The sequence below is a fragment of the Hevea brasiliensis genome, chromosome 5, assembly GCF_030052815.1.
Source record: "Hevea brasiliensis isolate MT/VB/25A 57/8 chromosome 5, ASM3005281v1, whole genome shotgun sequence".
Classification (NCBI taxonomy): domain Eukaryota; kingdom Viridiplantae; phylum Streptophyta; class Magnoliopsida; order Malpighiales; family Euphorbiaceae; genus Hevea; species Hevea brasiliensis.
Window position 1 is genome coordinate 105,252,632 of NC_079497.1, and position 72,089 is coordinate 105,324,720.

General features: G+C 31.7%; 5 protein-coding genes across 7 annotated transcripts; all 5 read left to right on the plus strand.

The window, feature by feature from the left end:
* The first annotated feature begins 18,615 nt into the window (after nt 1–18,615).
* LOC110636293 (OVARIAN TUMOR DOMAIN-containing deubiquitinating enzyme 4) lies at nt 18,616–22,516 on the plus strand. 2 transcript variants are annotated; one of them, XM_021785943.2, is made up of 6 exons: nt 18,616–18,776; nt 20,310–20,914; nt 21,037–21,158; nt 21,512–21,552; nt 21,843–21,941; nt 22,106–22,516. In XM_021785943.2, the coding sequence occupies exons 2-6, from the start codon at nt 20,392–20,394 to the stop codon at nt 22,275–22,277; spliced, it is 957 nt and encodes a 318-aa protein (XP_021641635.2). In that variant the 5' UTR covers nt 18,616–18,776; nt 20,310–20,391; the 3' UTR covers nt 22,278–22,516. The 2 variants fall into 2 exon arrangements, with proteins under 2 accessions (XP_021641635.2, XP_021641637.2); XM_021785945.2 differs by lacking the exon at nt 18,616–18,776 and adding an exon at nt 18,807–18,962.
* Nucleotides 22,517–27,299: 4,783 nt separating this feature from the next.
* LOC110636292 (receptor protein kinase-like protein ZAR1) lies at nt 27,300–31,835 on the plus strand. Its single transcript, XM_021785942.2, has 2 exons — nt 27,300–28,873; nt 30,975–31,835. Exons 1-2 carry the CDS (start codon nt 27,556–27,558, stop codon nt 31,613–31,615), a joined length of 1,959 nt encoding a protein of 652 aa, XP_021641634.2. The 5' UTR covers nt 27,300–27,555; the 3' UTR covers nt 31,616–31,835.
* A 5,455-nt stretch (nt 31,836–37,290) lies between these two features.
* On the plus strand, nt 37,291–40,220 carry LOC110636282 (transcription factor bHLH130). Of its 2 annotated transcripts, XM_021785929.2 has the most exons (6): nt 37,295–38,249; nt 38,832–39,160; nt 39,239–39,409; nt 39,634–39,699; nt 39,783–39,851; nt 39,933–40,220. In XM_021785929.2, the coding sequence occupies exons 1-6, from the start codon at nt 37,847–37,849 to the stop codon at nt 40,002–40,004; spliced, it is 1,110 nt and encodes a 369-aa protein (XP_021641621.2). In that variant the 5' UTR covers nt 37,295–37,846; the 3' UTR covers nt 40,005–40,220. The 2 variants fall into 2 exon arrangements, with proteins under 2 accessions (XP_021641622.2, XP_021641621.2); XM_021785930.2 differs by lacking the exon at nt 39,239–39,409 and having other exon boundaries at nt 37,291–38,249.
* A 14,511-nt stretch (nt 40,221–54,731) lies between these two features.
* LOC110636288 (uncharacterized) lies at nt 54,732–56,807 on the plus strand. The gene is made up of 3 exons (XM_058147759.1): nt 54,732–55,241; nt 55,323–55,706; nt 56,592–56,807. The coding sequence occupies exons 1-3, from the start codon at nt 54,732–54,734 to the stop codon at nt 56,805–56,807; spliced, it is 1,110 nt and encodes a 369-aa protein (XP_058003742.1).
* Nucleotides 56,808–58,808: 2,001 nt separating this feature from the next.
* Nucleotides 58,809–61,339, plus strand: LOC110636291 (ras-related protein RABA4d). The gene is made up of 2 exons (XM_021785940.2): nt 58,809–59,307; nt 60,861–61,339. Exons 1-2 carry the CDS (start codon nt 59,084–59,086, stop codon nt 61,309–61,311), a joined length of 675 nt encoding a protein of 224 aa, XP_021641632.1. The 5' UTR covers nt 58,809–59,083; the 3' UTR covers nt 61,312–61,339.
* The last annotated feature ends 10,750 nt before the right edge of the window (nt 61,340–72,089 follow it).

Sequence of the window (72,089 nt, forward strand, 5' to 3'; positions counted from 1 at the left end):
GAATATTGCTATGTTCCTGACCTTTTTGGCATTTTTATACCAAATCTTTAACATCTTATACTGCAGTAGGCCAAAAGAATCCTTTTCTAAATGCTTTCTTGGTGATCATTCTTGCTCTCTCGTGGCTGTCGGATAGTCCTTCATGGATCTTGAGCAAAACTAATAGACCATATTCTCTGCTGATACATTTAAGCTATGGTTGGATGTAGGATCTCCTATATAACCATCCATCAAGTATGTTGTACCTTGCTAATCTCTACACTATCTTCTTGGCTTCAAGTTGATCTTTCAAAAGTGTATCTTGATCAAGGTAGTAGAAAATATGTGTTATCCATGTTTCTCCAATGTCAAATGGTAGTGCTTCTTGTTCGTCCATAGTTGGTGTTGCTATTTCTTCTAGAGGGATGAGTTGGGAGAAGTGTTATTCGCCTGCCACTGCTGCTTTTGCTAAAATATCTGCTTATTGATTCTCCTTCCTTGGTGTTTGGAGAATGTTCACATCTCCACTGTTTGTTTGGATTTGTTCTAACCTGCTTTGGATTTATAGCTCATATTTGCTCAAGTTCTAATCTTTTACTTAGTAGTTTCCCTACAATTGATTAACAACTAATTATGAGTCATAGTAAATTTTGACCTTTTGGGTCCTTACCTCTCTGATGATTCGTAATGCCATGAGGATAGCTTCGTATTCAGCTATATTATTCATTGCTCAGAATGTAAGCTTTGCTGCATATTTGAACTTTACTTTATGAGTATTTGTGCCTTCAGTGCTGTCTTTGGCACGTATTTGATGTTGTACACTCCGAGGATGATAGACCATGTTGCTACTTACCTGGACACCTCTGGCCTGTGTAAGATTTTCCACAGTGGGTAATTTGTTTAGACTTTAATGGTGTGGGCTTCGAAGTAAGGCTTCAGTTTAGTTACTTGGATAATTTAGTTTGAATCCTTTTAGTACTTGGCTAGTATAATATATTGGCCTTTTCTTGCCTTTTTCCTCTCTCACGAGAACTAAGCTGACAATCTCTTTAGTCATTGTTAGATAGAGAAACAATACCTACTCAGTTTAACAAATCAAGTAATGGAGGTGATGATAGAAATTGTTTCAAATGATTAAAAGCTCCCTGACATTCTTCTACCCATTTGAAGTTATTTCTTACTCTTAAAGCTCGAAAAAAGGGCAAGCATTTATGAGCTGAGCAACTCATGAATCTTCCAAGAGCTGTAATCTGTCCATTAAGCTGCTGCACTTCTTTTATATTTGTCACACCTTACCCCTCTGTAAGGCATAACATAATCCCGTAGAATACCTAATGAACTACTGCACTTCACTTATCGATAACTCATTAAGTACCCTATAAGGGATTTTAAAATAATTTTCTTATTTTTGATAAGTGGTGAGCATTTTCTAATAGGTATTTAAAACATTTAATTAACATTAAAACTAGTTAATATTTTTGGTCCATTTTATTTCTCCGTAAATTTTATAAAAATTTTGCCAAAGTTCCGTTTGTATTTTGAGAAAACAGTTCTTCAAATACCTGAAAAAAGCACTTCCAAAAATTTCCTCAACCACTACTTCAATCTCAACAATTTCTCAAATCTCAAAATTCAACAGTCTACATTTCTCAATTTCTAAAATTCAATCATCAGTAAAATAATATCTATCAATCTCATTCAAATTAAAATAAAACATTTTCATTCATTAAAGACAACAAACTCTCTCTCTCTCTCTCTCTCTATATATATATATATATATATATATATATATATATATATATATATATATATCATACCAAAATCTACAGTATGAAAATTCCACTAAATTTTATTACAACTTTATACGAACTTTGTACAAACTGCTCAAGACCGATTTACATGTCCATACATTTATGTGCAATACATACATCAAAATAAATATTTATTGGCAGGGCATAAATTATACCCTATAACTTCAAGCTGATAAATCCTCAATCCTCAGCAGCTCAGTCTGCTGCTCCTCTAGTCTCTATATCTGTGACAGTAATAAAAGCTATCACTGAGTACTAGGACTCAGTGGTGCACAACATACTAAAATAATTTTTATGCAGAACTTAAATCACATTTATTCAAAAATTTGACTGAACATGATAATTAAATACAAATCATGCATTATGAGATTTTAATCCCAAATAATTTCATTTTGAAGTATCAAATCACATTTCATAAAACCCACAGTTAGTTCATGCCATTCGAAACAAATAGAATCTCAATAGCCAGAGGCTAAAGAGAAATCACATCACAAGGCTAGCTAGCTCAAATATATGGATATCCATTCACATCCTCTTCTACTGGCACACCTCAACACTTCTCCAAAGAAGGAATCAAAATTCGAAACTAATTACCCCCACTAGTCGTGCTAGTGAGGTGTTCAAATATATGGTCATGACACTGTGGTTTCAAAACTTATCTTAACAATTTGCTAAACATTGTCATGTCAAATATACACAATAACTTTCAACAATTTAAATCAAAACATCATAGATAATGTCACAAATAAACTCTCACAATTCAAAGCAAAAGTAAAATATATATTTCATTCACTTTATCAATAAATTTTAAAGCATAGTGATGTTGTGCACAAACCTCAAGCGAGTCGCCTCTTGGCCTTGACTCGGTTCCTCGGGTTCTTTCCCGGTGTTCTTTTCAACTGAAACACACAATTTTACAGTGTTTCAGCACTATAACTTAGCATAAATCCAAAAATAAATTTAACTTCACTTTTACCTAGCTCTAACGTGTTAAACTCGACGTTCCTTAAATTTTTGTGTTTCGGGTTACTATTCACTATACTATTCAAGTCAAATTGTTGACTTTGTAAGACTTAATAGGTATGGGAATTCCAACTTCACCCACATACCACATTTTGGTCACTAAATTTGTTGGTTTTGGTTGTTTATTCAAATTCTAAGTCTTTTAGGTAAATTTGATAATTTTAAGTTTTGGAGTCTAAGGTTGCACTATTCCATTGGTCACTTTTCTGTTAGAATTTGACAAAACTTCCTTCATAGAAAATGTTTCCTATTGTCTTAAGTTTATTATCCTTTTTGAATCACTCCAATTGGAGTTTTGTAACTCAAGTTATAGCCATTTGAACCATGGCTGCCAGATTGGACACAACCCAAAATTCTGGGCAATTTTTTTGGTGCTGGCAGTTTTGGGTCACCAACTTGGGATGGCCAAATGACTTGGTTAATTTTGGTTTGTGTTCTTCATGAAATTTTTAGGTCTATATCTTATCTAACCACTGGTAAAATTTCAGGTTATTTAGACCTGCCTAGCTTAAGTTATGGCCAAATGAACAAACACTGTTCATTTGGTCAGTTTGTACAGGGCAACCTGCAATTTTCTAACTTTGGTTAATTTGTTCACTAGGTTTTAGTCACTTTTTGGGCATGCTTCCTAAATGAAAATTGTGTCATTTAGTGTCTATTTTCATTCTCAATTGGTCCCATACCAATTGGACTTGTAAAATTTTATTTTTGGTCCTTCAAAGTTGACTTGGTCATGCTACCAGCAGTACGACCACACTCCCTTTGAATTTGGTCTTAACTCCAACCATTCCAACACAACTCATTTGGTCACTAATGACCATTTTTCACTTCACATTAGGTCAAAGACATCATTTACCACTTTCTCCAAATTTTTATCTCTAAACCCTAAGTCCAAAACCCTAGTTCACAATTTCTTTGCATTTAACCAAATCTAAACATTTCAATCTCACTACCACATTCACATAAGCTTGCCTAACATATTAAATTCAATCAAAACACATGCTTTTCATCACAAACCCTAGCTGCTAGAATTTTCATCTAGTCCTCCAACAATTAATTTCTTTTCATTTTAAGCATATTTTCATGTTCTTCATGCTATAAATACTTAAATTAACTATAATTTCCAAGTTTAGCTACTAACCTTGAATGCAGAATTTTCAATCTCCCTTTTCTTAATTTTCTCCTTCTTTCTTTCCCTTGAATCTTCTTTTCTAGTTGCCCAAATAAACTTTAACCATGGTAAGAAAATTTTCTATGGTGGGATTTTGTAGTCTTCAAGCTCAAAGATGAGCTTCAATGGTGGTTTTTGGTGAGGAAGGGAGGAAAGAGATGGGTCACGTTTTTTTGAAGAAGAAGATGACTTTATTTTTTTTCTTTTCTTTTCTTTTCTTTTATGTCTTAGGAAGACCAAAAATTCCAATTAATTAAATATATTAATTATTATTTTTATGGCATCATGCATGATGTTATCACCTTTTTAACTTTTTTATTTTTTTTTCCTATTTATTTTTCTATTGGTTCTTTAATTTAATTCTCGATTCCGAAATTTTCTTTTCTCCGATTTTATTTGACAGTTAGGTCAGGAGTTAGCTGTCGGGGTCAATTGACCAAATTGCTCCTCGCCTGTTCATCCCGGTTTGTAAATATTCCAATATTTCTTCCGGCGCATTGACCTAATTATTTGACTGGCTTAACAGTTTTTTTTTCGTGATTTTCTCTTTTCCACTGTGTTTGTAATGGTCCTAAGGATCGCAGCGTCACATTTTACGGTTTGAAATTTGAGTTTAAATCGACTTCGCAGTCGTTTCCGAAGAAGGTCACCCATCGCTGTGACTCTCGGCTCGTTTAACTTCTTATGTTCTATTTTTCTTATTTATACTTAACTAATTGGACATTACTAATTATTTGTGTTTATGGCTTATCTAGTTGGCTTAAGTGTGATTCTAATCCCCTTAATTGTCCGGACCGACACCGGTCACCGGAACAGTGAAATATAACAGGCTATGCAATTAGGGGTGTTACAATATTGCTAAAAGGTTGCATGTTTAGGATTACTCAAATTTTTTCAGGATTTGCCTCTATCCCTCATTCAGATATCATTATGTAATAGTTAGGCTCCAACCGCTAGAGAAATTGTTCGCTTTAGCCATAAGCCTCACGGTTTTATCCCATAAGTGGAATGGAGAACTTCCCAGGAGGTCACTCATCCTAGGAGTTCTCTCAAGCGAGCACGCTTAACCCTGGAGTTCTTCTAACTCTCCAGGCCATTTCACCAAAAGGCGCCTCTAGTGATTAGTTTTCCTATTTTATATATCATTACCTTCCCCTCCCATTCCGATGTGGGACGAGTTTCCCATCTTTCAAGGAGCTTTTCGCCTCATCTATCATAAGTGAAACAACCAGTCACTAGCTCACCCCCTTAAGACTTGAGTGTCCTTACTCGACGCACCATACTGAGGGAGCTTCTGGCTCTGATACCAATTGTAATGGCTAGGCTCCAACCACTAGAGGAATTATTCGCTTTGGCCATAAGTGTCACGGTTTTATCCTATAGGTGGAATGGAGAACTTCCCAGGAGGTCACCCATCCTATAATTTTTCTCAAGTGAGCACGCTTAACCCTAGAATTCTTCCAACTCTCCAGGCCATTCCACCAAAAGGCGCCTCTAGTGATTAGAGCCTGACCGTTACACATGAAACTAAGGAACTTGCCTACTTTTACTCCAAAGGTACACTTGTCTGAGTTCAACTTCATTCCTGCTTTGTCTAATACATCAAATGCCTTGGCTATGTCTTTGGCATGATCTTCTAGTCTTCTTAATTTTATAATCATGTCGTCGATGTATACTTTGACTTTTCGGCCTTATGTATACTTCAACTTTTTGGCCTTACATATACTTTGACTTTTCTTCCTTTTTATTCTCTAAACATTTAGTCTACCAGTTTTTTGTATGTGGCCTCAGCATTTTTGAGACCGAATAACATGGCTCTATAGCAAAACACTCCTAAATCTATCATAAAAGCAGCATTCTCTTCATATTCTGAATCTATCCTTATTTAGTGGTATCCTAATACAACATTGACTAACGACATGATTGCATACCTGGCTATTGCATCCACCAACTTATCGATGTTCAACAATAGATAATGATCCTTTGGACATGCTTTATTGAGGTCTGTGTAGTCAATGCACATTCGCCATTTTCTGTTTGCCTTTTTTACTAAAACAATGTTGGCTACCTAGTTTGGATATTTAACTTCTCGAATTAAACCAACATCAAGTAATTTTTTTCACTTCACTTTCAATTACCTATTGGCACTCTGGTGTGAATCGCCTCTTCTTTAGTTGAATTGGTATTACTTCTAGATTGATGCTCAGTTTATGGGTAATTATTGTCGGGTCTATTCCCTGTATGTCCTCTGCTTTTCATGCAAATGTAGCAATTCTGTATTTTAATTTTTGGATTACTATTTCTCTGCTCAGTCTTCTAAGTGTAGTACCGAGATGAATTTTCTTCCTTTCTTCTAACTCCTCCTCTGTCGCTTTATCAACTAGTTCAGGCGAGATCTGACTCTCTGATTTCTCTAGTAGCTCAATCAGTAAAGTGACTTCTGTGACCACCTTTGTTGATTTCTTATAGCACTATTGTGCTGACTTTTGGCTTCCTTATACCATTGCTATTTCTCTAGGAGCAGGAAATTTCATACTCAATCATTGCATGTTGATCATTATACCATTGTCATTTAAGATGGGTCAACCAAGGATAATTTTGTATGATAAGGGAATATCAACCACCGCAAATTCTGTGTAAATCTCCTTCTTGTATCCTTCATTGCTTAGGACCCGCCAAATTAATGATTCCAATAACTGGGACTGTCTTGTCGCCTAGGATGACTAGAGGGTGCATGACTTTGGCTAGGTTTTCTGACTTATGCCAGAGTTTCTCCTAGACTTTTTTTTTGTTTTTAAGTTCACCGAGATGCCTATGTCGATTAGCACCTATCGTACTGTGTACTTGTTCATCTGCACAGACACAACCAAAGGGTTAGAATGTGGTTATTTTCCCTATTGTCATTAAGATTGATGGTGATTATCTCCTTGCTTAATTCATTTTTGTCGACCAAAAAGATTGTCCAGCCTCTTGTATTGCTCAACTTGGCTGACCTTTTATTGCCTGTTTTACCTGTGTTTGGTTCACCTGCGATTACATTGATTACCTTGATCAGAGTCTCATCTTTTTCTATGATGATATCCTTGCTTCTGGAGGTGGACGCTTTTCTTTCATCCTGACTTTCTCTTGTAAATCTCCTAAGCCAATCGTCTCTAATTAATCATTCTATCTCATCTTTAAGTTGTCTGCATTTATTGGCATGATCTTCATGAAACTTACAGAACTTACTCTTGTCTCTCTTCCCTGATGTATTAGGATTGAGCTTCTTTGGCCATTTGACCTACTCGTCGTTCTTCTGTATCCACATCAGAACTTTCGATCTTGCTTTATTCAATGGTTTCTATTTATGGTACCTCTCTTTACTTTGCTTGGGATTTCTATTTGAGCTATACATCCTTTGATCCGAGCAATAATTTTTCCTGTTTTGTCTTCTATCATTATTTTTCCTAGATTTACTTTCTTCTCTTAAAGCCTAACGCTCATCATCCAACCTGATGTATTTTTTAGCCCTCTCCATTAGTCAATAGTAGTCCATTGCCAAGTTTTTTTTTTTACTTTTTTATTATAGAGTCAGAGAACTTAACATTTATCACCCCCTTTTTCAAAGCTTCACATGCAGTCTTGTGGTTCAAATTTTCAACTTGTATTACCTCAGCATTGAACCGAGCAATATACTCCCTGAAGGACTCTCCCTCCAACTATTTTATTTTCTAAAGATTCAAAGATAGCTTTTTCGGCGGGATGCAGGAAATGAGTTTATTCTTGGACTCAGTGATGAATTGATGAAAATTTTAAATCCATTTGAGTCTGAGGCGCTGATACCATTTCTGGGCTAGCCTAGTCAGTGTCATTAGAAATACCGAGCACAGGTGATAATTGTTCACATTTTATAGCATCATTGTTATTCAGAAATTTGCACGTGACTTCTCGGGTCTGTTGTTCCAACATATTTGTCCAGTGCAGATAATTTGAATTTTGATGGGAATTGTTTGGCCATGATCGGTTCAGACAGTGGAGACTTATCTCTAATATAAAAATTTTCTTCTTTTGCCTATTTCTGGTACCTCTACACTAGTTTCACCAATCCCTAATTTACCTTTAGCCGAGGCAACTCATCTGGCTGCTCCTCTTGCTTGCTCGCTATGATTTGTTTAGTTTTTTTCATTGATTTGTTTATTAACTAAGCAATTTCCTGCTTGGTCTATTTGGATCGGGCTGGATCTATTTCTCCAAAAGGTGTCCTTAAGACTAGTCCAGCTTCTGGGGCAGGTGTCCCTGGTGGAGCGCTGGTCCTTGGGATCAATCCCTTGAGGAAAGCAATTTGTGTTTCCATTTTCTGGATGCATTGAAAAACCTATTCTGGCATCATGCCTTAAAATGGCCTCTGTTAATCTGTCATGATAGTGCTGTGTAATGGATTCTGACCGCCAGTGGAGATAGTGGGCGTGGTCAAATTCTTGGTTATTGCCACCACCGGTGGTTCCCTTCCTAGTGCGGGAGTGATGGAGATAATGTTTTTGTTAGGAGTCCTCAGATCTACAACCATTGAAATAGCAAAAATAACAAAAGATAAAAATTAGTTAGGATTGGAGATCAAAACTCACTGGTGCACAGAAAATAAAAACAGAGAAAAAATGATTTTAGATGTGGGTTGTCAGTCGGTAATCTGAGCTCCCCATAAACGGCACCACTGATGCTGTCGTGAGCTTCAAGTGTCCAGTCCTAATGCCACGTAGATCTATAATAAAGAAAATACAAGGTCAGTGGCTTCTTAGCAAGCCACTCTGATGCTCAAGTAAGAGAATTGGATGTCAAAGAATGAAGAAGAACCATAATTGGTTTGAGAATGATGAGTATGCATACCTTGTTTTTGGTCTTTCTCTGATATTTATAGGCTCTTAGAGAAAATAGTAGTTGCTTTGATTGCGAAGGTAATCTTGCCATCTCGAGATTACCTCCTAAAAATTCGGCTTTCCTATCTCTATTGGTGCTTTTGCTCGGTATAGGCTTTGCTCAACTTATTGGGCGGGCGACGTCATTCTTATCCGACCTAGGCTTAGACCAGTTTATGAAGATGGTTCGAAATTGCTAGGCTTTTAACTCATTCTTGACTTTCTAGATGAGTGTTTGTTATTTTGATTGCCACCTTGGATTCTTTTAACTTTTTTGACTTTATTTTGCTCAGCTAGCATCAGTTACTCTTGTTTGTACTTGAATAACAATGTGATCCCTTACCTATTTTTGGTTTAAACAATGTCCTTTTGCTTATTAATCTGCCTTCTCTGCATGTTAGTGCTTTTGTTGTGGTAGTTTATGGATTTTGTTATACTACCTGAGGGCAGTAAGGTGTTCTTAAAATAATCTCATAAACTTAAAAGTAAAGTGGTTATTCCTTATTATCTCATTGTTCTTCAACTCAGCATGGGACACACATGGAGAAAGATCGATATAGATTTAGATGATGACTTGTCAGGGTTATTAGGTGAATGGATAGCAACTTATGGCTTAGAGTATGAAGATTCATAGTTGGTAACCCTATTTGGAAGATTGAGATTTTGCTTTGGAGTTCTGCTTCCTTTTAACTTCTTTTTTTGTCTTTCTTTGTTCAAAATTGTTAAGGTGCGGTTAGTAAGGACTTTTTACGCACTGTGAAAATGTTTATTTAGAATTATAGTTTTATTGGAGCCTAGGATTAGTGGAATTCCGGTAAGCAATATAATTATGAAAATTGGTCTTCCCTTTTTCTCATAAGGTTGAGTCTACAAGATTCTCAAATGATATTTGGGTATTGTGGCAAAATAGGTGGTTTATGGTTTTTATTGAGAATCATAAATAGTCCATTCATATATGTGTGTCTTTAATTTGAGTAAGATGTTAATGAAATTCACTGCAGTATATGGTCATCCTATTCTAAGCAAATGAACATCTTTACTGAGGAGAGGTTTTTATAATACGTATATTGAAGACTTAATGTTGTGGGTGCTTGTAGGGGATTTTAATGCCATCATTCTTTTATGAGGAAAGGAGGTTCATAAAATAGAACTAGTGTTTGCAAATATTTTCAATCATTGATTTAATCTTCTAATCTCAACGATTTGGACTTCAAAGGTCCTAATTTTATGTGGCGTAGAGGTGGCTTACAAGAGTAGTTAGAAAGAGATCTAAATAACACAACTTGGCATTTGAATTTCTCTAAAGCTTTGGTTATGCACCTGGCTAAGGTGAACTTTGATTATAGGCCCTTACTATTGTAGTTTTAGAATGTTGCGAGTATAGATACTCATGCTCATCCTTTCTGCTTCCTAGAAACCTAGCTAGTTCATGGTGATTTCAAGCATTTTGTGCAACGGTCTTGGATGACTAGTACTTCTTTTATGAATATGAATTCCTTTGGTCCTTTGGAGGGATATTCTACAACCAAAGGAATGTGGTGGTTTGGGTTTGTGAAATATGAATCATTGACCATGCCTTTCGAGTATTTTATCAAAACAAGACAATTGAAAAAAGTATTTACCAAAATGGGATAATTTAAAAACTATTTATCAAAAAGTGACGTGAATTTTGCTTACTAGGAGGAGAGAGGTAAATTTGCATGAATATGCAAACTCATTTGAAAAGAGTCATATACTTAGACTATATTTTAAGTAGAGTCTGCCTACTTTTATAGCCATTTTTTGACTTTTCTTCTCATGAATTTTATTTTTATAAATTTTTACATTTACTCCCTACATTAAAATGAGTCTGCTTACCTCTCTCTTCCCAATTAACAAAATTTACCTCACTTTAGTAAATAGTTTTAGAGTTACCCATTTTGACAAATACATTTTTCAATTGACTTGTTTTGGTAAAATGCCATGCTTTTCTCTTAAAAGGGAAGCTCTATTGATTCAAGTTTTACAGTAATAAAGCAAACTTGGTGATGAGTCAGTGTCGCATTAACTATGTAGTAGTCGAGCTCCAACCACTAGAGGAATTGTCTGCTTTGGCCATAAGTCCTCACGGTTTTGTCCCATAGGTGGAATGAAAAACTTCCTAAGAGGTCACCCATCCTAGGATTTCTCTCAAGCGAACACGCTTAACCCTGGAGTTCTTCCAATTCTCCAGGTCATTCCACCAAAAGGCGCCTCTAATGATTAGTTCCCCCATTTTATATATCATTACTTTTTGAACCCAAGACCATCTCTGTGCTTTTCCGATGTGGGATTTGCCTAAGGGACCTTTCTCCTCCCCTTTCAGGACTTAGCGTCCTCGCTGAGGTTTGCCCCACCATTGCCCAAAAGAACACTTGAGCGGCTCTAATACCAATTGTAACGGTCGGGCTCCAACCACTAAAAGAATTGTCCGCTTTGGCCATAAATCCTCACGGTTTTGTCCCATAGGTAGCACTAATGCACTGGATCCCATCAAAACTCTGAAGTTAAACGTGCTTGGGTGATAGCAGTATTAAGATGGGTGACCTAAAGGTCCCTTAAGCAAATCCCACATCAGCAAAGCACGGAGATGGTCTTGGGTTCAAAAAGTAATGATATATAAAATGGTGGAACTAATCACTAGAGGCGCCTTTTAGTAGAATGGCCTGGAGAGTTGGAAGAACTTCAGGGTTAAGCGTGCTCGCTTGAAAGAAATCCTAGGATGGGTAACCTCTTGGGAAGTTCTCCATTCCACCTATGAGACAAAACTTTGAGGCTTATGGCCAAAGCGGACAATTCCTCTAGTGGCTGGAGCCCGATCGTTACAATTGGTATCAGAGCTGCTCACGTGTCCTCTTGGGTGATGGTGGGGTAAACCTCAGCGAGGACGCTAAGTCCCGAAAGAGGGGGAGAAAGGTCCCTTAGGCAAATCCCACATCGGTAAAGCACGGAGATAGTCTTGAGTTCAAAAAGTAATGATATATAAAATGGTGAAAATAATCACTAGAGGTGCCTTTTGGTGGAATAGCCTGAAGAGTTAGAAGAACTCCAGGGTTAAGTGTGCTCACTTGAGAGAGATCCTAGGATGGGTGACTTTCTGGGAAATTCTCCATTCCACCTATGGGACAAAACCGTGAGGCTTATGGCCAAAGCAGACAATTCCTCTAGTGGTTAGAGCCCGACCATTACAAACTAAGTAATGAGAAAGAATCCTTAGCTTAGAGGGGCATTCATAGAGTGTGGAATTTTTAGTGAAGGGGTCTAGTGTGATCGATTAGCAATGGAGGTCGAGCTAGATATTAGATGGATGTTTGGGTGTCTGGAGAGGACATTTTAAATGCCACTCATGCACATTTTTTAGTTTATAAAGTTATATCATGATTTTTTGGTATAAATTATAAATATTTTATGACTATGTTATTAATTGAATGTTTTTTTTATAATAATAATAATAATAATATAAAAATAATAATTATTTGTTTTAACAAAATATAAAATCTTTATCATTGAATAACCTACTCCACAACTAGTCACATCATTTGACATAAACTTGAGACTGAACAAATATTTGGACGTTAAAAGGCGGAGAACAGAGAGCAATACATAAATTCCTCAAATAAATTGGCAAAACATAGGCATAAAGTAGAGGGGGAAAGGCAAAATCATTTATTAGAAAATCGGACCACAAAAGATTTTCCCCAAACCCCAAAATCCCCATGATGAAGACTAGAAGAGTATCCATTGTGTGAGCAAAGTCAGCGTGCCAAGCACATGATCGCGACCCATTTGTCCATTTGAAGATAATTTTTTATTTCCTAACAAATAATACCCATACATTATTTCTCTTTTAAATTTTAATATGACCCATTTTTCATAGTATTTTTTAAGGGGTTGGAGTTAGGAAATTTGACATTTATGTGTCATTGAAAGATAAAGGCCTATTAAGTAGGGACAAGTGTCTAATAAATAGTTGAGGGTCCACTAAAAGAGGTCATTTTCCAACCTTCTCAAGTTGGGCAATAGACAGTGTGCGTGTATGGTTTATATGCAAATAAGAAACTTGTTAAAATTATTATGATTTTAACAAGCATTTATTTTCGTCACTGAGCCGTATTCGTGTGTGTCTATCTCTAGACAAGAAAAAGGCGTGATGTTGAGTGAAAATAAAAAGCGAGGTTGAGTGTCTCGATGTAGCCTTAATTGAGGTTCGCAAGTGGGTCAGGCATGCCTAGAGGCTGGTCCTTCGAGATCTCACATCAGTTATAAATAGCGTGCGTGTGTGGCTTATATAGAAACAAAAACCTTGTTAAAATTGTCATGATTTTAAAAAGTATCCATTTCTGTCACTAAACCATATGTGTGTCTATCTCTAAAAAAAAAAAAAAGTTTGGTAATGGTAGTGAACTACACTTTCTAGAACCAGAAGGTGATATGGAAGCAAGCAGAGGCAGATAAATTAGCTGCCCATAAATGGTCATTTTGTGTGGCAAATGGATAGTTATCTCATCATTTTTCTTAAAAGAGGTGTATATCGCGATTACTGGACTAATTAGCACCTAACCTCTTAGAATAGCTTGAAATTTTCAAAATGCACAGTAAAACATGGCATTTCCCAAACTTGAACTTGAAATATTATCATTTCAAGACCTCAGTGTGTTAACCATTCAACTAGCATCTCATCAAATGCTACCAATGAATTCTTCTTGCATTATTTTTCAAAGCCAAACATGGCTTGAAAAAGTGTGTGAAATTGTGAAGCTATCCATAGGTTATTGTTCAATGAAAATTTTTCTTTCAAAAGAAAATATTTTAACTTTATTGATTAGGTTTGTATTGGAGTTCAAATTTGATATTTCATAATCTTGAAGATGAATGTAATATTAACTAGTCAGATTTTATAGATAAATATGTCCTGATTTTAAAATCTAATCAAAACTGATTACAATTCTCTATAATGGTCAGTGAATGAATAGTTTAGTAATTGAATATCTAAATTTTCTTAACAGAATATTTAGTTCATAATATAAGAAAAGAATATAAAGATTCAAATCTTCATTTTTCTTTTTAAATAATTTTATATATAAAGTATTACGATTTCTTCTTTTTTTTCTTAAAGGAAAGGATATAAAAGGACAGAAAATGAGCTTAACAAGCAAAACACATTTCATTTTGAAGAATCAAGATGCAGAAGGAACAAGTCTGATGATTATGAAGCATCAAAGCATTGAATATTAACGAAAGCTTATGTACTAGGTGATAGCAACAACAATATATGTATATGATTTAAAATATCATTTAGAAATATGCACGTGTCGAATTCCCATATCAGAAAAAAATGGGATAAGTGATAACAACAATAATAATATATGTATATAATGTATATTCTCATTGCTTTTTTTTGAATTAGATGTAGTGTCAAATTCATCGATATCATCTTTCACGAGAAGTATTAAAAAAGGATTCTCCCCCCAGTGCCTTTAGCTTACTCCATCTCTAACATATTAGAATGTTAGTTCTCTTCAATCTCTATGAATAAGGATTAGGAATATATCTTAGTTGGAAAATAGCTAATATACAGCATCTAAATTTGAGAATCTGAGAAAGAAACGAAGCTACATATGAAAAAAAGAATATACTAAGTCTTGATCAACTAATGTCTCATATGAAAAACAACATTATCAAAAGAGAAATTATTATACTTTCACACATGAAAGAAGCAATTTCTTGGAGAGAAGCTAAAATTGAAATTTTTTTCTTGCGGACAACATTTGAGAATGATTAAGTAGTGTGACATTAGATGAGAAGCCCACACCGTGACATGGGAGTCTGGGGCAATGTCAATCGCTAGAGGGGGGCTCAGGACGAGTTTCCCAAACAGTAAAAGACAGTATATAATAAAGTGGGCTCCACCTCTTATCATTTCTCCAGTTTCCCAAAATGCCCTCGAGACTAAATTATATGCGGGAATGGTAACCAAGCGAGGATCGCTTCCCATCCTCAACTTAACGGAAATTTCTTGGCCAAAGAGCGAGGCAAGGCAGGATATGGAATATCAGGATCCTCAAAAATTTCTTCTTCGCCATTGATAGCGACCCAAACAAGGATAAAAGGAACCACTTGTTGTAGCGAAAAGCAGAGCTGGATGATGTTGGGTCCACATGGGGAAATGCAGAAGACAAGTGCAGTCAAATCTATGGCCCGAAAATGACTCAACATTGCCACTAAAGGCCACAGGCCGATTGGTTCTTGACGTAATACATCAAGTGGTTAAAAATTTCCCATCATCATCAGGACTTTGGACCCCCACCTCAGAAATCTGAAATCAGTGGGCCCCATGAGCTTTTATGATGTTCTCATTTAAGGCCCAAAAAGGCAAAGCTGTTGTCAAGCCGCCTACAGTATGTCGGGTCTGCCCAGCTGTCGGGCATGTACGACATTTGTAGCATTGGGAGATAAAGTGGGTGCAGTTTTTTTATAGCCTCTTCATTTTCCGGCCCAACTGTAATTTTAGGAACTTGTCAAACATTTTTGCTTTTTAGTTTTACCAAGCTCTCACTCTGTCTTCGTTGGCTTGTGAGTATGGCCTGGCTAGATCAGGCCCATGAAATTCGATCCACATCACCCAATTGGGCCATGATCAATCCTGGTATATACCGGAAACAATTGCCTGATAACTGGAGCTGCACCCCAGAGTTGTTGAACCCGAGCTTGAATTTGAGCTTGTTCAGCAAACAAGAGTTAGAGGGTGCTACTCTGAAGACTGACCCGTATGTTCAAGTGCAAGCAGGTAGGGAAAAGAAAGGAAATGAAGATAACAATGGAAAAGAAAATCAAGTATATACCAAGCTTGATCAGCTTAAATTTCTTCTCAGAATTAAGATTTCTGAAAACTTCAGTGACAATAAGATGCTTTTGTTGCATAAACCTGAATTTTGAAATAGAACATATAGATTGCAGATACAATCAGGCAAGTTTAGAAAGCTTAAACAAAACACTACCATATTCACGGTGGACTTTTATAATTATTTCTTGGCTTATTGGCCAAATAAATATAAACCTCTACGTTTGTACTCTATACTCTGTAGTTTACGTGTTTTATTAAAAGAGACTTAATGTTTTTTTTTTTTTTGGCATATAAGGGCTTAAGGTTTAATCCCGTTAGCACTTAAGGAATAAAGTGACTAACAGTGTTAGATTTTTAACTAATATGATAGGTATGCGCTGATGCGTGGCACTGACGTGATATGCTATCAATGCCACATCGCAATGCCACGTTAGCGATAAGTTAGTGCCACGTCAATGATAATAATAATAATAATAATAATATTATTATTATTATTATTATTATTATTATTATTTTTTTTTTTTTTTTTTGAGACCTAAGTGCAAAATATTAAAAATATATGACTCTTAAGTGCCAAAAAATAGAAAGCTCGGGCCTTAAATGTTAAAAGTTTAAAAATACATGATACTTAAATGTATTTTACTTTTAATTTATAAATAAGTATTTATATTTTGGTAAATAAGTACATAAATATTATAATTATTATAATCTATTTGTTCTTGTCTCTCCCTCTCACTCTGTTTCTCTCTGTTCATGTCTTTCATCATTTCTCTTACTATTTGGGTCTCTCTCCCTTTATCCATTTCTTTCTTTCTCTCTCTTTCTATATGGGTCTCTCTCCATCCCTCTCTCCCTCCCTCCATTTCTGTCTCCCTCTATCTATCTCTTTCACCCTTTCTCTCTTACTATTTTGGTTTCTCTCCATCTTTGTCTCCCTTGAGATAGAGGTAAATGAATTAGAAATAATTATGATATTTAAAGATTGATTTGTAAATCAAAGCGTAAAGTATACTTAAGTATCATATAATTTTGACCTTTAGCATTCAGGGTTCGAGCTTTTCTTTTTTTGGCACTTAAGGGACATGTTATTTTAGCTTTTAACACTTAAAAGGACATGTTTTTTTAACCTTTCGTACTTAGGTCCCAAAATAAATAATAATAATAATAAAATTGCTGACGTGGCGCTGACTTATTGCTGACGTGGCATTGATGGCATGTCACATCAATGTCACGTTTTGCCACCTCATCGCATGTCAGCACATACTTGCTATATCAGCAAAAATCTAACACCGTTAGTTATTTTATCCCTTAAGTGCTAATAGTGTCAAGCCATGGGCTTTCTGTGCAAAAAAGAAAATCTCAAGCCTCTTTTAATAAAATGCGTAAACTACATGATACTTAAGTGTATTTTTTTCTTTTAATTAATATATGTTAATACATTGTAAGTTACCTTATAATAATAACTATTTATTAATAAGGCAATTATTAAATAATTTATAATTTATATATAATAGAAAAGTTACGTAATAACACTATAAAAGAAAATATCATGGGAATTGCCGTGCTAATGCACATGACTATTAAGAAATTTAATTTATATATATATATATATTTATTTATTTTTAATATATAAAAATAATGTAATATTTAAATGTTTTATTAATTATTTTAAATTTTATTTTTATTATTTTTACTTCTCAAACTTTTTAATAAAAATTTCATTATAGAAATAATTAAAATCTATCTATATATAATATAAATATAAATATATGTAATTAATATATATATAAGTTATCTTATAATAATTACTACTTATTGGAGTATTAATAGAGTAACTATTAAATAATTTATAATTTACATATAATGGATAATACCACATATTAACCACATTGTAATATTATAAAAGAAAATATTACATATTCTCTTAGGAGTACCTCTATATATATATATATATATATATATATATATATATATATATATATATATATATATATATATATATATATATATTCATGTTGTATTTAATAGCTATTTAAATATAACAAAATTTTACTATTTATCTTATGAGATTTTTAAAAATTGATTTTTTTTCTTGTAAAATAATTAATTATGAAAATTTTATTAACTTAAAGAAAAATAAAATTTTTTTATATAAAAAAACAGATAATATTTTTTAAAACTCTAATAAATGAATTATATATGTCACAAAAACATGTTACTCATTCTATGAAATACTAAAATAATTAAAATAATATTAATATTACATATATTCATACACTTCATATAAAAAAAATCATTTTTTGAAATTAATGCTATAATGAATGTGTAACTCGTTGTTATAATTTTTTTTAATAAAATTTGATAGATATAATATATTTATTAAATTTTCTAAAAAATATTATATGTTATTTTACATGAGCAAACTTTCCTTTTTTTTTTCTTTTAAGTTAATAAAATTTTAGTATTTAATTAATTTACGGAACAATTGATAAAAATTTCATGAGATCAATTATAAAATTTTCTAAAATTATTTTATTTTTTATAATAAAATAATTTTATTTTATAATAAAATCAAATAATTATAGGATATATTTGATATTAATAATTATTTATTAATAAAATAATTTTATTAATAAATATTCATTAATTGATTTGATTATAAAGAAGAGAAAGGAAAAGAAGTAAATAGTAATTTTATTTTTTTAAAAGGGTGGGTAAAAATATAATTTCATTATTTATTTTTAATATAAAAATTTAAAAATTTTTGGAAAATAAAATTAAAATTCGAAAATCTTTTAATAACAAATTAAAAGCGAGGAAAAAAAATAAAATAATCTCAAAATTGATGGAGTTGCATAAAAATGATCCACGAACCAGGTATGCTGCAAGCTGAAGCTCCAAGTTCACCGGCAGAGATCAAAAAGCAACTGAAAAGTGCTGTGCTTATTTAACAATCTAAACCAAAATGGAAAACATTGAATCTCATTTTCCGTGGCTTCTCTGATAAAGTTAATTATTTTTTTGGGGGGCCAAAGCAGGTATAATTCTTTGCTTAAGAGGCCCTTCTTTTCTCTCCATTTCTAGATTCTACGCGTAGCAGCCTTTTTGTTTCTTGATTTCACGTGCTTGTCTTTCTGGGTTCCTAAAATTATTTGAAATTGTTCTTAAATAAAACCAAAAGTGTTTCTTCTTCTTCTTGTGTTGTTTTGTTGCCAATTCTAGAGGTTCTCTGCCTTTATCCTTTACATTTCTATATTAACTTCTTCAATCTTGCTAACTTTCTTTTCATGTACATTTGTAGTTATATTGCTTTTAGATGGCAATTGAATTTCGGGAAACTTGCATATATGTATTCTTGATTCTTTTTCTTTGTAATGTGGTCAACTGGTCATTAGGTTGCTGTATACATGATTGAAAATCCAGTTAGCATCTCTCTTTTCCTTTTTCTTGAAGTTTTCCTTTTTTTCTGTGTGGTAGTTTTATCTGTTATGTTAGCCAAATCATTTATTGACATTGAAATCTTAGATCCTGAAATTTGAGGAAAAGAGTTGTGATGAATTTTGATGCATTTGTTGAAGACAACTAGAGATTTGATGACTCTTTTTGATATTTTAATTATGATGAAGATTTTGTATGGCACTGTTCTCCACTTTCTGCTGTGAATTCTTATTATCATTTATCATTCTTCTTGATACAAGAATTTTTGAAACATGAATGATAGCTTGCTTATTGTCAAGGAAGTGTATATTATGATAAATTCATGAATCGTCAAAAGGCATTGACAATTGTATCAAAGATCATAATAGAATCTCATAGATAAAAATCCAAATTGTTCTGATGCCAGAGCATGCTAGGATTTTTGGTTTGAATTATATAGGTGTCATTAAGATTCTTTGTTATACTTATTTTTTGTGTAGCATTTATTACTTGAAAATGCAAGGATGATTCAAGTTTAGGAATGCTAATGGTAATTATATGTCGCTGAACAACAGTTTAGAATGCTAATCCTATAATATTATTGGATTAGTATATCATCATTCTTTTATGAAGTTGACTTCCAGGCAGTTTATGATCATAATATCAAATTTTTTTTCTTTGATTTAGAAGAAAGCTGAAGGAATGTGAGAATCACACCTCCCATTTGTTACGTAAGCCTAATAGCTTCTGTGACTAACAATTATGAAGTTCTGTAAGATAGTGAAAACCCCTCTGCTTGGGGATTCAGCAGATTCCTAACCTGGTTGTTAAAATGATAAAACTGGTTTTCTAATTTGACTTGACTCTGAGAAAGTATGATTATTGTGAGATTTGTGTTAAAGAACAAAGATACTGTGACTATGAGTTCTTTGACTAGTTACCTCGTGCTTTGAATTTACTAATCCCTGCTTATATATCCTTCACTGCAATCCAAATGACGTTAACTGTAGGATCTCCTTCCTATTTGATCACTGCCTTGAACTAATATCTTCCTTAGGATCTCCTTATATATATGGTTGTATTTTTTAAGGGCTTTCTACTTAATTTTTTTTTCAAACTTAACTAAAATGTCTCACATTGAGCTTCTGCCTCAGGCTATGCCAGGATGATATAATTTGCTCTCCCATCAGCACAGGTGTAAGAAATGCTGTCTACCTGAGTGAGTGTGTTCAACATATGGGCAGCACTATTTTGAATTTGTTGTCCAGAGGACAATCCAGTTGTTTCAGTTTGTGCCCTGGAAATTCTAGAGAAAATTATGCTCACTTATCTGTCTCAAAGAAATTAACTAGTCCATCTATTAGTAGCTTTCACACATTGCATAGGAGCTGTTTTAGGCCAGGCTCATCCAAGCAGAGTGGCAATTGCCAGTCATTTACAGTGAAAGGTTTATTTAATGCTAGAGGTCCTTTGAAGAGACACTTCAATATTTCACTGACATATCAAACTTTCAACTTGAGGTTTTCATTGTCAAAACGAGAAACACACTCCAAAATAAAGGGTAATGTGGGATCTATATCATGGTTGCAAGAATATGCCTCAGCAGGCTTAATTTTTGGTCCCTTGATTTGTTTTTCAAGTTTTGAGTCAACACATGCTGAAGCAGCTGCGGAGAAGAAGGATGAAGAGGATGATTCTGATTTATCATATGTTAAATTCTCGCATGGGAAGAAAGTCTATACTGATTATTCCATTACTGGTGAGCACCAACATGTCCTGATATTTACAGTTAGTTAATGATGCACCTAATATTTACTTGTTTCTGTTCTTGATACTCAATTTTGTTACTTGTTTTCATGTGTCAGTATTTGTCCTTTGCAGGAATACCAGGAGATGGAAGGTGTATGTTCCGCTCTGTGGCCCATGGGGCTTGTTTACGAGCCAGAAAACCAGCCCCAAGTGAAAGTCTTCAGAGAGAATTAGCTGATGACTTGCGGACTAGAGTATCTTACTAATGCCTTTTTCATAATTTTGAATCTGAAATTTGGTTTCTGTGAAAAATATGGTTCATGGCGTGCAACTTGCAAGATTGCCATCCATTGCCTTCTGTTGCGTTTGCTTTTGTATTGTATCATTAATTTTGTGTCTCTCTCTCCCACCACTTCTTTTGGAATGCTTCTTTCAGGTAGAACTTTTAAGCAGTGAAAATGATGACTCTGTATAGACCTAGATTGACTCATATATTACAGGCAGTTGCCTAATGATATGTTCAAATGTAGAAGGCAGGCTCCAGTTGTTTGCATTAATTTTTCATCAAAAGGACTTATGATTATTGTTGGTTTGTTAAATTTGTCAGGTTGCTGATGAGTTTATCAAGAGGAGGCAAGAGACAGAATGGTAAGAAACTTTAGTTGTAGAACCATTTTAGCGGCTCCCCAAACTGTTAACCAATGTGGCAATGTACATCTTACACAATCAATTTAAATAATAATAATAATAATAAAATGAGAATGAAAGAAGACTTTGTATTCATCTAGGCAATTCTTGAATACTGGTTTGATGGTTTCTTGTCAAGCATGTACTCGGAATTTCAAGAACTCATATAATAGTTTTCCAGGACATACACATGGTGGCATATATATACTGTTGAAATTTTACTCATAAATTGTACTTAACCACATTGATAGGTTTGTAGAAGGTGATTTTAACACCTATGTGGCACATATGAGGAAGCCACACATATGGGGGGGTGAACCTGAGTTGTTCATGGCTTCACATGTTCTCAAGTAAAACTCTCTCTCTCTCTCTCTCTCTCTCTCGAAATGTTGCCTGCTAACTGGATACTCTTGGATAAAGAATGTGCATATGCAACAATGTATTTGATTTTCATTCTTAGGGGAAAAAATGTATGGAGGACATTATATTGATAGAAGCCTCCTGATAACTGCAGGATGGCAATCACTGTTTACATGTATGAACAGAAAGATGGTGGCCTTATAACTGTCGCCGAGTATGGTCAAGAATATGGCAATGACAATCCAATTCGAGTTCTGTATCATGGTTTTGGTCATTATGATGCATTACAGATTCCTGGAAGTAAAGGTGGGAAATCAAAACTCTAATTATTTTTTGATTTGAAAGGAGAGTGCTAATATTTGTATCAAGAAACATACTGTGAAAATATTCATATACTGCCTAGGTAGAGGAAACTATCATTGTTAATATTCATATATTGCCTAGGTAGAGGAGCTACCATTTTATGCTGCTTTATATTTTCACCCTGAATGCAGAAGTGTCTGTTTATTATATACAACGATTTTATTATAATCATTTATTGTAGTAAAATTGATATGAGATCCACCATAATGAAATCGTTTCGTTGCTGTCAGACATTGATGTGGTGGGATGTTGCTGCCTCATCCTTGTCTGCACTAGTCACTACCACCAACGGTCCATGACATGAAAAGAGCACATATGGGGAGGGTGAGCTCATGTTACCACCCGTAAAACAAAAGCAACCAAGACCCACTTTCATTGACTTTTGGGTATAGAAGGTTGAGATTTTTAAATGTGGTAAGCGATATTAAGGATTGGTCTTAATGAGAAAAGGACAAAGAAAAACCTAGAAAAATCACATATAAGGATAGAAGTAATTCCCAAGGACAAAGAAGAAGACAATTACGAAGAAAAAAAATATTAAAGTGAGGTGGCTACCGCCAGTGAAAGGCACCGATGGCAGCCTTGAAAAATATATGTATGGAAGAAAATAATTAAATTGAATTTTTATATAATTATATAATTTTTTACTTAAATTTTATTTCTTTAAAATAGATTTTTTTAAATTAAAAAAAATTACTTAATAAAAAAAAAGAAATAGTATAAATGCTGTTACGTTAAATTATAATTTAATTTTTAAAATTTAATAAAATTTATATATTAATTTTTGTATTTTTAAGATTCACTTATTTACTCGATAATATTTTAATAAGCTTATATATTTACCCTTACCTAAATGTATATAGACAGAAAAATGTTCATATTAATTTTTTATTTTTTATTAATTACAAAATAAAATAATATAAAAATAAATTGTTTAATTAAAATTTTTTAATTCAAATATATAATATACCTAGAATATTGATTAAATAAAATGATAATATTATAATTAAAATAATAAATATTATAAAATATAAAGACTATTTTATAATAAAATTTATATTAAAAATTATAATATTATTTTGGTATAATTAATAATAAATTGGACGTATAATTAGACAGAGAAACTAATTTATATTTTTTTATATGTTAAGGGCTAAATAGATGGTTTTAAAATTACATGAATTACTCTATAAATTTTAATAAATTTTAAAGATTAAATTATAATTTATTTTAATTTTTTTTAATGATATATTGATAATTTCCCTTCTTTGCTAATGGAGTTTAAAGCCCCAATGTATTTTTTTTGTCACAAACTTAATTTCAATACCCTACTTGATAAATGCACCAGACCACATTATAGTAATTTAATTTCCCCTTAGAAGAACATAACCATCTCTCTTATATTATGTATGGCTATGAGGTAAAGATGGAAGGGGAAGAGAATGGAACATTTTTAAAGGAGGTAAAGAGAGAGGAGGAGAAATTATTCAAACTTATTCTCCTTGTTTAAATTTTACAATAATTTAATTTAATTAATTTCTTTTTAGTTAATTCTCATGAATGAAATAATTTAATTTTTTTAATTTAAAAAATTTTCATTTTGAAATAAATAGAAATTAACCATGATTTTATGAGAATTTAATTAATTTTTTTTCTTATAAATAATTTATTCCAAAGGAAGTTATTGGGTTTAATAAGTTAGCAATAAATTTAATAAAAAGAAAAGAAAATTTATGTTATGTTTGAATGAGGGAAAGAAAAAAGAAACTATTTCCTTAGAAAATAATATCGACTATCTCACAATTTACGGTTTGCAGACGTGTCAGATATAGAGTATATTATTTAATTTGTGCTTTGATTTCTAGAATCAAACGATTGTAAAAACTAACTCTATTATACGCAGTTTTGTCAATTTCACAAGTAATTAAATGAAAAATGAATTATTTGATTATTTGAACAGTAAATACAAAGTTTTGAAAAAATAAATTTAAATATAATAATTGGAAAATTAAGGACAGATAAAGTAAAGATAAAGACTGTTGGAATTTGATTTTTGTTTGTTAAATTGATATTTATTTAATAATCATTTTAGGTCATTAATTAATCAAATTAATAAATAAAATTAATTATTTAGTGCAAACTGAAACTTTTTAATTGTAAAAGACTAAAATTTAATTAATGACAAAAAAAAAATATACTATTATTATTAAGAAAAATAAAATGATGATAGTAAAATAATTTTCTACCCTAATATTTTTTTTTCAAAATTAACATAAAGGGTATTAAGATAAACATTACCAAAGCCAAACATTCTTCAAATTTTTTTAATCTCTTATTTTTCTTAATTTCTTATTAATCAATATAGATAGATGCTTTTCTAAATTGTCCATTTATACAAATCTACTTAGAGATCAGCATGAGTTTTTGTCTAAATTCAAACATTCCAAGATTCTAACTTACTACAAATTTCAAATGTCAAATAATGGTAGGTAAATCACAAGTTGTAGTAAGTCCCATTATTCCATCTCTCATGCCCTCTTTTGATCATAAGACTTTATTTATTTTTAGCAAAGTGCTAATCCACATTAATTAAATTTTTAATTAAGCTTAAGCATTTATTCCCCTAACACTATGTTTGGATGGGTGGAAAAGGGAGAGAAAGGAAAATAAGTAAGAAAAAATAACTTTAAAAAGGCTTTTTTATTGTTTGGATAAGAGAAGGAAAATAAAGAAGGAAAAATTTTTTTTAGTTATTTTTTCACTAAATTAGAAAAAAAATAAAAATTAAAAAAAAAAAATTTTAGCGCTAACTCTTTCTCTTTTACTTTTTTTTTCACTCATATAAATATAAAATATAAAATATAAAATAAAAAAAAATATATTTTTTTTCCCTTAAAATTTATGCAAATATAGTGTAAAAGGCAATAAGCAGAAATGATTTGGAGGATTCCCGTGGGTTTATTTTGAGCCTTCACCGGCTGCTGAGTAAAATGACTAAACTGTCCTTGTTGGTGGAAATTGTAAAAGTAAAGCTCATAAGCATGTCTGCACTGCACCTGCATGTTGTCCTGTGCTTAATGATATCCTGGCACAAAAGACAAGTAAATAACAAATTTACATGGCCACTGAGTGAACGTTTGATACGATGAAAAATATTTTTTGAAAATATATTAATAAAAAATATTAAAATTAAATTTAATATATTTTAATTATAAAAATATTAAAATAATAAAATAATTATTTTTTAAATTCTTTTAATAATATTTAAAATATTTAAAACGTATTTTAAACCAGTTTTACTTTTTTTATTTTATATTATTTTTTTAAAGGGACGTAAATAATCGACTTAATTATTATTTAATTATATTATAAAATAAATATTTAACTATAAATTTAAAAAATTAGTGAATCTAAAATTACAATTAACTATAGGCAAATAAACTAATTTTTTTATTGTTTTAAGAATTATATAAATATGTCAATTGAATTTTTTTTATTACGTAATTATAAATTTAAATTTTATATACATGTTATTTTTAATAATTTTAAAATAAAAATAATTATATTAATATTTAATAATTTAATATAATAATAATAATTAAATCTTAATTTCAAATTAATAAAAATGAAATGAAATCTTTTTTTTATCATTTAGCTTTACTAAAAAGCAACTTCAAAAATTATAAATCTTTTTAAACCACTTATCTTTCATATTATTTTAAATTTCTTCTTTTTTTTATTTTTTTTATTAATTTATTTTATTTTTTTATATTAAGATATTTAATGCTCTATGTTAAATATAACCAAACAATCATATTGGCTCACTCTTTTTTTTTTCAATATATACTATATATATTTTTTGATGAGTATGGACATTTTAAATATTATTAAATTTAATAATTAAATATTTATTTTAAATATAGATAGTTGAATCTTAAATTTTATTTTTTGAAAAATTTTTTAAGACAGAAAAAATTATATGAATGTTGATTAGTGGAAAATTTTCTAAGAAGTTATTTAATACAAATTTTCTAAGAAAATAGGGAAATTATTAAAGAAAAACAGTCAATATCAAGAAATACAATAGAATAATTGCAAAATTATAATTTCATGATGGGTTTATCTATATTTATTTACCATGTTGCCACCCACCATCTTTCTCACATAATCATTGTTATAATTACAAAAAAATGAATTAATCAACCCTTTTTCTTTCTTATTAGTGCATGAAAGGATTATTTTCTTTCACTTAATTTCACAAATGGGTTTCCTTGCTAATTCCCCATGACTTTTCCCTCAAAAATTAAAAGGCATCATCATCAATTTGCCACCACTTATCAATTTGTAATCATACTCCATCCAACTAACACATGCCACCACTCAATCTTCTTTTGAACTATTTGCCTCATTTGGACTATCAATTTTTTTTTTTTTTGGTTTCTCTTGATAGATGATTCAATTGCTTGTACAAATTAAGGAAATAGAATTACACTTATAAATTTAATTTTTTTTAAATGACTAATTTCTTAAATCTAGAGATGTTTAGCTTAACTTTAATTTAAAATATAATTTTTAATTTATAAATTAATTTAAAAATATATAATTAATTATTTAATAAATTTTTTTAAAAATTTAATTAAAAAATTATAAAATATTTATGATACACATAAAATAATCCTTTCTCTTTTATAAAAAGATACTTTTTTTTTATAAAAAGATATATATATTTTTATAATATAAAAAATAAATCACAAGTAATAGTGAATGATAATGCAATTATATTGATATGCTTAATAATTTTTATTTTAAATAATTAAAATTTATTTTTAAATATTTAGATAGACTATAAATAAAAATCTTATTTTTTTAAAAGTTTTTTATTATTTTAATTTGTCTTTATCCAATAAAAATTAAATTTAATTTTATACGAAAAAAAAAAATCTAAAGGAGGCTAGTATGCCATGATAAGAATTCAAATTTACAGTCACAGTGTTCCACGTTGCTCGCCACCTCGATATCCCCAAAAACAAAGTTCAAACTTCAAACCAGAAATCAGAAACCTGCCCTTCTCTTCACCTCCTCTTCTCCTTCTTCACTTCGTCTTCTTCGCCCTTAGCCAATATACCAGTCAATTCTCTGCAACTCCTCGTTGCATTCTTCCATTCTCTCAAATGATCAAACACTGACTTTGATTTTTCCCCATCAAAATCTTTCAAAGAGCCACCATAATTACAACAGAAAATGCTGCTCGACTCGTTTCCAATAATCACTACATTTCTTGTTCTTCTCCTTTCTCCACTCTCTGTCTCTCTTACCATAGATGGCCTCGCCCTCTTGGCTCTCAAAGCTGCAATCACTACCGACCCTACTCAAGTTCTTGCTTCTTGGTCCGATTCTGATCCAACTCCATGCCACTGGCACGGAATTACTTGCATTAATCACCGAGTCACATCTCTCATTCTCCCAAACAGAAGCTTTACTGGTTATCTTCCCTCCGAACTCGGTCTCCTTGACTCGTTAACTCGACTTACTCTCTCTTACAATAACTTCTCCAAGCCCATCCCTTCCAATCTCTTCAATGCCACCAGTCTACGCTCTCTTGATTTGTCTCATAACTCTCTCTCCGGTTCCGTCTCACCCCAGATAAAATCCTTAAAGGCTCTAACCCACTTGGATTTATCTTCAAATTTCCTTAATGGGTCTCTTCCTGAATTTCTCGCTGAGCTGAAAAACCTCTCCGGAACTCTTAATTTGTCTTATAACGCATTTTCCGGTAGGATTCCGGAATCATACGGAAAATTTCCGGTGATGGTCAGTTTGGATTTGAGGCACAATAATCTTAGCGGAAAAGTACCTCAGGAGGGGTCATTGGTAAACCAGGGTCCTACTGCATTTGCAGGAAACCCCAGTCTTTGTGGGTTTCCATTGCAGACTCCATGTCCAGAGGCTTTCAACATTACGACCAGCGGAAACCCAGAAAATCCTGAAAACCCTAGGGATGCTAACCACGATTTTGTTGCTGAAACCGAAGATAAACGGAAAGCGAGAAATAGGACGGTGGCAGTTCCTTTAATTTCGGGTGTTTCATTGGTGATCGGTGCCGTCTCGGTCTCGGTGTGGCTATTCCGGAGGAAATGGGGTTCTGCTGCGGAGAAGGGCAAGATGGGAGGGGAGAATGACATGGGTAACACCAGTGATTTGAACGAGGACGGGCAGAAGGGTAGATTCGTAGTGATCGACGAGGGGTTTAATATGGAATTAGAAGATTTGTTGAGGGCATCGGCGTACGTGGTGGGGAAAAGCCGTAGTGGGATAGTGTACAAGGTGGCGGTGGGCGGGAGAGGATCTGGTACGGTGGTGCCTTCCGTAGTTGCTGTAAGGAGGTTGAACGAAGGTGATGCCACGTGGAGGTTCAAGGAGTTTGAGTCCGAGGTGGAGGCAATTGGGAGGGTCCACCATCCTAACATCGTGCGGTTGAAAGCATATTACTATGCCAATGATGAGAAGTTGCTGATCTCCGATTTCATACGCAATGGGAGCTTATACACAGCGCTGCATGGTAATATTACTTCGACCTTTGTTTACTTGCTGGATAGAAATAAGGTTAATAATGTCAACAAGTTTAATAGACGTGCCCTCGTACGGATATGAGATTGAATTTAATAAATATTAAATTAAATATTTATCTATAAATTTATGTGTTGGTTATATATGTTTTAATTAATTTACATAAATATTAATATATTAAACTCATTCTCTTTCGAAGTTATTATTCTCTTTCGAAATAAAAGATGATGCTTTGTTGCTTGATCATATGTGTTAGAATTTGTTTGCATCTTTGTTTTAGATTTTTTTTTGGGAGAATTATTTTAGGATCCTTAAGTTTTCTCATTATTTCTTAGTTGATTTTTGAATTTTAATAATTATATTAATTAGTCTCTAACTTTTTATTTTGTCTACTAAATAGTCCTTTATTCTAATTTTAAAAATTATTATCACTCGTTAATTGTGAAAAGGCTAAATTACCCTTATTCAAATAGCTAATAAATTGTCCTTTAGTCTGCTAAATAGCTTATTACCCTTAGCAAATAAAATAGCTAAGTTTTAAGGGTCTTATATTTTCACTAACATGATTTATCTATGATAAAGATTTGTTTAAGACGGTGTTTGTTTTAACTTATGAGTTGGTAAAGCTCAAAAAATAAATTTACCCATTTGTTTATAATATTTTTTAAACTTATAAGTTGAGCTTATATGCTAAAAGAAATAAGCTGGGATAGATCAACTTTTTATTTTGATGCTTATAAATGAGTTTGACTAAGTGTTTGACCATACTACTCTCATTTAATTTTAAAATTTTACTACATATCTTATTTAATATTCTTTTAGTAATCTTAACAATAAATGTGCTTATAAGTTAATTTTTGTTAAATCAAATACTTATGAACACTGTAACTAAACATGTAATTTTTTAAAATTTTAAATGCTTATATGATTGAATTAGCTCATAACTAATTTTTGTAAGCTAAACTAAGTACCTAAGTTGTAAGGTTCAAATTAGGTTTTTAAAGCTAATTATGAGTTGCCACAATTCCAAGTTTGTCATAAACCTGATTTCACTAGAGATCTTTTGGTTGGGAGGGAGTGGACTAGGCATGGAAAGAATGATGATTGTGAATTCTTGAAACTTGTCGATTGTAATTTTGATTTTTGAAATTCTTGAAACTTGTTGGTTTGCAGTTGATTTTGATTCATTATTTTTTGGGGTTGTTGATTTTGCTCTTGTTGAGTTGGAGAGAGAGAGAGAGAGAGAGAGAGAGAGAGAGAAATGGGGAGAGGGAGGGAGATAGATGCAGGGGAGAGAAGAGAGAGAAATGAGGTAGGGGATGTAAGTGCTATGTAAGACGGGAGTATAGTTGGATTGCATTTGGACAGAATGATTATTTAGTAGACAGAATAGCATAGAAAGTTATGGACTAATGTCAATGTCAAAATTCAAGGGCCAACTAACAAATAATATAAAAATTTGAGGACTTCAAATTAATTCACCTAATTTTTTAGAGCAAATGATACGTTTAGGCTTTGCATTGGGAGCGAGTGGAATCATGGAGGGGACTAATTTAACTTTGGCCAATTCATCATTATTCACTACCATTTCTTTTCCTTTTTAATCAGTTCTTTAGTTGATTATGACTCTTGGAAATTTATTTAGGCCAATCTGAATGTAAGTTTTGTCTTCGTTAGGTACTCTCGTCTTCTTCACCCAGTAATAGGTTCTGATGCATGTGTGTTGCCTTTCCCCTTGTTTTCTTCCCTAATGTGAGATTTAGTCTTTGTCCTGCATAGATTTATTGTTTCAACTTTCATCGTGGGAGAATGTTCACTAGTTTCTGAACTCATAATAAAGAACCGAGGTGGTCCGCTCTTGCCCACTGATTGCTCTTTGAAAAATAAATACTGAGACCTAATCCACAGTGAATGCCAAAAAACTGTGTTATACTTGATGTTGACAAGAAAAATGGACCACTTGGCAGAATATTGATGCTTCACATGCATTTGTTTTTACCGTTTTCCCTGTGAACTCTTTTGATATTTTTTTCTGGTCTGTCAGATAACAATTTCAATGCTGCTTTTCTTCTGTGATGTTATAATCATTGCAGGAGGACCTTCAAATACATTGCCACCACTATCGTGGGCAGCAAGGTTGAAAATTGCTCAAGGAACTGCAAGGGGTCTAATGTATATTCATGAATACAGCCCTAGAAAATATGTTCATGGAAACTTAAAATCCACAAAAATCCTTCTCGATGATGAGCTCCAGCCTTATATCTCGAGTTTTGGACTCGCCCGTCTTGTCCCCAGTACCTCCAAGTTTACAACTTCAACATCCAAAAAGCAAAATTTGAATCAAGCCATTATATCCTCTACAATTGGCTCAAGGGTTTCAGCGCCCTCTAATTTTTACTTGGCACCTGAGGCTCGAGCATTTGGCACCAAGTTCAGTCAGAAAGGTGATGTGTACTCTTTTGGAATCATCCTGATGGAACTTTTAACTGGTAGGCTACCTGATGCAGGACCAGAAAATGATGAGAAAGGACTAGAAAGTCTCGTGAGGAAGGTGTTTCGAGAAGAACGCCTGTTATCTGAGATTATAGACCCAGCATTATTGAGTGAGGTTTATGCAAAGAAACAGGTTATTTCAGTGTTTCATATTGCACTCAATTGTACTGAACTCGACCCTGAAGTTCGTCCCAGGATGAAAACCGTGTCTCAGAGTCTCGATCGCATCAAATTGCAATGAAAAATGAAAGGATGATTCATGTAAAGTTTTGTATGCAGTTGCTCATGACTTCTGATGCAGTTGGATTTTTTTTTTTCATCAGAATCATTGTACGAGTTTGTTCGGATGCATCTGTAAGTTCCAATTTTATCATTTGTTCCTGTGGGGACTTCTTAGGGACTAGATGTATGTCTTGTTAGATTAAGTATTTGTAATGTATTCTCAATGTGTTGATGCCTTATTTACAACTTTTATCTAGGTAATCATCACACTAGATCAATTTAATTTTATAAATATTTTTATAAAATAATATTGAATTTTTTTTTATAAAATTTATTAATTTAAAAATTATTATGCTTTAATTTTTTTTATAAAATTTATTATATTTCATTATAATTTTATAAAAGTTACTATAATTAAAAATTTAAAGTTTTTCATTCTTTTTCTACTAATAATCATTAGTTAGATAATTTTATTTGTAAAATAATTAAATTTTAATTTTTAGTCATAATAATATTTATGAAATTTCAATAAATTTTATTAAAAATATTAAAGTTTAATGACTTTTATGAAACGCTCATAAGAATGAGTTGAGTGATTGCATGTGTGATATTTCTTTGCTTAGATATATATATATATATATATATATATATTTTTTTTTTTTTCTTTTAAAATTTAATGGGTATTGATTTTATCGTTTTTTTTTATTATAATAATAAATAATTTTAAAATAAGTAGATAAGGAGATTACTTTTCCACGTTAACATTGTAAATAAATAGAGACGGTAACATGATATAAGGAAATTATATATATATAACTATCAATTTATATAATACTTATTAGCTATTTTAGGTATAATCTACTTCATGAAATTTGCAATATCAAAAATGGCATGAGACCAAGAAAAATAATTTGGACCAACTATTTTAGAAGATGAGATTTGGGCCTAGCCTCTCAAATTACTCAGGCTTGGGTTCAGCATTACAAGCAAAAGCAAAATTATACCTAATATGCGGAAAGGCCTTATATATGACTTAAAAAAAAAAATCATATGCAGATTGTCTAATTAATATTACAATTTAGAAAGTATTTAGTCATTATATAATAAAATAGCAAGATGTTGATTTTAACACTTCGTTTGAAGTAGGTACGATAAAGTAAAGTTTTATAAAATAAAATTTATCAAACTAAAATTTTTTTATAATATATATATATATATATATATATATATATATATATATATATATATATATATATATATATATAACAGAAAAATATTTTTAAAAATCTGTCATATAATATTTTTTTATATGAAATTGCTATGTAATATTTTTTATTATATTATTATGTGATTTTTTCTATTAAATTTTTTCTATTTTTAAGGAACTCACATGTGATATTTTATTTCATAATATTGTTAGATAACTTTTTTTTTTATTAAAATTTTTTATTTTTAATTAATTAATTATTTAATTACTTTAAATTATAATTAAGTAATTAATTCCCAACTCTCTTAATACTATAATAAGTAGTTATTATTATAAGATAAATTATAATATATTAACATATATTTATTTATTTATACTTATTATATATAGAGAGATATTTTAAATATTTTTATTACAAGATTTTTATTAAAAAATTTAGAGGTAAAAATAATAAAATATATAATAATTAATAAAAATTTAAAATATTATATTATTTTTAAATATTAAAATTAAAAGATATATAAATTAAAACTATCAATAGTTACATATATTAGCACATATTTTTAATATTTTAGAAGAAAGAAGTTTTTTTTTTTTTTAAATAATTAGAGATTTTTAAGGGAAAATTTTATTAACTATTAATTTAGTAAGTTGGAAAAAGAAGATCTTAAGAAATTTTTGAAAAATATCAAAAATTATATTTAAAAAAAAAAATTGTTCCAGAAGTTTCTAAACGTTAAAACCTATCGACACTTAAAAAAATCTCTTTCGGCTAAGGCTAAGATGTGGAAAGGCCATCTTATATGTGCAAACAATTTTTTATTAAGGGCTTGGGGCAGTGAATTAATGGATATCAATGATTAGCCCTTAAATTTTTCATGTTTTGTCTATTAATTCAAATTTTTATTATGAACTATTTAAGTCCTCAAATTTTTTTGATTTAAGTACATTTAGAATTTAATATTAAAAAAAATTATGAGAAATTAATTCATTTAAATTGTATTTGAATCCCTTTTGTTTAACTGAAGTTCATTAGAATTGAAAAATAAAATTGAAATTAAATTTAACTGAAATTGAATTAAAATTAAAAAAATAAAATCATATTAAATTACAATCAAAATTAAAAAAATAGAAATTAAAATTAAATTGAACTGAAATTAAAAATCAAAATTAGTTAGCAAAATCAAACCGAAAATGAATAAAAATCTACAAACACTTGAATTTTACTCAAATTACATAATCTAATTTAACATTTGAAATTTGTGAGGGTTAGGCTTTATATTCAAATTAGAGATTATTATGGCAATGAGAGAATCAAAACGGGATGACAAAAGTTTTAGGATCTGATCTGATTTATCTTAAATCTGATTAACTATTTTAACTTTATCTTAATCTCAATTTGTGTCGGGCGAGAATGAAAAACTTTTTCTCTACTTTGAATCTCCGTAACTCACTATGCATAATAACATATTATTATTTTTATTAAAAATAATTTATTTCTTTATATTTATATATTTAAATATGATAACTTTAGAAAAAAATATAAATATATTATTAAAATAATGTTTAAAACTTATATTTCAATTTATTTTATTTTTTAATAAATAAAATTATATTATATATTAATAAATTAAAATAAAATAAATAAAAAAACACTCCCACGGAAAATTTCGCCTTAATTTGCTCCTTGATGGAAAAGCCCCAACTCAACTTTGAGTTTCTTTGAAATGGGATGAGAGGAGTCATTCCCACCTCAAATTTGCACTTGCACCACACAACACACTCCCTATAGATCTTTGCTTGAATTAAAGGCCTTTCTCCTTACCATTTTTTTTTTAATGATAAAAAGCCAAAAAAGGGCATTGAGTTTACAAAAGATGAATATAAAAATAGGAGCACAACCATTGAAGCAATAGCCACCTCACGTGCCATTGTTTCCCTCCACACCCTCTGTTTAAAGCTTTCAATGTGAAGCCTTTTGTCTTGTTTTTTTCGCTATTATTTTTATTTTGACTTTGTTGGTTTACATGTGAGGATGCTTGTGTTCATTCAACTTTATATCATGGATTTTTGTTTTCTTCTTTTAAGAATGACCATGTGTTTAGATTCAGTCATGATTTAACCAACATTAGAAACATAAACAACATCTCATTAAAATGTAGGAAATTATAGAGAGGTATGCATGACTTCTCCCTAGAAATCCCACTTTTTCTTTATTTTTCTTATTATTTTCCACCTTCTCTCTCTTTGCCCCCTTTATTTTTTTCCTTGGATGATTATCGGTAGGGGAGAGCAGTTTTCGGTTTAAATCGAAAAATCGAACCGAATCGATTGAATTCGGTTCAATCAGTTCGATTTTAAAATTCAATTGGTTCGGTTCGGTTTATAATTTTAATAATTTCATTTAATCGGTTCGGTTCGATTATTTTCATGAAAAAATTAAGAAAATCGAACCGAACCGAAATTATTAATATATATAGGAAATAAAAAAAAATCGAACTGAATTGAATCGAACCGAACCAAAATCAAAGAAAATCCAACCGAACCTTAAGATTTTTGAGTTTTGATTTCTAATTTTTTTTGTTTTTATGTTTTCATTATTTAGATTTAATGTTAAAAATATAAAATTTTATAAATTTTGATTTGATCGGTTTAAAATCGAACCAAACTGATATTTATCGGTTCGATTCGGTTCGATTTTTTCTTATCAATTGATTCGGTTTGGTTTTTAAAATTTTTTATTTTCGATTTTCAGTTTTATCGGTTTGGTTCGGTTCAGAACCGAACCGACCGTTTGCACAACCCTAATTATCGGTGAGTATTTTAACAAGTAGCATTTCTCCCTTTATTTTTATTTTTTTAAAAAATAATTTTCACATTTATATTCATTGCAAATTCCAAAAATATCTCTTTAAATTTATTATTATTGATATATCTTGAGTGAATAAATCCTTAAATATGTTCTTGTTAGTAAATCTTGAGTGTATAATTTTATTATATTTTTCTCTTTTAATGAAATTATTAATTATATATTTTATTGATAAGTTATTTTGTTTTTCAGAAAATAGTACTATATAAGATGCTGATGCTTTCTTTTATATATATTTAAATTTAGAGGCTATCTAATGACTTATAAAAAAATTATAGAGTTAAAAAGCAATGCACGCAAATCATCTATTAGCCAATTTTCATGCTCTACATTATTGGGTTTTCCAAATTTTTTTGTATTATTTTTATATAAATAATTAATTTTATTTATTCATAAAATATAATATGTTAAATTTTTAACTTCACTTTGTACTCTACTTTCAATTAGTGAAATTCTATCATAGTATTGTTAAATTTCCTTTAAACTTATGCCAAAATAAAAAGAATATATAAAAAAAATGCATAAAATTGTTTTTCTTTTTAGTTATGTTATACATATTTAAAAAAAAAAATATTTCATATTTAAATTAAAATTTTCCCCAATAAAAAAAAATCATTTTTACCTATAAAGATTAAATATTCGATCTCAATTAAGGTATAAGAGTATCGAAATACTCATACTAAATATCCATTAATATTAATTTAATTTTTTTTAAATAAAAAAATAAATAATTATTTAACAAAATAAAATGTAATTTATTGACATAATTATTTTGAAATGCAAATCTATCTTCATCAAAAGAATCATCAAACTTTGTTCAAGGTTCTATGCTTATTTGACATGGGAATAAATTGATTCATTTCAAGATTAGGAATTATTCTTAATAATGTCATCCTTTGAAAATTCTTTAGTTTGATAATAATATTAAAAAAAAAAAAAAACAGGTAAAGTTGTAAATATGAAGAAAGCAGAGGTATTAATGAAATGGAAAAGACGGCGCCCGTGATATCTCAATGGGGAAGATGAAAGCGACGGTGAGAATCGATTGCGGCACGAATCGGGTGCTAAAATGATCTAACGGTGATGTCAACTCATTTAACTGGCCAATAGTTTGCCTCTTCTATTTGTTGATTGTTATGCTTATCCCAGGCATCGATTCGGGAGGCACATCTGGGTCTGGGGGGATACTATTCCCGAGGTTTAACGCCGTCTAACATCATTTTGATTCTCCGTTTCAATCTGACCTCACATATATATTACTTTCCTTTTTTTTTTTGCTTCCTCTTTATTGTTTTTTAAATTATAAAATAATTTGTATACGCTAAAAATATATTAGAGTTGTCTCGTAATTTGCCCTTTTTACTAATATATTTGTATACGCATAAAAATAAAAATAAAAATATACTATGAAGCATTTTGAAATTTAGAAGTATTATAAAATTTTTAAAATAAAATTTAGAGTAAAAATATATATTTAATTATTAAAATAAATAAATTTAATAATTATTTACTCTTTTGCAAAACAACAAAGGGCATTTTCGTACAACAATGGAAAGACACAATACTTAGGTGGAGCGGGGAGAGGTCAGATTGATTGGTCTTTGTACTTTCTTGTTGGCAGTATCTTTGCACAAAAGAAAGAAGATCCATGTTTGCTTCTTTTCTCTCTCCTTACCATCTTTAAGCTTCAAGATCTTCCTTGCTTTCGGTGCTTTTAAAAGCAAATCTGACGTTCTTGTTTATCCTCTGCTGGTACTCTGTTTTCTCAAAATCACTTTGTTTTCTCAAAATCACTTCTTTTTCAATCTTTTCCATTGCTGCAATCTTTCTATGCAGAAGAACAAAGTCTCTAAGTTCCATTTATTTACGACTTTCAGTATCTTATTCCTTGGGTTTTCATTTTAGATTAATCTTTATATGCTTCCTCAAAAGTTCTTGAACTTTTTGTTGGGTTGCTTCCTCTTCAAGATCTTATCTTACTCTGCTTAAAAAATAAGCTGAAAGAAAAATTTTCTTCTATTGAGAAAGTGATGCAAATTATTCCCAGAATTTCCCAGGAAATAAATTGGTATTAAGGTTTGTGTAATAGTTCCCTAGCATCCAATCTTTTGATTTGAGCTTATGGTTTTAGAAAAGAAACAAAGTAAAACAGAGCAAAACAGAGCATTTTCTTCATGGATACGAGTAGCAATCATAGTTATCATCAACAGAACAACCAATCCTGTTCTGGGTTATTGCGGTTCCGCTCAGCTCCAAGCTCACTTCTTGCAAATTTCAATGACAATGGAGTTACCAATGATTCTGATTTGAGTTTCCAAGAACTCGAGGATAAATCTGCAGTGAGAGTGAGAGAGGCACGTCTCAATTATGCAAATTCGCCACAGTGTTACTCTGGTTTGCCTCCTCATTACCCAAGACAAAGTTCAGCCACCACTTCTACAGCTATGGATAGCTCTTATGGTTTGATTGGTTCAATGACAATGGGTCATCATGAGCAAGCCAAAATGGTTGATTCAAATCTTGCTAGACAAAATAGCTCCCCTGCTGGACTTTTTGGGAACCTCTTCGTTCAAAATGGTATTTTTTGTTGCTTTTATTTTTAAATGAATCCCTTTTAGCTCACTATGTGATATTTTTTAAAGTTTTATTATGCTTGAAAATTTTTTATCTCGTGGATACGTAGCATTGGTTATACTTTAAAATTTGCTTGTTTTCTTGTGATATGTGTGTGAGAGAAATTGTTCTGAGAAGCTCATTTCTTTAGAAAGTGGCATTGGTGATTCACTACATTCTTAAAATTTGAAAATTTGTTTTCTATGGATGTGTTTAAGCAATAGAACTAAGCAGTGAAAGATGAAGAAATTCAAGGGGAAAAAGAAAAATAAAAACTTTACTTTTAGAGATGTTTATGATGATTAGAACTGCAATGAATGGTGCAGAACTTTCAATCTAGGGAAATAAGATGTTTAAACAATACTATCAATTGAAAAGCTTCTGTTACACTTGATAAATCTTCAAAAATGTTCCTTTTCCTTTGACACCACAGCGTTGACAACATTAAAAAAAATGAGTAAGAAAATTTCAGAAATATAATAGCAGCTGCCTTATTAAAGATAAGAAGGTAGAAGGAAATATTGAAGATCTCTCAGTATATTGCAGGCTATGCCACCATGAAAGGTATGGGGAACTATGCTGGGGTGAAAGGTACTAATGGAGAAGCAAGTCTAAGACTGAAGAGCCAACTTAGCTTCCCAGCAAGAGTACCTTCTTCCTTGGGCATGTTGTTGCAGATATCAGAAATTGAGAGTGAAAGCATTGATGCAGCCAGCCTTGACAGTGGAAAGCTTGGAAATAGCAACTGTGACAGTCGATTTTATAACAGTACTGGGTACCCATATGGATCTTGGAATGATTTACATTTTCCAGAAAATTTTAATGGCATGAAAAGAGATCCGGATGATAATGGAAAGCTATTTTCTAACATTCAGGTACCAATTCGTACATTAGGTGTGAAGTTATCTATTTTGATTGTTCAAACTCTAATCTGAATGATTATATAAAATTAGAATGGAGAGCTTGGAAATGGCGTTCATGTATTATCAAACAACTTGAGTTTGCCAAAGGCAACAGTGGATATGGTTGCCGTGGAAAAGTTCCTCCATTTCCAAGATTCTGTTCCTTGCAAAATTAGGGCAAAGCGCGGATGTGCCACTCATCCACGAAGTATTGCAGAAAGAGTGAGTTTCTTTATCTTATATCATGTATGTTCTGTTTTGAAAATAGCATCTATCAATCAAACAATGAATGTCTGTAACATGTCACTGCAGTGATAGTCTTGGGCTTATGCTTAATCTGTGAACATCATTGGTTTTCAACTGTATAGTGCTGTAGTTTATATTGGTTGATCTAATGAGGTCAAGCGAGACTGTTAAGAGGCTACGTTCTGCAATTTTTTTTCTAGGTGAGAAGAACCCGGATCAGTGAAAGAATGAAGAAACTACAAGAGCTTGTTCCAAACATGGACAAGGTAGAATTTCTTCATACTTAACACTCTTAGCCTCAAAACCATCAGCTTTGAAAACTCATGATGTTTATTTTTCTTCTTGGCAGCAAGCAAACACGGCGGACATGTTAGATTTGGCTGTTGGGTACATCAAAGATCTTCAGAAGCAATACAAGGTATTGAAGAAAAGAAAAGAAAAATAGCAATATGGAAAAAATTTGTCTCCTTCTTCGCTCACGGTTCTTTGTTTTATGCAGACTCTCATTGACAACCGAGCGAACTGCAAGTGTTTGAGTAAGCATAAGCCAGTTCAAAGCCAAATTGTTTGACATGCTTGTGTACAGAAAATAAGGGATGCGGATAGGAACCAGTTCTTGTATGTCTTTTTCTGTGCAATGATCAAGTATATACAAGCAAGATATTTTCTTCTTTCCAATGGGCAAGCATAGCAAGTTGAGTAGAATTTTCACTGCAAAATTATGATACGGAAGCTAACAAAGCTTCCAATTACACAATACCTGAAATAAAGAGAGAAACTTACAGTACATGTCCTTTTAATGCATTAATTCCTTGTTATATTTATCTTGTGTAAGCTAGACACTTCAATCAAGGGCTTTCCTTTCACACGTCTGTAGTTCTTTAGAAGTAGTTCAGTCGTCTAATCTTGGTGATGCATGTCCGGTAGAGGTGAAATTCTTGGGATAAACTACTATTTAGCCTCTGCTTTAGAGCATATTTAACAATTTGGTTCTCCTATTTTCATAAATAGCCAAATTGGTGATGCTTATAGAAAATACGTTGCCAAGTTAATGTTACTATGTAGAGGTATAGTGTCGCAACACTTAAAAGTCTAAATTAAATTATTTGCGTCGCTAATAGCATGTTTTCTTGCAGTGAATTCTTCTGCTAATTGATTTTTGTTTTTTTCTCTCAATTTTCACTATTAGCGTAATGTGAAAAGTCAAAAATACCCTTTTCTTATTAACCCTAGTCTACTTGTCCACTTCTCCATTCCCCTCCCAGGCAACCATTTAGGAAACCCAGCTATTTATCTCTGGATTAAGAAGACTAATATCCTATGCTTGATTTTATCTTACTATTTATTTCTAGATTAAATTTCAATGATAATATTTCATTAAAAGTCTATAAAATTTTATTGAAAATTGGTTGCATCTCTTCTAAAAAATACTCAAAATAAAAATCTGAATACAATTCATGCACAAACGATTTATTAAAAATTAGACATTTAGCCGTGCGTTGTGCATGGTTTTTTAATTCTTTAAATTGTAATAATATAAAATTATGAAATATTACTTTATTTTTTTAAATAAATTATTTTTTAAATAAAATTTAGTCATTTAATTTATTGATTTTAAATTTCTATTCACATTTGAAATTTATAATAAATATAGATGTATATGTGTATAAAAATAAGGTAATAAAATCAAGATATCCAGTAATAGGGGAGTATCACACAGAGTATCACACAAATTCTAGTAACTATAATTAAAATTATATAGTGTTCATTGTTAATAAAATATATAATCAGAATGCAATACATGAAAAGTGGAAAAAATATATAAAAAAATGTGTTAAAATTTAAGAACATATCTTGAAAATATTTGTGAGAAATCTATCAATATAATGAATAGATGCAAACACACGAATGAAAAGCATCCAAATGATGCATTACCAAACTATAAATATCTTCATCAATTTTGAACTCTAATGGTGACTGCTCATCATGACCTTTGTTCACAATGATGGTCCCCTCATGAAACCCAAATTAGTGTGATTGATTTTTTTTTTTAATCGAATGGTTGATGAAATACAACCTAGAGTTAAAATAAGCTTTTTACTAAGCAGCCCAAAATCATCGAAAAAGAACAAGAAAATAAGGCCTCTAAAGCAGTTAGATTAACTTATCAAGGGACCCAAGGCCCATCACAAAACAAACCGTAACTACTATAGATAAGTAGGGAGATGTCGCCGTTGAAATAGTACTGCATGTTAATCTCCGCCCTTTGAAAGGCTAAGGAAAGATGGCCTTTAGAGAACCCAATAAACCTTGCAAGAATAAAAAAACATCAAATATCCAAAACAATAAAAGGGAACCTTGATCCATGAAGCTCAGAGACGGTCAGTGACCCATGAGAATGCTGAACAGCAGAGTTCACCAGGCATTCTCAATCTCTTGTAGCCTGTAAGGGTCAGCGACCAAAACAGAGTTGGCTGGCATGTAATACCAGAGATAACCATTCAAATGCTAAACTAGATTGCACCCTTTCTTAGAGTTGATATCCTAGAAAGAACCCAAGCACATATCACAGTTAAGAGTTCTTTAAAACTAAAACTAGCAAATCAACCATTATCTCTCACCATTCAAGCTCGATCTGCATGCAAAATTACCATCTTAAATCTATTTACAACCTTGCCTGGAGGTAGGAAGGGAGAGACTTACTCTCTAAGTAAGGGGGGAAGAAGGCCACCTCAAACCTAGAAGGGGCATAACAGTGGTGGAATTTGTGGTGGGGGGTGGGGTTGGGGTTGACAGGCAAGGGCCATTGCCCCCCCCCCCTAACTCAAAAAATTTCTCCTTAACACTATGCCTCTTAGCCTCAATTGCTCCCTCTAAGCTGAGCTCAAAAAATCAGCCCATTATCAATTTACACTCTGTAAGAGCTAGCCCATTACTCATAAATTACAAACCATTATAAACATTGTTCAGCAGCTCATTAGCCTCTCATAACTTGAGTATAAAGGAAGAAACATCTATCTGGTTGTCAGAAGGACTTGCTGCCAAAGGAAAGAAGAAGATTTTGAAGAAGGTGAACAATCCATGCCCCACCATTCCAACTCTAATGCTCTATGGTTCATAGCCAACTAGAGTAAGTTATTATTCCCAATTTATCTTTCCTCTTGATTTGATATTTTTAGAATTAATACCCATTTTAGTACTCCTCTTGGATTTTTTGATTTCTTGCTTTTAACATTAACACTTAGAACATCCTTTTAAGTAGAACCCATAAAATAAAAATAATTTTTGATGTTTTTTTTAATTTTTTGTACTTGTGAATAGTGATCCCTTGTTGAAATAACATTTACCAGATCATTATTGATAAGGATTTATATAATGGGTAGGGAAGTAGAAAACAATAATAAAAAAAAAAGACTTTTGTCATGGTAAGGGTGGTTTGGGTATATAGTGACATTGCCATTGGATGAAACAATAGAAAATGGAGCCATTGGTAAGGGTGGGTTGGGGTTGACAGGCCGGGGCCTTTGCCCCCCCCCCCCCCCCCCTAACTCAAAAAATTTCTCCTTAACACTATGCCTCTTGGCCTCAATTGCCCCCTCTAAGCTGAGCTCAAAAAATCAGCCCATTATCAATTTATACTCTGTAAGAGCTAGCCCATTACTCATAAATTACAAACCATTATAAATATTGTTCAGCAGCCCATTAGCCTCTCATAACTTGAGTATAAAGGAAGAAACATCTATCTGGTTGTTAGAAGGACTTGCTGCCAAAGGAAAGAAGAAGATTTTGAAGAAGGTGAACAATTCATGCCCCACCAATTCAATTCTAATGCTCTATGGTTCATAGCCAACTAGAGTCAGTTATTATTCCCAATTTATCTTTCCTCTTGATTTGATATTTTTAGAATTAATACCCATTTTAGTACTCCTCTTGGATTTTTTGATTTCTTGCTTTTAACATTAACACTTAGAACATCCTTTTAAGTAGAACCCATAAAATAAAAATAATTTTTGATGATTTTTTTAATTTTTTGTACTTGTGAGTAGTGATCCCTTGTTGAAATAGCATTTACCAGATCATTATTGATAAGGATTTATATAATGGGTAGGGAAGTAGAAAACAATAATAAAAAAAAAGACTTTTGTCATGGTAAGGGTGGTTTGGATATATAGTGACATTGCCATTGGATGAAACAATAGAAAGAAGAATTAAAGCATTTTATTTAGGTTATTGGTTGTAACACCCCTTACCTGTCTACAGTGTAGCCGAGCAAGGCGTGCAATATTCAGTGCCGGAGCACCTTGTCCTTTCTTGTCGTGTACAAAATTAATTTAATTATATTATCTTACGTGTAAAAATTTTTTCTTATTGATCCCATTTTATTTTTATGGAGACCCAGATAGAGTTTTCTCTGTTTTATTAGTGCATGTCGGGTTTCCTTATTTACTTGTTAATAACAATTTATACCCATTTCATCACATCACTTTTCATTACTCATATCAATTTTAAAAAAACAAACTTTCATTTCATTCATATAACATTACATACAATAATGTACAATTATTTACAATCTAAAATTTAATTACATATCTCAACATGATTTACAACTTCTACTTATGTACAATGATCCAAAATGCAAAATTTAAATACACATGAGCCCTAAACAAAATGAATTGGTGAGGTGACACCGACCCTGTAGCAAATCTGATCCTCTCTATCTGTACTCTCCTACTACTGCTGCGATTGCTGGTGCTCTCTTGTACCTACGCGATGGAAAAACTAACGCGCTAAGTATTTCTGCTTAGTGATGTAATAATTTGAAATAACAATAATTGAAATAATTGTCCATATAAAATTTACTAAAATTTTAAATTAATTACATATTTATAAAACTTTAAAACCAACAGATTATCGAGATTTTTTTATTCATATATTTCATATTCAGTCTTATTAAATCCATGACAGTGATCTCTTCATGTACTTATTTAAATTTAAGATGTGTTACTCATATCTGTGCCCAAGTAACCTATGACAGACTATAAAGACTGGATACACAGGAGTATACTAGTTAGACATCCGTATGTCTATCTAGTATACAACGGTCATGTCAGGCACTAGGCCAGCGGGCAGGCATAAGCCAGTAATAATAATAATAGGCACTATGGCTATCGGGTAGGCATAAAGCCAATAGAACAATAATTTTAGACATATATTGTAACAACCCTATTTGCATAGCCTGGTATATGTTACTGTTCCTGTAACACCCTCCTCCCTGTAGCAACTCCGTACATTCTACTGTTCCGGTGACCAGTGTCAGTCCGGACAGCTAGAACGATCGGAAAAATATTTAAACTAAAGTGAGGGACCATAATTAACTCAAATATTAATAAGAAAAATTTAGTAAAAATTTTAGAAATAAAATACAACTAAGTCAAATGAGTCGGTGCCCAAGCGATGGGTAACCCAGTGGGAAGTTGCGGTTCTCGCAACTAGGAGCCCTAGACCCGAGAGAAAATTCATAAAATAATTTTTGGGACTCCAGAGAAGGGTTATTGAGGTTCCTATGGCATTAGAATGCCAAGAAAATATTTAGAAAAATTTTTCAACCGGTACAGACAATTTTGACCCGTTAAGCCAAACGGAGGGCATTTTGGTCATTTCGCCTTCAGAGGCGATTTTTGGCCGACTTGTCTAGTTAAGTAAATAATTATTATAACATAAAATATGAATAAATATTGCTAGAAATTAAATTGAAATTTGGTAGAAAAGAAAAGAAAAGAAAAATGAAGGAAATTAGGGAAAATGACATCACATGATGTCATTTACATATCCTCCACCAATCACCATTCAACAAGCCTTCTTAAAACAATTAGAAGAGACAAAATGGACCCAAAAATTCTGGTGTTTTCCCTTCTTCTTCAGCCAGCCGTGAGTTTCTCCTTCTTCCTCCATAACTCTCATTCTCTCATACCTTTAATCTTTGATTTCTCACCCCAAAACCCTTAGGTCCCTTCACTAAAATTTGTCACCCAACCTTGCTAGAGTGTTTGGCAGCCAAGAAAACAAAAGAAAGTGGAAGAAAGTGAGGTGTGAACAAGCTTAGAAAATCACCAAAGAGGTTAGTGCCATAACTTTTGCTTTTACATCTTTCTAATCATGAATTTGAGCTAAGTTAAGTTAAAAATTTGACAAAAATTGAATAAATGAAGCATGGTTATATTCCATGAAGTTTTGGCAGCCTTGACATGAGTTAGGGTTAGGAGAAATCTTTGGTTTAAAGTGACATATTGCTGCGCCTCTTATAAATTATATGATTAGTATAGCAAATTAGGAGTGGGATGCATGAATTGGAGCCTTGGTCAATTAGGGTTAGGGTTTTGGAGTGAAACTTGGACTTTGCTCATGAAATGGTGAGTGAACATTCTAATGGTCAATTAGTGACCATTTGAGGTAAGTTGACCATAATTTGAAGTGAATTAGGGTATTACAAAATGAATTGGTATGCTGCCTAGTGAGGGCAGCAGGTGAGGTTGTAAGTCCAGCCTGTTTGGACTGCCATAACTCTGGCTGTGTAGGTTCAATTGGTGTTTGGCCAATTGGACATGAAACTAGACATATAATGGCACAATTTTGGTGAAGAAACCATGCCAAAAGACCAAAGCAAGTGGACCAAAAACTGGCCCCAATCCGGATGTCCTGCAACCAGATTCTGCAGAATGACCAAATGAACAGTAATTGTTCATTTGCCCATAACTCATTGTAGAATGGCCCAATTGACCTGAAATGTTTACAGAAATAAGTTAAGATATAGACAAACAACTTTCATGAAGAAACCTACCCCAAATTATGACCAGAACCTATCCAACAAGGCAGTTGCAACACTGCTCATCGCACTATAGATATGGTCGATTCTGCAATTTTTCAATCCGGCCAGCTGTGGTTAAAGGACCATAACTGGAGCTACAAAACTCTAAATGGAGTGATTCGAAAAAAGAAATTCAACTAGACAAAATAAGGAACAACTTTCATGTTTATCATTTTCTCAAATTCTCATCAGAATAAAGAACTAATGGAATAAAGAAAGTTTAGGTATGAAAACTGAAAAATTCTGCTCCCTTAGTTTAAGCTTAGAAATGGTATTGGTGATTAATGTCAACAAGTTTTGAATGCAAAATGTGGTATGTTGGGAGTGTCAAAACCAATGTACCTATTTTCTATGCAAAAGTCAACATTTTTGTTGACTAATGAAGTGAATAGTAATATCAAAACTTGAAATTCAAAAATTGAAGAATTCTAAAGTATCAAATGCCCTAGTATATCTAACAAGATTGGTTTGGATAGTTTGGCATGCCAATAGGGTTCGATTAGCGATCGCACATGGCATTATGCCATTCTCGTGATTTCATGGCTTTTAGCCATTCGACATTGTGTTGATATTTGGCCTTGTGCCTATTGTCATTACAACTTATTAGTCGCTCGCTGCACACCGGGAGATGCATATGTGACCGATGGTGTGACGGCCCGAGGTACTAGATACCCAGTGCCAGTTTACCCGTTTATCCAGTCCAGTCGTCCAGTATAGGTTACTTGGGCAACAAAAAAAAAATGAAAGTGGATAAATTTAACGAAATAATGAATATAACAAGTACAAAACAAATAAGTCATCGATACATGTACTGCATGTTTACTTCCTGTTATTTCTTTTTATTTTATTATTGGCACCACTAAGCATTATTGCTTAGCGCATTGCTTTTGCCACGCGTAGGTTCTGGAGATACTGACCGAGAGCCCAGTAGACCACAGATTGGGTGAGACCTCCTGCAGCTCTGCATAGTGTCTGTGTCACCTCACCATCTACAGTGCATTGGTAGGACACTAGGCTTCATTTTGGTATTTTGTAACTAACTTTTATTTTCCTTTGTGTAAATGAAACTTATGTAATGTATTTTGATGTTCATGTAAATAATGAAAAATTATGGTTATGAATGGAAAAATTTGAGTATTTATTCATTGTTTATGTATATGAGTACCATGAGAAATGAATGATTGAGAAATGAAATTGAAGAATATTGAGATTTTGATATTAGAGTTTGAGAATGATTGAATATGATTATTGGAAGTGTTTTTCACAGGTTCCGAAGAACTGTTTTCTCCATTTTTAGCAAGTACTCTGCCGGATTTTCTATAAAATTATCGGAATCTCAAATAAATTATAATTTTGATAAATGGCTTAAATAAATTATATTTCATAAATTATATTCAAAACTATGATAAAAATTAATTAAGATAAAATAGAGTGTTCCGGTACACCGTGTGACATAGCTTACTCGGATATACTGTAGACGGGTAAGGGGTGTCACAGTTCCGGTGACCGGTATTGGTCCAGATAACTAAGAGAATTAGAACCACGCCTAAGACACCTAGTTAAGCCCTGAACACAAATAATTAGTAATTGTCAATTAGTTAAGTATAAATAAGAAAAATAGAATATAAGAAGTTAAATGAGCCTAGAGTCACAGCGATGGGTGACCTTCTCGGGAAGGATTGCGAAGTTGATTTAAACTCAAATTTCGAACCGTAAAATGTGACGCCGCGGTCCTTAGGACTATTACAAACACAGTGGAAAAGAGAAAATCATGAAAAAGAATTGTTAAGCCAGTCAAATAATTAGATCAGGGAGCCGAAAGAAATATTGAATTATTTACAAACCGGGTCGAACTGGCTAGGGGCAATTTGGTCAACTGACCCCGAGAGCTGACTCTTGACCTGACTGTCAAATAAAATCAGAGAAAAGAAAATTTCGGAATCAGAAATTAACTTAAAGAACTAATAAAAAAAAATAAATAGAAAAATAAAAAGAAAATGAAAAAAGTAAAAAGAGATGACATCATGCATGATGCCATAAATACTATAATTAAAAATTTATTTAATTTGATTTATGGTCTTCCATAACATTAAAAGACAAAAATAAAAAGAAAAAAGAAAATCCATTCTTCCTCTTCAAAACACAAAAACATCCATCTCTCCTCTCTCTCTCTTTTCTCCTTAGTTTCCTCCATGGCCATGAAATTCAAGCTTTCAAAGCTTGAATCAACCCCATAAATCCCCCAAAAATTCTACTAAATTATGATTATGCTTTGTTTGGGCAACTAGAAGAGGAGATTGAAGAAGCAAGAAAGAAGAAAAAAGGGAAGAAAATTAGTGATTGGAAAACCAAATAAAGGTTAGTATGTAAATTTGAATTCTTTTGTTCAATTTCTATGTTCTTAGTTTAATTAACTTAGAAAGTAACTTAAAATCATAACAAAATAATTGTTGAGGGACCAAATAGAAAATTCATCCAGCTAGGGTTAATGTTTGATATGAATGATTTTGATGGTTTTGAATAGTTATTTCAGGTGAATTAGGTGTGTAGAACATAAATACACACTTTAAATTGCATCAAGTTGAACTTTGGGTGTAGTTAGGGTTTTGAACATGTGAAAAATTGAAGAAAAAATGTGAGAATGTGTTAAATGGTGTATTGGACTTGGTTTGAGGTGAGAAATGGTTATTTGAGACCAATTGGAGTATGTTAGAAGTGTTGGTTGCAAATTCGGGTTACTTAGATCATGCTGCAGGCAGCAGGATCAAGGTCCATTTGAGGGATCAAAACTGAAAATTTACAAGTCCAATTGGTATGAGACCAATTGGGAATGAAAATAGACACAAAATGACACAATTTTCATTTAGGAATCATGCCCAAAAAGTGACCAAAACCTAGTGAACAAATTGACCAAATCCGGATTTATGCAGTCTGACCTGTACAAAAATGACCAATTCATTTGGCCATAACTTGGGCTTGGTAGGTCTAAATGATATGAAATTTTACCAGTGGACAGCTGAGATATAGTCCTAAAACTTTCATGCAGAACACAAATCCAAATTATGCTCTTAACCAAGTCATTTGCCCACCCAAAGTTGGTAACCTAAAACTGTCAGAATCAGTTTGGTGCTCAGAAATTTGGGTTAAGTCCAATCCGGCAGCCATGATTTAAATGGCTATAACTTGAGCTACAAAACTATAAATGGAGTGATTCAAAAAGGAGAATAAAGTTAAGACAATAGGGAATATTTTCTATGAAGAAAGTTTTGCCAAATTCTAACAGAAAAATGACCAATGGAACAGTGCAACATAAGACACCAAAACTGAAAATTTATAAATTTGCCTAGAAGACTTAGAATTTGAGTAAACAACCAAAACCAACAAATTTAATTATCAAAATGTGGTATGTGGGTGAAGTTGGAATTCCCATACCTATTAAGCCTTAGAAAGTCAACAAATTAACTTGAATAGTATCATGAATAGTAATTCCGAAATACAAATTTTAAAGAACGTCAAGTTTAGCATATTAAAGCTAGGTATAAGTAGATTTGAATTTGTTTTTGAAGTTATGATAAATGGTGATATTGAAACACTGTGAAACTGTGTGTTTCAGTGGAAAAGAATACTGGGAAAGAACCTGAGTTATCGAGTCAAGGCCGAGAGGCGACTCGTATAAGGTTTGTGCACAACTAACTATTTTGTTACTTTTCACTTCTAAATTGATTTGAACAAGTTTATTTTATGATTTATAATTTTATTGTATTGAGGATTTTAATTTGTTGAATGAAATTGTATAAATTAAATGTAAATTTTCTTATGCATTTAAGGGTTTATTGCATGATTTTAAGGATTGTAAATTTTAAGTTTGATGTGTTGCCAACCTTGAGTATGAATTTATGATGATTAAATATGTTAATGATTTGTAAACACTTTGTAAATAGAAATTGTTTTGAATATGATTTGAAACCACAGTTGACATGGCAAAATATATTGTGAATTCTCATTAGCTTGTCTAGTGAGATATCTTTTCCACTAGATGGGGCGAGTTCCTTCCTCTCTGGCTTGCCAATTGGGGAAGAGTTTGAATGAGTACTCATATATACTAGCTAGTATTTGTTCCTCCCTTTTAGCCTCGATTATTGGGAGAGTGTGAAATATCGTGGTGTACAACACGGCATCTATTTGAATTTTGGGTCATGGGTTCAACTGTGTGAATTGTTGGCAACGTCCTTTAAATTATGCATAGTTTGATAAATTGTGGTTGAAATAAATAATTTATAAGTGATTCAAAATATTTTTATATTATTTCGAGTAAAAGAAATGTAGATAAATAGTTACTATTTGATTAAAATGTTATTCAAATAAATAATTTGCATGAATGAAAATATTGATTTCTGAATATTATGAATTTTGAAGAATTTAGAAATTTTAAATTTTTATTTGTTATGAATTATCAAGCATAACTTGTATTAAGTTTTAAATTATTAGTTTGTGCACCACTGAGTTCACCACTCAGCAATAGCTTTGTATGCTGTCGCAGGTGAAAGAAATAATAAAGCAGCTGAGCAAGATTTCTGAAAGACATAGTGAGACTATCTTCGGGTATATCATAGGTATACCCTTGTACTTTAGTTTTTGATGTAATTCTGTAATTATATGCATGAAATTTACTTTGAGCAGTTATACCAACTCTTTTGTAATATATTTTTGGATTGTAATGAAATACAAATTATTATAAGGTTATCTTGAGATTTTATGTATTTATAAAGTTTTGGCACTATTAAATTTTTTTATGATCCCATGAATGTAAATATTAATTTTGTTACCTTAATGAGAGGTTTCAATGTTTGATTTAATTTAAATTGTGTATTGAGTTGCTTGTGTTGATTTGTGAAATGAGATTGAATAATGGAGTTGTGATTGAGAAAAATATTGGGAGTATCTTTATTTTCAGGTTTTAAAGAACTGTTTTTTTAAAATACAGACGGTACTCTGCCGAAATTTTTGTAAAAATTACGGAGATTTTAAATATCTAAAAATTTGATTTATGTTTAGACTTTAAATAAAGGTTTTTAATATCTGAAAAAAAATTTTACCCCACCAATTTAAAAATGAACGAAAATTATTTTAAAATCCCTTGTAGTATATTTAATGGGTTACCATATGTTGTCTGTCAATGATTATTTATGTGGGCAGTACTGTAATCTGTTGTCCTTAATTAGTATACCAATGATCCAAGATATATAAATGATTCTAGGTGTACTCTGGGCAAAATAATATTATTTAATACTTATAATTTCATTGATTCATATCATTTTCATGCTTAGCATGTTATTGTAATTTATTTCATCTCATATGCCAAATCATATTAGGAACCTTTCTCAAGGTCCAGATTTAGTATCTTAGATTCACCTAGCAATTTGGTCAAGATGTGGCCCTTATTTGGCTACGCTTCCTTCATGGAAGTTGTTCCTCTATGTCTTGTCTTTGTTTTTTGAATCATGTCATTTGAAATTTTAGAACTCAAGTTATGGTCAAATAACCATAACTGGTTCATTTCCTAATTCTGGTTCCTTAAATAGGTAGATTTTAGAGTTACACTTTACCTAATTAATTAAATATGTTAAAGCCAAAATTAGGCCTAGTGTCCCTCATAAAAATTGTTACCCTGTGTCTTATGGTTACTCAGAAATTTTAATTACAATTTTTCAAGTATTTTAGAATTAATTATGATCAAATCACTGGCCTAGACTTAGGTACCCTGTGTCTTCAGGGTCCAAGTTCAGGTCAGTAAGTTTGACTCAACTTTTAGGGTCCTTATGTTCATAATTTGAGGACAATGTCTAAAAAAAAGTTGGAGCCCTATTTCTTAGGGTTCCAGATCAGTATGGCTCATCCCAATTAGAGTTTCCTAGTGGAAGATATACTATAAACACTATTCTGGGGTCAAGTGTAATTTGGTCAAACTCAGATTTTGATGTGTTAATTTCTTCTAACCATTTGACCTAGTTGCTTTGGGTTCTGGGTTTTGGTCAAAACACCAATATTGTAGACCTATGTCTTATAAAAATTTTGCCATTGGTTTCATTGCATTTGAATTTTTATAGACCAAGTAATGGCCATTTTGCCAAAACTGGTTGGGTGAGCTTTAATCCAAAATTTTTGGACAGTGTTGTTCTGGATAGTTTTATTGATCTAAATTGTACTAGCAATTTGATTTAGTTAGAGATATTTCTGGGTTATGTGTTCTTCAAAAAAATTGTAGTCCTATGTCTGAGCTTTCCAATGCCACAAAAATCAGGTCATGTGGACCTGTCTAGAGGAAGTTATGGCCAAATGAATATGTACTGTTCATTTGGTCATTTTCCTGGATTCAATGTATGGACATTCGGATTGGAACAGTAAATTGGTCAACTTATAGACAGAATTTAGGCAGAGTTTCTTCATAAAAAATGGAGTGTTATGGGTCTAGTTTCACCTCCAATTGCCCTCATACCAATTAGAGCCACATAATTTCAGTTATACCTCAAACAATACACTAGACTCATAGGTCCGAATTTCCTGCAAGAAAATTTCACTCCCAATTTCAATTTCTCCAACTCTCATACTTCAATTTGGCATATATAGCACTTCAAATGATCAACAATTCATCTCAACATGCTCAATTTTAACCCATAATGCAAAAGTACCAAATTAGGTCAAAACCCTAACTCAATATTCCCAACACCATACAACTAATTGCAATTTCACTTCCAATGTGTATATACTTATCAATCAACATCACTAAGCTAATTTATATCAATTAAGAACATCAATTTCCTCTTAACATCTTGGTGCCAAAAATTTAGTTCCTCATATACTTGTTATTTTCTTCAATTTTCATGTCATACTAACTTGTTTCAACATGCTTACAACACTTAAAGAAGAGAGATAGGGTGATTATTGCACTAACGTCTTGTAGTTCAATTCTTGACTTGTATAAACCTTGGATTTTCTTCACTTTATGATAATCAAAAGCTTCCTCTTGGTGTGGGGGTAAATTTTGGTGAAGGTAAATTAGGGTTTTGAAGTAAGGAACTTAGGGAAATCAAGCTCAAAGCTTGATGAAAATGGAAGAGTTGAGCTCTAATGGTGGCCGGCCAAATGAGGGAGAGAGAGTGAGGAAGATGAGCTGAAATTTCAGTCAGTTTTTTTTTTTGTCTCATTTTACTCCCTTCTTATCCCTTTATAATTGTTTATTAACATTTTATTGGTCACAAATTTTAATGATGTCATTACTTATGTCATAAAAAATTTTCTTTTTCTTTTCTTATTTCTTCTTTTTCTCTCATTTCACTTGGCATTTAGGTCAAAATTCATTACTGAGGGTGAATTGACCAAAATGCCCTTCGTTAGACTTACCGGGTTATATCTGTTTATACTGATTAATTAAATTTTTCTAGATTTTCTTTGATATTTTTAATGTCATTTATATTTCAATAAACCTATAATTAAGTCCTAAAAACTATTTCTCAGGGCTTCTCACGGATCTGGGGTCGGCAAATATCTTCATAGTCGCTTTCCATTAGGTCACCCATAGTTGTGACCCCGGCTCGTTTAACTCATTTGAAATTCATTTCTTTTATTTTTTTCTTTATTTTTTTAGTCTTTATTCAGTCAATTTATGCCTCCTCACTCTAATTTGAATGTAGTTCTAGACATTCTGATTGTCCGAACAGACGTTAGTCACCGGAACAGTAGAATGCACAGCCTACTTAAAGTGAGGGCGTTACATTAGTAGTGTGAGACTTTGAGTCACCCATATCTTGTTAAGCTTATTGGGTATTGGACCCCATAAATTTCTTGTTTTAGAGTTATTTTTTTTTCAAGTCATTTTTCTTGCTCCCTAAAATATATATTCACATATTTAAGTATTTGTGCATATATAATTACAAAATATAATGTTAAGATTTTTTTTTTTTTTTTTTTATATAAGCTATGATGTTAAGATCTTACAAATAAATTAACAAAATTTGAGAATATTATTTCTGTAACTATGTAAATATGTGAGCTATGAACAAATAATTTTTTTTAAAAAAAATTCAGGTCCATAAAATTAACAAGCTAACATCATGGGCGATAATAAAACTATTGATGCATTTTTTATGAAAAAAGGGTTTTCAAGATTTAGAAGCTACCGTTTCAACTGCAATTGAAAGTGACAACTCATTTAAGGAGAATTCTAGTTCAATTCTTGAACATGAGCCAACTCTTCATGGGAATTCAATTTCTCAAAATCGTCCACCAAAAACTCCTCGAATTGAATTACAAGAAATTGATATCTCATTTTTAGAACGTGATCCTGGAAAACGTCCAAATATGTGGGATTATCCTATCAACCAATAAGATGAAATTCGAAGAGCTTACATCAAAGCTGGACCTTATCAATTTATTATGTCTAAATATCCTTTTGATAAGAATCATCGTCGCTTTCAAGCTTCATGGTTTAAGCTCTTTCCTGAATTGTTGGAATATTCTCCAACTAAAGATGCAGCTTTTTTTCTTCTCTGTTATCTTTTTAATAAGCCTTCTGGACGTCCCGGTTCTTGTGCATTTATAGTTAAGGGATTCCATACATGGGAAAAAGTAAATGATAGGAAAAACTGTGCTTTCTTATGTCAAGTGGGAAAAGATCCTAACTCATTACATAAGGTTACAATGAAAAAGTCTAGAGATCTTATGAACCAAAATCAGCATATTGAGAGGGTGATTGAAAAGAAATCTTGTCAAAAAATTGAAAATAACCATCTAAGGTTAAAAGTCTCATGTGATGCTATTAAATGGTTGACATTCCAAGCTTGTGCTTTGAGAGGTCATGATGAAAGCTCCAATTCAAAAAATAGGGGCAACTTCATTGAATTGATTAAACTTTTAAGCTCCTATAATGACAAGGTGGAATCGGTGGTATTGGAAAATGCTCCTCAAAATGCATCTTAAATTTCACCCAAAGTTCAAAAGGAAATTTTACATGTCATATCTAATAAGGTACAAGATGCAATTCGTGATGAGATTGGAGATGGAAAATTTTGCATTATTATTGATGAGGCTCGTGATGAATCAAGAAAAGAGCAAATGGCCATTGTGTTGAGATTTGTTGATAAAGATGGCTATGTACGAGAGCGTTTTTTTGATCTAGTTCATGTCCTTGATACTACTGCTTTAACTTTGAAAAAGGAAATTTCAGATGTTCTTGCTCGGCACAATTTGAGTATAAAAAATATTCGAGGTCAAGGTTATGATGGAGCTAGTAATATGTGTGGGAAATGGTTTGGACTACAAGCCTTATTTTTGAGCGAATGTCCATATGCCTATTACATACATTGTTTCTCTCATAGGCTCCAATTAGCATTGGTTATGACACCTAGAGAGGTAATTTCAGTTCATTAATTTTTCTCTAAATTAACTCTTATTGCCAATGTTGTTACTTCATCTTCTAAAAGGCATGATTAATTGCAAGCAGCCTAAATTGTTGAAGTTGAGAAATTGATTGCTAATCATGAGCTTGAGACTAGTAAAGGATAAAATCAAATTGGAATTATAAAACAAGCTGGTGATACTCGATGGAGTTCTCACTTAAGCTTTGTTAGAAGCTTAGTCATTATGTTTGAAGCGACTTGTTTGGTCTTGAAAACCATAATTGCTGAAGGGGCTACTTATAGCCAAAGGGGAGATGCTGATTATGCTTATAATGTTATCACTTCTTTTGAATTTGTGTTTATTTTGCATCTTATGAAAGAAATACTTGAGATCACAGATGGCCTTTGCCAAGGCTTCCATCGTAAGTCTCAAGATATTCTGAATGCAGCGTGCTTAGTATCAACAACAAAAATGTTGATTCAGAAAATAAGAGAAAGTGGATGGGATTCATAGCTTGAAAGTGTGAAATTATTTTGTGAGAAACATGAAATTGATATCTCTAATATGAATGCTCATTATAATTCTGGTCGAGGTAGAACTCGCAATCAAAGAGACCCAATTACATTTTAGCATTCTTTTCGAGTTGATGTTTTCATTGCCTCGATTGACTCACAATTGCAAGAACTAAATGTTAGGTTTAAGGAAGATATGATGGAGTTACTTATTCTTAGCTCCTCTTTAGATCCAAGGGATGGTTTCAGATCATTTAGAATTGATGATGTTTGCAGTCTTGCAAATAAGTTTTATTCTGAAGATTTTTTAGAACAAGAAAAATTACATTTGAGATATTAATTAGAGCATTTTGAACTTGATATTCAACATGATTATGAAATGCAGAAATTATCAACTATCTCTGAATTGTGCCAATATTTAGTGAAATCAAGGAAGTCAACTATTTATCCTCTTATTGATAGGTTTGTTAGACTTGTTTTGACACTTCCAGTCTCAACTGCTACTACTGAGCGAGCTTTCTTAGCTATGAGTCATGTAAAGACTAAGCTTCGTAATAAGATGGGAGATGATTTTCTTGCAAATTCCTTCATTACACATTGAGAAAGAGATAACTGATACTTTTAGCTTTGATTCTATAATTAATGAGTTTTATGCTATGAAAGAGCGATGAGTATAGCTCAAGATGCCAAGACCTAAGACGTAATGTATAGATAGACAAGATATAGATTATATAATTGTGCTTTTAGATGTCTTTTTGGATGTTCCCCTATTTCCTCGTGTCAACACATATGGTTGCCCCCTCTTTTTACTATGTAATTTTGTCTTGTAATTTTTACCAGGTTTTTTAACTTAACATGCCACACTTAGGATGGGAATTAAGGGGAAGCCTACTGGCTTGGTTTAGTTTTGGTGTGTCCATATTAAGTTTTTCCTGGTTTAGTTATCAATGATAAAAAATATATATTTATAATATCTTTGCGCACCCCACCACTACACACTGGCCAAACAACCCCCCTCCCCCCCAACAAAGCTAAATTCCTATTTCTGCCACTGGGGCAAAAGACAGCCGAAAATCGACCAAGAATGACTAGACTCAATCAACATAGAAGAAAAATGAAAATAAGAGAAAAACTAAAACCAAGAGGAACCCTAGTTTGATCGATAGAACAAAGACTATTATAAACCATTATGCTCTATATGCATGCCAAGGTAAAAGGTATTAAATTAATTTGAAACAGAATTTTCAAGTTTTATTACCTTGAACAACAGTTCCATCATTTGGTCATTTATCTCTTTCCCTATCGTTCCTTGTTTGATTGGAGGTAACTTGGCTAGAGAACTTAAATTTTTGAGGAACTGTGAAAGTCTATCTTATTTAGTTGACATTTTATCTTAATTTCTTGAAAAGTTAAGAAAGCAATTTCCTTCACCTCCCAAGAAATAACTTACTTACCCCCACGAGAGTAAGTTACTTCACTTCTCTGCAAGTAGAGAACTTCAACCAAACAAGGCTACTTGTCCTTAGTAACATCAGTTACAATTGTCCAAAAACTGAAGCATGATCTCAAGAGTTGCATTTGGAGGAACAACACATTCATCCCTAAGTGCCAGTCTCCCATTCTTTCCAAATCCATATGCAAAAAACCAAACGTTTAAAGTATTATATCATATTAAAAAAATGATGGATGTAGAAAGGAGCTGAACTAACATTTTAGCTTCACTGTCAATAGGACTTTCTTTCCCTTTTTCATTGTTTTCACAGCTTTTGCTGAGACAGGATAGAAACAGCTTGCATAAGTAATACATCATTGAATATATATATATATATATATATATATATATATATATATATATATATATATATATATATATCAAAGAAGTAATACATCATTAATTTTCTTGAATAATACATTCTGTACAACTAATGAAATAAACCATCTCCACATTAGATGGACATTGAAATGACCATAAAATGTGATATAAAGTGAAATTCATTATAAGAAGATGCTTCCGTGGTAATAAAAGATATTTATTATTGTATCATCATATGAAATGAAATTTGAATGTAATAAAAGAACAAATGGAGAAGTCATTGTAACTAAATTTGTTGTGTTAAAAATGTTGAGAGAGTGAGAAAAATAGGGCTTAAAATACAAATAATTAAAAATTTTATTTTATTTTTTTATTATATGCCATTTGGCTAAAAAGAAGGATAAACGTTTAGCAATATTATGTTAACATATTTCAAAACTCGGCTTGTTATAACATTTGTAAGATTAGATAAATAATCCTTCCAGAGCTTCTACAAAATTGATTTAATAATCATTCACAAATGCATTTTAAGAATCCAATAGCATATATTAAAATTTTAAATTCACTTATTATTATTATTATTATTATTATTATTATTATTATCCCCTCCCTCCCATAAAAAAATAATTATTTTTTTTTTGTTTTAAAAAAATAACATTAGAATTTTCTTATAAAAGAAAATAATAAAAGATTGATTAAAATAATCCATAGGTGATCACCATAACCGTTACATAACAAATCTTTCAGTAAGCTCTCTCCATCCATCTCCCAAGCACTTCTCTGCAACAATAAAAAGAAAAAAAAACCCACCAATTCCAATAATTTCTTATCTTCCCTGTCTAATTCTTGCCTTAATCCATCATTATTTATTCCCATTGAATCCAAATCGCTGCCTTCTCAAGCTTTCTTTTCAAACCCATGTTGCATCCTGTGTTTTTTTGTTCGTTCCATGACAGGATTAATAGATCTTAACAAGTTTTTTCCTGTAAAATTTTTCATTGTATTATATATGTTAGAATTATAGATTTGAGAGAAAATTTAGCAGGAATTGATTTGTTTTGAAGATGACCAATTATGTAGATTTCAATCAGAGGATAGACTATGTATTTAAGGTTGTATTGATTGGAGATTCTGCGGTTGGGAAATCTCAGCTCCTGGCAAGGTTTGCAAGAAATGAATTTTGTGTGGAGTCAAAAGCCACCATTGGGGTCGAATTCCAGACAAAAACTCTTTCTATTGATAATAAAACTGTCAAGGCACAAATTTGGGACACTGCTGGCCAAGAAAGGTATGCTTCTTCTTCTTGCAATGAATTAACTATCAATCTCTGCATGAATTTTACATTTTAAAGATAAATTTTTTTATACCAATAACATTTTATAGATAATCAAAACTTGATAATGGTACTATATAGAAGTTGCTCCTAGATGATCTTAATCATTTTCCAGAGTTAGTGAGATGGCGATGAGATAAATGTAATAATGGTTATTTAAAGGCCTTACATGGACTTTTCAGGTTTTCTTGTTAGAGGATTGAGGGAATTAGATTTTTCAGATTTTCGTTATCAGGATGATGGTTATTTGTTTATTTATTTAGTTTACAATGGATGGAGTTGGGGGATTGAAACTTGGGTTTTTTTTTTATTTTTTTATTTTTTTTAATTTTAAAGTTGATAAATGCATTTACTGCTAGACTAAGCTTGTGGTGCAACATGATCATTTGTATCTTATATTATGTTCCCAAATTCAGATGAATATATGAGTTCAACATGCCTCATCAGCATGATACTGTTATTTGATCCTCTATGGCAGGCGTTTTTGTTGTTCCCATTAGAGGAAACAAGAGAGTAGGGGAAAAAATAGTAGACAAACAAGGAAACAAAAGGATTCCCAAACCCCATTATAGGCACAGGTTAAAAAAAATGAAAATAAATTTGACCTAATTAAATACTTATCTTATTTCAGCATCTTTAAGGGCTTTTGATTAGGATTTGAACCTGAAACTTTATAATTTTATAAACAACTTAAGTTGAAACTATATAATTTTATAAACAACTTAAGTAGAATCAGTAACACTGAATTAAAGATCATTGTTTAAGTCATGGATTTTTTTTCTTTGCAATTGAGCAAAATTTCTTATCTCTGTTATTATTTTTTCTCGTTTTGTGAATCTGATAGATTGAAAATTTGGAATTTGTATGTTTGGTGTTGGTGCTTCATATTCTCAATAATTGCTTCTACCTTGTTTAAAGGAATCAAAAATTGTATGTGTGTCATTTTAGTCATCTCTCTGCATGCCTTGACCCAGATTAATATGCCATTTTTTTTTAAAAATTATGTTTGCATTCCTATGTGCCTTCAAACATTTTCCTTAGAACACAACCTTGACATGAATTTGTTATTATTAATCTCCTCAGTTTCATACTTGTATTTTTTGTCAGATTGACATGAACCATACATCATAAAGGGCTAAAATCTGAGCTTAATTAGACAAATGATTAGCTTTCTTGGTGAAATTTAGTGGCATCCAACTTTTTTTGTATGATTGGCTCCGACTGCTCAAATTTGAGACCTCATAGATCTGGGTACGACTCTAATAACACTGAGCCTAAGCTCATTGGTTATTGACATCCAACTTTGATATCAAAAGTGTTGCTAATTCATTATATGAACTAATGGTTATAACTAATCTTTCCTTAATAATGCAAATAAGATCTATTGTGCAAGGTGTCTAAATGTTGAAAATTTCAAATTCAACTTAATTACTTTGATCAAAGGCCAGCAGAAACAGCCTAGATTGAGATCTAACCTACAATTTTTGTATGATATTTGTTTCCCTCAGGTATAGGGCAGTGACAAGTGCATACTATCGAGGAGCAGTAGGTGCAATGCTAGTTTATGACATGACCAAGCGCCAATCATTCGATCATATGGTGAGATGGCTAGAGGAATTGAGGGGTCATGCTGACAAGAACATTGTAGTAATGCTCATTGGAAACAAGTGTGACTTGGGAAGTCTTCGAGCAGTGCCAGTAGAAGATGCCCAGGAGTTTGCCCAAAGAGAGAATCTGTTCTTTATGGAGACATCAGCTCTTGAGGCAACAAATGTTGAAACTGCTTTCTTGACAGTACTAACAGAGATATATCGAGTTATTAGCAAGAAAACTCTTACCGCCAATGATGAGCTAGATGCTAATGGGACTTCAGGCCTTTTAAAGGGAACCAGGATCATAGTTCCAAGCCAGGATCATCAAAACATTGGAAAAAGAGGTGGTTGTTGCATGTCTTCCTAATTTTAACTTACCATTTTTTTTTCTTCTGGAATTATTGTTGATTTATTAGGATCTGTTGTTTTGAACAAATTCACATTGTTTATAAAGAGGGTAATGTGTGCGGATGATAGGATCCGTACGTTATTGCTCACGTTGAATTTGTTAATATAATTTGAGGAAAGTCACCTCAATAGATAAGTATATAAAAAAAGAGATTATTAAGTAGACTAAGAGGGTCTTTGTCTTGGCTTATAACTTGGTTAAACTAGTTTATAAACTCTAAAAATTGCCGACATATTTGTTTATAATAATTTTTAGACTTATAAGTTGAGTTTATAAGCAAAAAAAATAAACTGAGGGGATCCAACTTTTTATTTTGATGCTTATAAACTAGTTTGACTATACATTTTACTATACTATCCTTATTTAATTTTAAAATTTCATCAAAAATCTCATTTAACATCCTTTTTGGTTATTTTAATAACAAATGTGCTAATAAGCTATTTTTTATCAAACACATTATCTATTTATCAGTCACTTATAAATACTTTAACCAAATACGTAACTGTTTGCAATTTTAAATTCTTACCCTAAGTGTTTATAAATTGATTTTCATAAGATAAGTCAAATACCTTCTTAGTTTGCTATATTATGTATAGAGTAAGCCAATTAAATCTCTCTGAATTATCTAATATGTAAAAGAATGTTTAGTTACACCCATACGTAATTAAGTTTAATCAAATAAAGGGTCAACAATTTGAATAAAGACTTAAATTTGAGTTTTTTTTTTCAAGCAATTACACCCATATGTAATTAAGATTTAGTCTTGGTATTTGATAATTGATGAAATTATTAGAATTTAATTTTTTCATTAACTTTGTTTTTATTAATTTTTTTTTAAATTTTTTTATAGAATATAAAAAATTAATTTTAATTGAAGGGTAACATAAGTGATAGAATAAATCATTTCATTTTCAAAATATAGGGGGACTAAATCGTAATATCGGTTAAACCCCAGGAGAAAAGTAAATTTTCCTTAATTAAATAAAGAATATATTTGCCTTTTCACTTAAACCAATGGCAATATTGGATGGATGGAAGGACCTTTGATTTTGACAAAATTATAAGTGAGGGATTAAATCATTTAATTTTTAAAATATAAGGACCAAATTATAATATTAATTAAAATCGAGAGACCAAATAATAAATTAAAAAAAAAAAGGCTTTGCATTAAGTATAGTGGGTTGATCCATGTGGTTGACTATGAATTGGTACCCAAACCGGCATACATGGTTTGCAAATAAAAAAAATCAAGGGAAATTATTACCTGGACTCAGCCCATTATGAATCCAAGATATAAACATGTAAAATTCGTATATTTAATAAATAAGTCCTACTATGCATCTGTATCTTATATTTATAATAGACCAGGTTTTGGTAAAAAAAATCCTAAAACGAAAATCATAAACTTAACACAAAAAATCATGTTCATTCGATTAAAGTGGTCCAGTTGAAATTTTAGATTTTTATTATATTTAATCTCAAATATGTTCTCTTAAAAATATCTCTTAAATTGGACTTAATTAATGTAATATTTATTAAATAATTTTTAATTCAATTAATTAAAAAAAAACAAAATGAAACAATTTTCAAAAAAGAAAATGAAAATGCACAAAGATCTAATAACTGAAGTAAAAATTATTCTAAAAAAAAAATAATGATAATAACTGAAGTAAAAAACCACAACAAAATTGAAAAATATAAAATGGATTTTAAGAAGGGTTCTCAAATATCATACATATCATGCTTGGCTGTGTGTTGATTACCTTTAAGATTGCAATTTGCCTCCAATATTCTTTGTTTCAACATTAACCATCGAGAACATTCTTTTGATCTGTGTTCTCTCATGTTGACTTGAGACAAGATATTTATACTAAATATAAGACTTGAGTAAACTTCTTTCCATTGAGCTTGCTTTTGAGGTTGAGTTAGGCCTAATCCATTTTCTTTACATGATATCAGAGCCTACCTAACTTCAATGTTAGTCTACTCACAGATGTATTTACCTGCAAATTTCATTATCCAAATATTCATGCCTAGGTGTAAGGAGGTGTGTTGTCCCACATTGATTTGGAATAAAGTATTTGTACTAAATATAAGATTTAGACAAATCTCCTCTCCTTGAGCTAATTTTTTAGGTTGAGTTAGACCCGATCCATTTTTCCCTACAATCTGCTCAATTCCTTTCTTTTAACACAACTTTCTTCCTTCTTTGGCTTTTAGTTTTTTAAGCTTTCATTATACATATATGATAATGGGAAAAAGGAATAATATATAGTGATCTAAAATGAAGCCATTTTTCATGAGTAAATCATACATATGATAGTGAGAAAGGAATAATATGTAGAGATCTAAAATGAGATCATTCATAACTAGTAAATCACACATGGTGTAAGGGGATATAATAGAGCTGTACACAAATTTTAATTTATAATATAAAATTTCCTTTACTTTTTATACAATAAAAAGGTCCTAGTCCCTTTAATATATTATTAAATAAATAGCTAAAAAAATAGCCCATATTTTAAGAATATACTCACACTTATAGAATATATTAAGAAATATGGTATGCTTCATGGAATAGACTATGAAATACTTTCTCATCATTTTCCCCTATAAATGAACCTTGGTAAGAAAGGTAAAAGGTTCCTTCTCCTTTTGTCTCTACATTCCTCTCTACTGTATCATTATTAGATTACTAGAGAATAATACCCCTTTGGTCTTCACTGAGAACTCTCCTCGGTGGACCTCTTACTAGATTTCCTTTATTTTGTATGTCCCCATAGCTAAGATTGAAAATGAGACCTCATGTCAGAACCTGTAGATTCAAGCTTCATCAACTTTAATTAAATAAAAAATAAAAACTCTTATAACCTATAACAATCATTTCCTAGTAATAATATAATAAAACGACTTAAATAATGATGAGTAGAGTTTGTTCCCACGAGGATCGTATTGATTATCAAATTATGGTTATTTCAATTATCTAGACTATTAAAACTAATTAAGCAAATAAAAGAGCAATTAAAGCTAGCAATTACAAGTAAACCAAATTAAAGCTAATCTATCTAAGACTAATTACCAATTAATTAAAAGAGATTCCAGAGTTGGGATTTCACACTCCTATTGATCGGGACTTAATCTAACCAATCCAATAAATGGGTATTTATGACTTTGAAGAAAATTAAGTCTAAAATATCTTAAATTCTCTTTCAAGACATTTAAAGTGTGTTTTAATCAAATCAAACCCTACTTTTGATTTGATTAAAACCTATTAAATTCTTTAATTAATCACAAAATTCCTCTTACAACCCTAGTCTATCTTTAAATCTAGAATCATAATTTCAAAATCTTGCTTTTTCATAATTAATCTTCCCCTTTCAGTCCTTCAATCAATGACTCAACTCAATACATTAGTGGCTACTTGTAACGACCCAACCATGGGCTTTTACTAGCACTAGGGATCGGATCAGTTGAAGGCTACTGAAACCCATAACAAGCCTAAAACCTGTTAATCATAAGCTCATTCCATACATATACCAAAACCTAAGCAATTCATAACCAATCACACTTTAGCATTTACATAGAAACATAATTCATTTTCTTTTAAAGTGGTTCAGAATTTGAACACTTCCATATCATACATACCTACTAAAATGTATTCCTTTTATACATTCGTGAAAAGTTAATGAATGTGCTTATAGGTTAAGGTAAACATACATGTATATCTTAACTTAAACAATGCATAGTACAATTCTTTACAACCAATCACAATATCTAACCATTATAATTTATATGTCCATTCTATAAACTCAATACACATAAAACATTTTCAAAGCTTATCCTGTTGTTAACTTTCCTCAAAGACACCTCTATCCTTGAAACTCTGCATCTGGAGTTAAAGGAATGGAGCAAGCTTTAAAGAGCTCATTGAGTAAACTAACCAAACATAAATTATTCATTTCATACATATACAATGCATCAATCACATGAGTTTGCCACATCATAAACATTTCACATAAGATGGACTTGTCACCAATGATTTTCCATATCCAACATGCTCGACTCATACAGAGGCTCCTCAGAACTTTTGCTTAAATATATAACAATTTCAATGTGCCCAGCTCATATAGAGGCTCCTTAGGACTTTCGCTTAAAACATAGTGAGCCAGGGGCTTATTAGGCCTCACCTGGTCTTACCAAATCATATCATATCATATCATGCATGATTATAAATATAAACATATATGTTTCATGGGGGAAACTAGTGGGTCATCCAATGTCCATTGGCATCAACAATAATTATGCACAAATGCAACATCTTTGTGTTTTAAATACATACATCCTAATAAATAATGAAATAATGCATGTAAATGAACATGATTTCAATTAAATAAACTTTCATTCATTAAGGTTAGTGTTACTTATCTCTTATAGCCTATCAACTACCTGACACGAACGGTAGCCATCCTTAGTTCCTTAGCTCCCTGAGTCCCTCAAGTCTGATCCTAAAAACATCAGACCCTAAAGAGTTATTCGGAGCTCAAAAACTCTACATGCTAAAAATCTTATTCTAGATCCTTTTAGATCATAAAAACAAATTTTACAGCCTTAGAACAAAAAGGGAAATAATGCTGGCAGAGCCAACTTCGACTATTGAAGTGTGAGACTTCGGTTGCCAAAGTCCTAAACTTGAAATGCCCTATTTGTGTAGTGGCGATTGTGACTGCTGAAGTCCTAGGTTTTAGCGATCGAACCTGGAAATCTTCAGAAAGACTATAGCCACTCTGACTACCAAAAAGCCAAAGTAATGGTCTTTGGCAGCCAAACTTAAGAATTTTCAGAATTCCCAAGTTCAAATTTTATAGCAACTCATCCTTAAAACAACCAAAAGCACATATCTAAACTCCAAAACATGATTCAACCTTCAAAACACATACCTAAGGCATCCCTTAACTTAAAACTACTCTTGAAAAACACATGCATCCAACAAAAACCAAAAATTAAGCTTTACTCTTAAACTTCAATTAGAACATCAAAGTTATAAAACATCAAATGAACTCAATTATCATAATTTTCTTCAAAAAGTAGGAAAATCATGCTTAGAAACTCTTTAAACTTATCAAAATCTTCATAAAAGAATATATCCTAAAGAAACAACATCAAACCCCTTTTTGCTTGTAGCAACCCTCCCAAAATCAAAGGATTAAACTATATCAATCTCACATGCAATCCAAAAATATATTCTCTTACCCATGTATATATACTAAAAACATATAGAAAATTCAATTGAAAAGGAGAAAATACCTTTCTCCCTTGGAACAAAGTTAGAGAGATAGAGAGGTGTTTGAGAATACTTAAAAAATTCTTGAACTCTTAAGCTCCCCAACCAATATTAAGTATTCAAGCTCTTAAATCCAAGAAATTTCAACAAGCATTCTTTTGCATGTAACAGTAGCTAAGGGAGAGAGAGAGAGAGAGAGAGAGAGAGAGAGAGAGAGATCACTTTTTCTTTGAAAAATGAACTAAAATGGCTATTTAACTCCTATTGTTGAGGGAAATTTTGGCTGCTAGAGTCCATTCTGTCCAAAATCATATTTGAACAGTAAAAAGGACTTTGGCTACTAAAAGTCTAACCTTCGACTATCGAAGTCCTTTCTGCCCAAAAGTAACAGTTAAAACTTTTCTTGGTCAAAATAGTTAAAATGTTTTCACTCTTAAATACATCTTTAATACATCATATCATACATATAGAACTTAACACTATTTCTCTTATAACAATCCAAACTATGGGCCATTACTGGCGTTAGGGACCGGGTCAGTTTAAGACTGTCGGAACTCATAGCAAGCCTAAAACCTTAAAAAAAACATATATACATTCGTGCATCTCACTATTTAAGCATAATTCAAACCATTATACCTTAGTCTTTTCATCCATACATAAACATCCTTAACATAAAAATGGTTCATAATTTAAACCTTAACATATATAAGATCCAAAGTGTAATGGTTCAATATGTGTACCTTCAAAAGGGTTAGTGCTTCACTACTCTCATTCTCGAGTGGAGCACCGATCAACCCAGCAGACCTTTTTGAACCTCGCATTTGTGAAAGCAAACAAGAAGTGTTGAGCACATAACAAGTTCATGTGCATTCACATGAACACACAACACATAATTGATGCATGAATTCGCAAGTATATGGGTTGTATCAAGTAATAAAGTGATAAGTTAAGTATCATTCCAACAAAAATTTGTCATTTGAGTACTAAACTATAAATAAAGCGATTATTTGGGCTAATGATCAATGAAAGTAAGATGTCAACGTAAATGAACTAGGTAAAATTGATAAATCTAAACAAAATAGATAAAGAGCAAACAAATAAATTCTAAATCTAGATGCAATTGAACTAAATTAATAATGAGCAATTGAAATTAAATACTAATTAACAGTAAAATAATTCCAGAGTTGGGAGTTCATGCATAAATTAATTGGGATTTGTCTTTGTTATTTCAATTTTGAGGGAAAAAAGAGTTTGAAAGTGATTGATCATTGATTCATTTGATATCTTTTTCAAGCAAATCAAAGTATATTTAAAGAAAACCAAACCTACTTTCATACGATATTTGATTAACTTAAAACCCATTAAGTTTTATAACCAATCAATAATTCCTCTTAAAACCCTAGTTTAATTCTAAATCTAGGTGATTTTAAGTTTTAATCCTTGATTATCTATTAATAATCTTCACCTTTCGATCCTTCAATTAAAGATTAACACAATACCCAATGGGTACCAACATTAGGCAAGTAAATTAAGTACACAAGGAAAGAATCAAAACTTATATTTATATAAAATATGGAAATAACCAGTCCAAATCCATAAATTAATCTAAAACATGTTTTTCAACTCTGAAATCCAAAGATTCTACTTACTCATATCGGTATTTACAAGAGAAATTGATGGAAAAGTAAAGAAAAACATGATAAGGGGACTAAAAATAGAAAAGTCCAGGTAGAAAAACCAAAAATTATGATTCCTGGAGCTTCCAAAAATGGTTGCAGCAGCTTTTTTTCTTCAGAATCGATGGCTTCCTCCTCCCTTATATTTTTATGATCTTCTTTCCTTTCTTTCTTGCTGTTACCTCTTATGGCATAAACTAGAAAATGATGCTTTTATATGGTCCCAAAAGTTATCCTAAAAATAGATAAGAGCCAAGGAGTGGATAAGAAATGAGGTATAAAAATATCTAGGTCAGCAAAGTTGTTCACGTTCTGGGCAGTCTGCTTAGGGTGCTACTTACCCTAAGTAACATCTTCAGCAATTTTCGGCCTCTGCATGCACTGTTTGCTTAAGGTTAAGTAACCCTTAGCAAATCTCAGCAGGTTTGGGATAAAATGAGTTTTTCTGCTCATGTTTAACTTCTAGCTTGACCTAAGTTACACCTTAAGCACTACCGCTTACCCTAAGCAGGTGTAGACCCTTATTTTGTGATTAGTATGTGCATTGAGGCCGTGGAAAACCCGATGATGAAAAATTATATGACTGTAAGATGTAATTGGAGGCATGGAGCTGAAATATTAATTCCATGGCATGATCTTGAAAAAAAATAATAATAATAATAAAGTTTTGGAGAAATTAATTTAATTAAATTTAAATAAAATTTTATTTTGTTTAAATTTAATATGGGTAGTTATTAAATAGATCTAATTAAGTTTAATTGGGCTCCATGGGCCTAAGAAACACTAGTTAGGAATTTTAAATGGGACCCATTTAAATATTTTCTGAAAATTAAAATAACAAAATATTTCTCTCCTCCTTGGCCCCACTCTCTTCCTCACTCCCTATTGGTATCACCCCCTTTCCCTCTCCTTTTACTGGTTGGAACACCTCACCCATATTCCAGTCTCATCCAAATTCATCAATCCTAGTCATTTAAGTTATCTGAACTTTATCACACTAGGACTCCAAACCCTACCACACATCTTCCTCACTCCCTATTAGTGCCTTTCATTTTTTCCTATCTTCCTATTGATTGAAACACCTCACCTATATCCCAGTCTTATTCGAATTCTGTAATTGTAGTTGTTTAAGTCATCTAAACTTTATCACCCTAAGACTCCAAAACCTATCACAACTCTCTCCCAAAACCCTATAAATACCCTACTAGAGAAGGGAAGAAGGGGGGATGGGAGGAAAGAGGAAGAGAAAATTCAGAGCTATAGGAAATTTAAAGATATTCAAGACTCTTTGAGTTCTTCCTTATTTTTTCTTTTCTTCAAGAAGATTTTCATACAAGATTTCTGGAAGGTTAGTTTTTATTGTTTTCTTTTCAAGATCTATGCCACATAATATTTTAATTCTATGCTCTTTGCCTTCAATTTTATTTTATATGTTCATATAGATCATGTAATCATGTTTAATTTGAGGGGATACACAACTCTGCACATGTTTAGTTTCTGTCTCTCGTATTTTTATTATTTTTCTTTATTTTCTGAATCTGGAAAAAATTTGTAAAAATTATATTCATATTTTACATGAAATTCCATTAATTTTAGGCCCAAGAATTACTAAAAAGCTTTAATATTTTGTAAGTTATGGCTGTTTGAAGTTAGGGTTCCTGTAAAATCTGATTTGCAGGATATCCGACTTGTGGAGCCCATATCTCCCTTATTCTTAATATTTTTGTGTAAATCTAGTGTCTAAAATTAACTTAAGAATCTTATGAATCTTTTCCAATTGGTTTTGCATTCATATCTGCTGTGATTAATGAGTTATGAATTTTACAAAAAAGTAGTGCGATTCTGTCACTTAGAAAAGTTACGATTTATGTAGACCATTCGGCTAGGGTTTTGTTTGATTTATAAATTTTATGATCTTGTATGATATGTAGGCTGTCTTCTGTAATTTTTTTTTATGATTTTTAGGCATGTCTAACTATTTTTAAAAAATCGGATTTCTTGCTACTATTAATCTGCTAGAATTTAAAAATTATATATTTATGTATGTTCTTGTATTTTCTTAGGTTTTAATTAATATTTGATCTATTTTTCTGTGTTCTTTTAATTCAAGAAGTGTTATGAAGTATTTGGATAATGTTAGAAGACTTAGACCATTAGTTAGTTGTAACTAATTAGGAATCTTAACCCTTTAGAAGACTAGAGTTAGAATCCAATGTAAATTGTTATTAATATTTTCTTTTATTTTCTTTAGTTTATTTATTTTTTTATTACAAATAAAATTGGTAAGTAGTCCTAAGGTACGTACCAAAGAGAGCATTTGCGTGGAGCTTATATGGAGCTAAACGGGAGTAAGCCAGGGATATCATTGCCATACTAGAAGAGAAGACCCTTTTTTAAGGATAGCTTGCCCCAATGGCAACTGCATTTACCAACAGGTAAGTAACTTTAGACTTCTCGAATAACCATTGGCATGAAATTATAGTAATAATAGAACTTTTATTTGGTAAATTGAAATTAACTTTGTTTTCAATTTAACTGACTTTTTGCATGTAATTAATTTAAATAAATACTTTGTAAATTAAAATTAATCTTGTTTGTAAATTAAACTAACATTGGCATGTAAAATAAATTTAATTTAATACTTAGTAATTGTAAAATAAATTTCCATGTTAGAAATCTTTATTAGGTTGTGATTGTTTGGGCCTTATGTGATATTAGAATAAATTACAAATGTACATAATTAACTTAGTTCAATTGTCCTTAGGGTAACTTGGTGAAAATTAATTAATTAGGTTAAATAGAAACGTAGGGTTATTTGAAATTAAATTTGTTTGTAAATTAAATTCTCAATAATAAATTAATTTTAGTCATCTGGTAAATATCATTTAAATAACTAGCAACCCCATAGATAGGAATTACTTGTGCATGAAAATTGTGTGTAAACAACAACCCTTTTGTGAATTACTTGCGTGTGTAGGATTAGAATTGTATTTTTTAGGATAAAGTTTAATAAAGGAATAATAAACAAGACTTCTAGAAACATTAGTAGAGGACTGGCACTTGAATCAATGAGGTTAGACCAGGCATAAGGGGTGCCTAACACCTTCCCCTTACGTACCCACTATCCTGAACCTAGACATTGGACTATGGTAATGACGGTTGTGGAAACTTTGCAAGGAGTAAGTTGCCATCCATGACCCTCAAAAGAAACACTAAATATGTCCCGGTTATTACCCGGGTGGCGACTCCTGTCTATCTATGCCTTCGTGGCATAAATCCTTAGTACCGTGGTAGTGTTATAGGAAGACGGTACTTACCAGTGGTTTGATTCTATTAGGATTGTATAAAGTGCATGTCTAGGAAATGCTGTCTAAGGAGGTGGTACTTAAGTGAGGCCATTGTGACTCCACCATCTTTTCTGAGCATTACCTGGTGTATTTTATATAATTCTAATGGATGATATTTCGCCTCACGCCCCCCTCCCCACAGTTTGGCGAAATCACATGGATCACCCTTACCCTTTTAGTCCCATTATTACTAGCTAAGGAGACCATGGTTCTACTCGAGCTATGACGAATTGGTGAATGCTAGCACCCCATGCCCGTACCTTCGAGTATATAAAAGAGCCACAGCTCCGGCCGTTCTCGCATGGGTGAACCTTTTCCTACCCGATGAAGCCCATGAGCCATAGTTTTCAACCCTAGGTACCCCGTAGATTTTTATTGTGCTGGATTTATAACCTTATTGTTCAAACCATAAGTTCTAGTGGTAGTTGAGAT

Bases quoted from the DNA above. Each gene is read 5' to 3' on its own strand.
- LOC110636293 (XM_021785943.2), top strand. From the start codon at position 20,392: ATGGGCAGCACTATTTTGAATTTGTTGTCCAGAGGACAATCCAGTTGT. The intron at 21,159-21,511 runs GTATCTTACTAA...TAAATTTGTCAG, and splicing joins CTGATGACTTGCGGACTAGA to GTTGCTGATGAGTTTATCAA. The intron at 21,553-21,842 runs GTAAGAAACTTT...CCACATTGATAG, and splicing joins AGGAGGCAAGAGACAGAATG to GTTTGTAGAAGGTGATTTTA.
- LOC110636292 (XM_021785942.2), top strand. From the start codon at position 27,556: ATGCTGCTCGACTCGTTTCCAATAATCACTACATTTCTTGTTCTTCTC. The intron at 28,874-30,974 runs GTAATATTACTT...TAATCATTGCAG, and splicing joins CTTATACACAGCGCTGCATG to GAGGACCTTCAAATACATTG.
- LOC110636282 (XM_021785929.2), top strand. From the start codon at position 37,847: ATGGATACGAGTAGCAATCATAGTTATCATCAACAGAACAACCAATCC. The intron at 39,161-39,238 runs GTACCAATTCGT...ATATAAAATTAG, and splicing joins AGCTATTTTCTAACATTCAG to AATGGAGAGCTTGGAAATGG. The intron at 39,852-39,932 runs GTATTGAAGAAA...TGTTTTATGCAG, and splicing joins ATCTTCAGAAGCAATACAAG to ACTCTCATTGACAACCGAGC.
- LOC110636288 (XM_058147759.1), top strand. From the start codon at position 54,732: ATGTCTAAATATCCTTTTGATAAGAATCATCGTCGCTTTCAAGCTTCA. The intron at 55,242-55,322 runs GTATTGGAAAAT...ATATCTAATAAG, and splicing joins ATGACAAGGTGGAATCGGTG to GTACAAGATGCAATTCGTGA. The intron at 55,707-56,591 runs GTAATTTCAGTT...TATGAAATGCAG, and splicing joins TGGTTATGACACCTAGAGAG to AAATTATCAACTATCTCTGA.
- LOC110636291 (XM_021785940.2), top strand. From the start codon at position 59,084: ATGACCAATTATGTAGATTTCAATCAGAGGATAGACTATGTATTTAAG. The intron at 59,308-60,860 runs GTATGCTTCTTC...TGTTTCCCTCAG, and splicing joins GACACTGCTGGCCAAGAAAG to GTATAGGGCAGTGACAAGTG.